The sequence below is a fragment of the Stegodyphus dumicola genome, chromosome 7 (assembly GCF_044657685.1).
Source record: "Stegodyphus dumicola isolate Sdum_Otavi_A_Nest chromosome 7, ASM4465768v1".
In the NCBI taxonomy this organism is placed as follows: Eukaryota; Metazoa; Arthropoda; class Arachnida; order Araneae; family Eresidae; genus Stegodyphus; species Stegodyphus dumicola.
The window spans coordinates 63,216,573-63,288,661 of record NC_140774.1 but is presented as its reverse complement, the minus strand read 5'-3'; the positions used below and the strand labels follow the sequence as shown (position 1 = coordinate 63,288,661).

The window sequence follows — 72,089 nt, the reverse complement described above, 5'->3', positions numbered from 1 at the left end:
GATAAACTCCTTTTTGTGCAGCAAAGGGAAGAAGAATTTAAATTAAAGGACATTCAAGAAATCATTAACGAAGCAATCAAAAATCTGATGTCGCGAGGCAGAAACAGAAAATGTACTATGACAGAAATAGGCGGGAGGTAGAATATTCTGTGAGTCAAAAAGCGTTGAAAATAAAACTTTCCTTATCATCTGGGACAGAAATTAAAGTCGCAAAGTTTTAAGCCCAGATTCGAAGGGCCTTTTATTATTGAAAGAATCAGATATGCAACAGTTTATTTAAAAGCTGCAAATGGCCAGGAAATAATTGCTGAGCGCCGCCTGAGATAACCACTGACCTGACTTTGTTGTAAAAGTCTTACAGTGTTAGTAGTCATCCTGGCAGAAGGGAAAATTTCCTCCGTGTAAAAATATACATATAAATATTACATGGGCATACAAGGCTGTGTATAAGCATAGATATGTTGATTACAATCATTGTCTTGTACAAGTTACATATGATAGATACATAAAATCATGACAGCCATGTGTACATTTAGACATTATACGAATTCATATTTACAATACTTTTACTGAGATAATCAAAATTAAACTTGTAATTCATTTACACATTGACTAGATTTTCAATATCATTTAAACTGCTTTACAATATTATTTTTATCAAGTACATATAAACTGGATAGTAATATGCTTACATTACAATAGTTTTGCTCTTACAGTCCTGTTATTATTCAACTGGGTGAGCTATTTTCCTAGTGTTGATATTCAGTTGTAGTATTTTGAATTGCTATTAAAATTATGCTGCGAAGATACAATTCTCAAGAGAGGGGGAGAATTTCTTAGTATCTTGCTGAGCAAAGCCTGATTACCTCCTCCATTTTAGTTTTCGTCTGCTTGTTGCCGCGGGTATTCTCTGCCCATTGCGGCCAGTATTCACTGCTTGGCATTTTTAAATGCAGTTTATCGGTTTGTGGGCAGTTGAAGAGGAAGTGATCTGCATCACCTGCCGCACCACATTCACACAAATCTGATGCTCGTATGCCGAATCTCTTAAGGTAATGTGGGAAGGGACCATGGCCAGTGTAGAATTGAGTTTGTGCTCCGCTGTATGTATTAACTGAGCACGTGACTTTTGGAAAGAACTTGTAGGTTCTCCTCCCTGTGCTTTAACGTTGACCAAATTAAACTATACTATAGTCGTATTGATTTCGAAATCTTAAAAGATCTATTGCAGGATCCTGGAAGCGTGCGAAAAGCTCCGCTTAGCCAAGCAACAAACTGGAGTCCCCCAGCAGAGAAACGGAAGCAAGGGGAAAGTGCGAAGGAAAGGACGGCTAAATGAGCCAGCCGCAACAAGTTCCAGGGTCAGCGAAAAAGGTCATCGAGTTATATGCCAGTAAGGAAAGTTCCGCCACAACGAGTTCCAGTGCCAGCGGAGAAACGAAAAAGGATTATGAAGGGGGAAGTCAGTGAACCGAATGGAACCACAGAAAGATCTGGAAGCAATGAAGGAAGTCTCGCCAGATAGTCAGTCTTCTTTGCCTGTCGATAACCAGCCCAAGGGAGCTCGGAAGAAGTCCAGGGCGAAGAATCGCCAGAGGAAAAAGAACAGCCGCCGCGGTATCCATGCCGTTCTAGCAATCTAGAAACTCCAAAAGGAGGCTCAAGGATCCTCAGGAAAGAAGTGCCCCCAGGAGCACAAGAGGAGAGCCGAGTACCAGAACCCTCAGTCTACTAGAAAGTCAGCCCAGTTCATCGCCAGAGGAAAGGAACGAAAAGACTTTCCGGCAGAAAATACCATCTGCCCAAGGAGGAGAATTAATCTCCAAAATATGAGATATCCTATCTGGGAGTTTTGCCACAAAAGAGTGGAGGAGTTTAAAAACCAAAATGGTGTTGGTGTATTTAATTATGGCAAAGTATACGAGGGCTATCTGCCTAAGAGGAGGGATGCCTTCGGGGAGGACTTTCTAAGGGAAACTGGCTCGTATACACTTTACACATGGGGAAAACCACAAAAACGCCCATGCAGCCAGCCCGTTCGCGGGATTCGAACCTCGGACCGAACTACCAGTGTTCAGCGACTTTACCGCTCGGCCGCTGGTGGGCCAAAACCAAAATCATAAGTGAAAATTTTCTTTGTTTGCTTATTTTGGAATGCAAGTTCAATTTACATCATGGTGTTCAAAGTTGCTAAATACTGTTAAAAGCAAGAATTTTGAATTCGCAAGTTGGCGAGAAAGTATATTGCAAATATCGTTTAGTCGGAAAGACTTGAAATAATGATGAAAATTGTTGTTAACTTGAACTTAAAATTAAAATTTTAGTAAAAGATTATAAATTGTGTATAGCAACTATGTAACTTGTGATGTGAAGTCAATTTAATATTTTATATGTTAAATGTGGGAAAATGTCGTATTGAAAGTAAAAATTTCAAATGTCGGTTGTAAAAGTGCTTTAAAGTTAATCTTTGTTTAAATGTAAACTCTGTTTAAACTCAAACTTCGTATAAATGCAAAATCTTGTTTCAATGAACGATTGGAAGGATAGTACAGAAAGAATGTGTTAAAAGTTAGGAGCTCCAGCCAAAACTTAAAAGTTTAATTCAAGATCTCTTTAGCACATTAGGTGCAGTTTTGGATTTAGGAAGTCTTTGAGGTCTCGAATGTCAGATTCTAAGAAAGAGTAGGTGATGGTTAGTTGATAGCATAGATTTGAGGTAACACAACACCGACACGCTCAGTGCATTCAAAATAAATTTCTGGAGAGCGTGGGGGGGATGAGTTAAAATGTGTGTGAATGAAAGCTGCTTGAGGGCCAAATAAGTGCAATAAAATGTATTTGGAAGGATAAATGTTAATTTTTCGTAAAAACAAAGACTAATAGCTTTTCTTTCCAAATATTTTGGAAGGACCAAAGCAGATATCAGACATATCAGACTGGCATCAAGATGAAGAAAATGTATGTGCGAAACAAGAATATTGTAAATTGTAAAACTTACTTTTTCTTAGTCTTAGCTTAGCTTTAGACCTCTTGTAAAGTTGGCCCTAACAAGAAGAATTCAATAATGACAGTGATTTAAGAAAGCAGAATATTAGAAGTTAAGAAATTTTGTAGAATTTAAACTCTTCAACAAGGTCGTTGTGAGACCTTATTCTTCGAGCAGTTAAATTCTGGTGGGGAAAGATGTGAGGTTTATTCTAAGTTTATAAGTTTTTTTTTTTTTTTTTTTTTTTTTTTTTTTTTTTTTTTTAATTTTTTTTTTAAAGCTAGCTTTCTGTCTCTCCTGATTTCAGCTTACAAATCCTTACCAGAATGTGTTTTTAGAATCGCGTTAAATGCATATGAAAAGGAGTAGTATTTAAGTCGAAATTCCACTGACTTCGAGAGAGAGAATCAAGGTTTCTGACTAGCACGCGTTTACCTTTTAACCACGTCTCTCTAAGCTGTTACTACGCTCGGCCGTATTACGGGCGCTTGCGAGCTTCTCTAGGTAATTCGATATTTAGGGGCCAATAGTGTAGAACTGTGTTAGCTTCGGCTGAGTCTCTTTAGTTAGTCATTAGTTAAGTTTTAATTTCTTATTTTTTTGAGTTTAAGCACAAGTGGAGGCTTTGTTGTACGTCCTGAGAAAGGGACTGTCTGTACACCTTTAGTTTGAGCAATAAAGTGTAATTAACCCTTTTTGAGTGTTATGTTTTTATTTCTGGACTTCAGCGATTATTCGCTTAGTAGTTCATTAGGTTCCTCCACACATAGTTAATAGATAAAAGGGAGGAGCATTACAACTTCGCATTAGAACTACTGCTTAGCATCTTCAGTCCAATGAGCTGATTGAGAGATTTCATAGGCAACTTAAACGTGCAATAATGGATCATAACAATCCAAAATGAACTGAAATTCTGACTATAGTTGTGTTGGGTGTCAGATTTTCCCTTAAGAAAGACATAAAATGCTACTTGTGCTCAACTTGTTTGCGCTACCACACTCAGATTACCTACAGATATGCTGAATGTTACTAATTTGGTACCTTCTGAATCGTTTGTGTCACAGTTTTGATCAGTCATGCATTTAGTTAAACAGATTCCAATCTGTATGCATGTTCAACCATCAATTTATGTACACCCACCACTTATGTACACAACTATCAATTTATGTACACCTGTTCTCATTGTATTTCTAGAGACTGATTCTGTTAAACCTTTTCCACCTTACAGTGGTCCTCCCGCCGTTGTTAAACGAATGGACAAAAATTTTATTATTGAGGTATGGTCAAAAGAAAGGCGAGCCATTCTACATGGCTGTCACAAACACAATTCTATCAAATCAATTATCTTGTTGCCACACATAAAGTTCAAAACTAAAGGAAGAAAAACAAAAGAAATATACGCTGTTTGCAACAATAAAATGAAGCAAACGATACTCACATAAACAAGGTAAATAACAAAAACATTACAGTTTCAATCGATCTCTTAAAACTAGCGCATATGTTGTCAGAATGTATAGATACACCTGTAATTCCACAGATTACATATCAAAAAGTCTGTGAAGACTCGAACATTGCTCCAAAACAAGTGATTACTCGTAGTGGACGTCGCGTTCATTTTCCCAAAAACTGATCACTGTAATATAACTGAATACTTTTTCTCCTGTGGTCTGTTGCAAAAGTTATAGTATGTAAATTTGTTTTCTATACGTTTGGGAGCTGCTTAAAATTCTTATTTCATTAACTTTTCATTATTTTTGTTTAATTATGATGTGGCAGTCTTATGTTCGGCTGTGCGCTCCGCCAGGTCATGCCATGTTGTGCTCGTAATAACAGCCAGCACAAACAGCGAACTCACTCACGTTTCCCTTAGCTCGAGTGCAAGGATGTTCAAATATTTGTATACAAGTTTTTCAGTTTTAATGAATAGTTGTGTTGACGCATAGCTGTATTAATGTGTACTTGTGTTAATAAAGTTGTGTTTTAGTGACGAGGAGTGATGTCTTCTAAAAACATTTACCGAGCATGACCTTCACAAACCATAATTTTAATCCTTTTTAGTGATTTCGTAATTTCATATTTTTAAGAGTACCTTAAAACGGTGTGCGGAAAAAAAGTTTTGAATTTAACTTGTTTTTTATAAAAGATTTGGCAAAAGCGCAGAATAGGCTGCATCAACAAAGTTCAGTAGGAGGAGCTGTGTGACGTCCTATAATGGGTGGGACTACGCTTATGACGTCACAATGTAGTCTCATGGTAGTCTCGCATTTACACTACGTGTACTTTCTATTTTCTCTTAAAATAACAATAATAAATTGTTTATTATTGTAAATTAATATCAAATTCTTTACTTTTAATTTACATTTATAACATTTAAGCTTAGGCGTTACTGATAATAAGTATAATAAATTGTTTATATTTAAAATTACCATGATACAGTGAGCGAGTTCTACCAATTATTAAAACGATAAACAACGTCGCAGTCTCTAATACTTGTAGAGCTTCAATATTTTCAAAGATTTTTATTAAATTATTATTATTATTATTATTATTATTATTAATTTTTTTTATTTATACAAATAAAATAATTTTTTTTTAAATTTAAATTCATATTGTGGAACATTTCAATTTTATCATTTTTACAAATTACCTTCTTGTGTAATTTGTACATAATTTTGTACATAATTCGACATAATTCCTTACATACCAATAATTAGACAATTTTTATTATTTCTAAAAATTTTAAACTTTACATTAATAAAAAAAGAAGAATATTTTTTATTGCATATGAACATCATTACACAGCTTTCACATCAGTTTCTAAAATTCCTAAATCACGCCATATTCTGTGTAGGCATGCTAGAATTCTACGCATTAATAAATAAAAAAATCTAATTTCTCAGAATGAAAGAAAATAATATAATAAAATAAATACAACAAACTTGGAACACTAAGCAATGCTTCACATACGCACACACACACATATTATCAATGAACTCATATTATCAAGTGCAATTACGATATCAAACACTACGTATTAAAATATGAGGTAAACGTTACTTCAAGAGTTAAAGTTAACAATTTTGTTACTGTTGAGTAGATCGTCCGGCTATCGATATATGTCGTAAGTCGGAACGCGTTATAAACATATCAAAGCCAAAAAATTAAAAATACAATTTAAATGAAAAATGACGTCTTAAATATAATTCACAATTAAAACAGCAATACAAATTTAAAATACACAGACGATATGTTAAACATTGCACATAAATAAAGTTACATTACTGCTCGGCATCACACACAACCTCGTTTTCCCTTTTACACAATGATCACTATTCGCTCGAAAAACATCAAAGAATTCCACAAACTCGTTCTCCATGTGCTGATCCATCTATTTTCACTTAAAGAAAAATCAGAGAATTGCTCAAACTCGGCATTGCGCACCACATTGACTTTGACCATGTGAAGATCGATCTATTTTCACTTAAAAATACATCCCAGAGTTGCACAAACTCGGCATTGCGCACCACATTGGCGTTTCCCATGTGCACATCGATATATTTTCACTTAAAAAAACATCTCAGAATTGCACAAAGTCGGCGTCGTGCACAACCTCGGCATTGTGCACCACATTGGCTTTGCCCATGTACACATCGATCTATTTTCACTTAAAAAATCCTAGAATAGCACAAACTCGGCATTGCGCACCACACTGGCTTTGCCCATGTGCACATCGATCTATTTTCACTTAAAAAAACATCCCAGAATTGCACAAACTCGGCATCGCGCACCACATTGGCTTTGCCCATGAGCACATCGATCTATTTTCACTTAAAAAAACATCTCAGAATTGCACAAAGTCGGCGTCGTGCACAACCTCGGCATTGCGCACCACATTGGCTTTGCCCATGTACACATCGATCTATTTTCACTTAAAAAATCCTAGAATAGCACAAACTCGGCATTGCGCACCACACTGGCTTTGCCCATGTGCACATCGATCTATTTTCACTTAAAAAAACATCCCAGAATTGCACAAACTCGGCATCGCGCACCACATTGGCTTTGCCCATGAGCACATCGATCTATTTTCACTTAAAAAAACATCCCATAATTGCACAACCTCGGCATTGCGCGCCACATTTTGCCCATGTGCACATCAATCTATTTTCACTTAAAAAACATCCCAGAATTGCACAAACTCGGCATCACGCACAACCTCGGCATTGCGCACCACATTGGCTTTGCCCATGTACACATCGATCTATTTTCACTTAAAAATCCCAGAATTGCACAAAATCGGCATTGCGCACCACACTGCCTTTGTCCATGAGCACATCGATCTATTTTCACTTAAAAAAAGCCCAGAATTGCACAAACTCGGCATTGCGCACCACAATGGCTTTGCATCGATCTATTTTCACATCGATCGATCTATTTTCAATTAAAAAATCTCAGAATTGCACAAACTCGGCATCGCGCACAGCATTGGCTTTGCCCATGTGCACATCGATCAATTTTCACTTATAAAAACATCTCAGAGTTGCACGAACTCGGCATTGCGCACTACTCAAAATCGTCTACACGTCTCAAAACCGTATCTCTACTAGTTTCATATTTGTTCCACAAACTGGGCACTTATACGATATTGCAATCAAACGTTTCTCCATACACTACTCTATAACGCTCTTTTTGCCTCTTCGCTCCAATTGATTAAAAAAATCCAGATTCAGATACTCATCCATTCTGCAGTAAGCACCGATTTTGACACACTCATCAATAATCAAAACATTCTTTAAGCAAAAGAATTCTTTTCTGTATTTTCAGAAGTTACAGTTATAATTTTTAACTCATGCATTCAATATTTTCAATCGTTTGGTAATAATCGTTTTCAGTCGTTTGGTATCTTAATAATACATTTGTCAGAGATAATTCGTTGCGTTAAATGCTAACACTACCACACACCACAGAAAAGTAGATTTATAATTAAAAAAATTTCGCGCAGAACATTATAAACCTACCATTTCAACTCAGTTAAAACTTTATTTAAGTTTTCTTTAAATACGAAGCTATAGCATACTTATAACTTGTTTTTAAGGAGAGGCGTAACCAATGTTACGTCATAAAAAGGCGTGTCCAAGCATAAGAGAAGTAAACACAGCATCGACTGATGCAGCCTATTCTGCGATTTAGTCAAAGATTTTAATCTGCTTTCATATTTTATTATTATTTTAGATAGAAATAACATAAATTTTAGTGTTGTAAATTACTGAGTTTTGAGGTTGTCTTAAAATGCCATAAAAAAGGTGAAATGTTTATTAGTAAACAGCATATAAACAGAGGTTTTTAGGTGTTGATGAAATCAACATCTGTTTGTAAAAAATGTCTGTGTGCTTTAGTGGGATACATATGCTGCTTTTATTTTTCTCGTTACATTTCAGTATTTAAAGTAACAGAACCAGTACAAAAGCAGTTAACTGAAAGCAGATTTTAAAAATACGTCTCACATAATTTCGCTTAATTTTATCTGATAAGCCAGCTAGTTAATAAAGTTTATATGCATAATATAATACAAACATAATTATATACATGTTATACACAATATTAATAGTGTATAATATTAATACCAATAGTTTGCATGAATAAAATACCTCACGCATCAGCATCAAACGCTACTATTAAAGCTAATTGTTTCCTGTACACTCCCATATTTAATGTGCGACCTATAATTACATGTTCTTATGCATTATGATTATATGTATTTCCATAAATAGCATTCAAACCTGAATTATTGAAGAGTAACGTGTTTTGTGCAGTTCGGTTCGTAAATGTCAGTAACGAATGAAAATATATTTCTGCAACGGCTATCCGAGCATGCAAGAGTACAGGTTGTGCTCTCCCCTCCCTAGAAAAACAGCTTGAACTGAAGCGGGTCATTTGCGCATGGTCAATAAAAGCCGAAGTAAGATACACTCTATAGCATAAAAAGCGGCGCACCAAGAAGGAGTTTTCAGAATGGGACAAAAATCGGTCGATACGAACTGAACTGCATAAAACATGTTATTCTTTAATATTACTTACGCAAATACGCATAATCATACTGTATTTCCATAAATAATATTTAAACATAAATTTCCCAGCGTATTACGTATTACACAAAGAGAATCAGCACAGTTCTGATTCTCTTTGTGTAATATGCTGGGGAGTTTGAATGTTTTATTCAGAAAATGCAACTGCAAGAGAAAAAAAAAAAAAAAAAAAAAAAAATGAATAATACATTGGACCACCTCTAGCCCTGATACAAGTTGTTACTCGACTGGAGAATGACTCGTAAAGTTGATGGATGTCCTTCAAGGAGAGAGTTATCCAAACAAGTTCTTAACTGGCGAGTTCAAGGATCGGCGCGATTCAAGGACAGAGAAGGTCGGAAACGCATGCGCTTCAAAGACCGAAGGGTCAAATGAAAGTGATTCGAGGTGTGTATCCATGAGATGTGTAGCGACAGAAATGAGACAAATACATAGATAAGAACAGCAATATTTAATGACTGAAATGCATACAATATTTGTTTAAAAAAATCACCCATTGCGTTAAGGCAGGTGTCTCACTGCTCAGGAGTTACGAATTCCGTCCGTGAACAACGATGTCGGTTGATCATTGAACCAGTTCATAACTGCATCCTTTACGTCCTCGTCGGACTGAAAGCGTTGACCCTTTAGGCTTTTCTTCAGCGGTCCAAAGATGTGATAGTCACAAGGCTATCACATCTTAGTGATAACCTTTCGACTGTAAGCTGTATGTTCCAAGACTTCCCACTATTTACGGGCCAATGACTCGACACACACTCGGGCGACATGCGGCCTTGTATTGTCGTGCAGAAGGATGACACCTGACGACAGCATACCTGGACGTTTATTTTTGATAGCCTTATGTAGCTTATCAAGCGTTACGGGGGTACCGTTGAGCACTGATGGAGACGTGCGGCTCCTTAAACTCCAGGAATAGGGGACCCTGAATATTTAAAAAAGCCGTCAACATCACCTTTCCGGCTGAGTGCTGAGTTTTGAATTTTTCGGGCTTAACTGAGTCGGGATGTTTCCATGCATGCTGACGGACTTCCCTTTCGGTTGGAAGTGGTGACACCAGGTTTCATCCCCTGCCACTATGTGCTACAGAAAGTCGTCACCGTCAGCCGTGTAGCGCACCAAATGCTTTACTAAAGCCCATCTGTTGTTTCTTGTGGTGTTCAGACAGTATGCGTTATACCCATTGGCAACAAACCTTTCGATACTTCAGAATGTTGCTGATAGTATTGTGAACAGTGCCGATGGAAACGTTCAATTTATTTGCAATGTCACAAATGTTTCGACGTCGATTTATCTTAATTGCCGTGTCAATGTCCGTAATTAGCATATCTGTCACAACCTTGTGCGCCTGACCGGGCCGCAGCAGATCTGTTGTTTCTTGGCGACCTTCGCTTAACATTCTCGCCGACTTCAACACACACGTGTCTCCGTACACAGCCACCATTCTTCAATGAATGTCCACCCGCCCTTCCAGTGTTAAAAACTTTATTACAGCTCTCTGATCCGTTTTCGACGCAGTTGCATCCACACCAGCCATTTTTGAATGAATGCCACGACCTTACGACTGAAGTTAGCATACAGCTCCTTCCGCACATGTATGCGTGGTTACATACAGCTTCACTATCGCGTTTGTTTCACGAAATTCCAGGGCAAACTTTTCGCATGCGGCGCTTCGAATCACTTTCATTTGAAGACGCCTTATATTTAATTGAAGAATTGTTGAAATGTAAAACAAGGCCGAAATCAGGCCCATAAGCAGCAGAACAACCCTCATACTACTTAACGTAATTCAAAGCGCTGAGAAAGCTAATCCGATCTCAAAATTACAGCAGTTAAGTGAACAATAACAACTTATAAGGTATTTCTCTCGCCTTCTTGGCAGGCCTTCGTAGTGTAGTGGTCAGCACGCTCGCTGCGTATTCGAGAGGCCCGTGGTTCGAGTCCGGCGAGGGCAATGCTCATTTTTAACTTTAATACTTCGAAATAATCTAATGTCACTACAATGGCGCCAGAACTAAAAGTGTGGTAAATGGTTATTCTCCCCACCAGGATTTGGTTATTGGGTCCCCTAATCCCCAGTCGCCCTTAAAAGGTATTTCTCACGCCTTCTTGTCCTGCCTTCGTGGTGTAGTGGTCAGCACTCTCGGCGAGTGTTCGAGAGATCCGTAGTTCGAGTCCCGGCGAGGGCACTGCTCATTTTTCATATTTTCTGTCATTAACCTAATGTCTCTCCAAACTTTGTAAACAACTGAACTGAGATGCTTTTCTTCGGCTTCTTAAAGTTTTTTACATTTATTTATTAAATGTTAAATGCGCGTGCTCCTGTATTTTTACTTTTCCGGCCTTTCTCTTAAAATATGTCTCGTGCTGCATTGCACGGGGAAATAAAACAATTTTAATTATAATTCTACTAAAAATAGCAAACTAAATGCAAAAATTAAAACAATACCATATGTTTCGATTTCGGTACCATCCGCTGCATACAATTTGAAATCCGCGGATTGTTTATCTTGTGTTGATGCGGGTAAAATACTAACGTCTGCCCCACTATCCACTAAGAAACGCATTTTCGATTTTTTATCTCTGATAAATTGGCGACTCTCTGGAACATCATTGACAGTAGAGCTTGCCGCCTTCTCTACTGCGCATTGATGTTTCTCTGGTTGAATGACCTATCAGTTGATCAACTGCACGGCTGAGTACATTTATCCTGATGTCGTTTGTTACCAAAACAGAAATGATAAAAAGAATATTCTACTTTAAGATTAAATCTTTTCCTAGAAGTACTGCGAGATCGTCTGCGGGACTGAGAGCTGTTCTTTATTCGTGGTGTCAATATATGATGAAGAGTCATTTTGGCAATTCGCTGTTCAATAGATTGAATTTTCTTTAACAGTTCTGTATTCAAGCAATTACCAGCTATTGATACACCATAAATCGCATGAAAAGGTGTCATATCTGAAATTTTATCACACAATAATCTCATTAGAACGTGTCATATCTGAAATTTTATCAGCCATGATTTACAACTTGGGTAATTCGTCGTCACTAACAAGTATTATATTACGCATAGAATCAGGTAATTTCTCCAACCATAACGTTTGATTAACTTTTCGGACACATCCGATGTTGCAACAAATTTGAATTTTCGTAATAATTGACTTAGTTTCAAATTGCCTAAATCGATTCTTGTAAGAAGTTTTTAATTCGAGTACTTTCCTTAAATATATCCAGGGTGCTACTTTGGTAGACGGTTGCACGGATTTTGGTGAATTTTTTTTGGCGAGAGATATGACTTATGGTAAACCCATTCCTGGACAAGTTATTTATGGTAACCGATACTTTGTTGTCATTTTATTTAAAAAATAATGCGTTTTATTATGAAAAATTCCGTATTTTAAATATTATTTATGGCTTCTAAATATTAAATATCAATTTAATGTTGCATTTTTATTTGAAATAAAAATTTTATTGTTTATGATATTTTGTATAATTTATGTTTTGGATGATGTAATCAATGACGTCACCTTACTTAAAACATGGACCTTATAAGAATTATATAATATCTCTTACAAGGTCCATGACTTAAAAAGTAATTGGTTTTATTAATCCTATAAATTTAATCTAATGTTTTAGACATTATTTATGGCTGTTAAATATTAAAATACAATTTAATTTTGCATTTGTTTTAAAAATGATTTTATTATGAATGATTATTTAAATAATTTTAATTCTATGCGTGATGTAATCAGCTTCCTGATTGGTTACCGAATAATTGTGCATTACCGCGCCATTTTAAAATTTTATTATTCATCTCTTCGAATTCCTCAGATTTCAAATGGACTGGATATGTCCGTATCGAAGATAAATGTTGTTATTGGTAATTACCAAGAATTATTGGCATCGGAATAAAAAAAATTGCCCTTTGAGACCTTATTTTCGCCAACCTGGCTTTCCTAATCAAAGATTTATTTATAAATTGTTACAAGCGTCAGAGAAAATTTATTTTAAACTTTTGGAGGAAACCTTGCTAATTGCTTCTTGAATCAAGATTTGGATCACAGATGAAGATCTCTCTTTTTTTTTTTTTTTTTTTTTGGTACTTATCAATATACGACAGGTAAAATACTTAAAAAAATGTAAGTATATAATTTTCTTTAACTTTATAATTGTATACTTCAATTTTTATTTAAAAATTAATACAATATTTTCAAAAATTCTTGAGATATTTATTGCCACATATGTTTTAATGTTAAATAGTTAAATCCTATAAAACTTATTTTAAAGTACTTGCATTTAAGTAATATTTTAATTCTTTTAAACGTTGGTATGATGTTTTTAATTCGATATTCAATTTAAGTAATATTTTAATCCAATTAAATGTTGGCGCAATGTTTTTATAGCGGCGTTTCTTTTCTATTATATGAAAGTAATAATTTAACCTTACTTTAGCATTTTATACTCTTAGTAAATGTATTTATTTACATTTGCCAGCCATCTTAAAAAACAACGTTTTCAACAAAAAATTAATCGATTATTTTTAACGATGTTTGGTTGAAATGCGGTTTAGCCCACTGCTTGGCGATTGTTTTTCAATGGGCAATAAACGCGCCAACATGGCTACCCGATATTTTGAAGCTGTGTTTCTATTCTGTTGCCACTAAATGCTATCGCCCTGTGTTATATTTAAAGAAATTAAATATTGAAAAATCTTCATAAATGTTTCTCGCATTGTGATAAAACAACGGTACCTAGAGCCATCAAATTTTGAATAACGTACGATTCCAACCTAATATAGGCATCTGGAAGCCCAAACTTTGAATTTGGAATTTTTTTTATTATCTGATTCATATTTTGTAAATTTTGAACGAATTTTTGATTATCAAGCTCAACAATTTCAAAGCGAGCAACGGCAACACAGTACGGTGAAAAAAAAAAAAAAAAAAAAAAAAAAACATTTTTATGTGCAGACCGCAAAACTTTGTATCGGAAGTTTAAAGCTATGCTCATTTTAAAATTATAAGTGTAAAGAACATGATATTTGATAAAGAAAGATAACACACAAAACATTAAATAAAAGCCCCTTAGGGCGTAATGTAAAATCTGAAAGCTTTCTCTTCTTTTTTTTTTTTTTTTTTTTTTGAATTTTTACTTGTTAATTTGAGCAGTTAATTCTGTTGCAGTTTGAATGTTCTAATGTGGTTGTTCTTTTTTTAATCAATTGTGTTTTCCCCTCTGTGGGTTTTTGCCATTTTTCTGCATATATTACGGAAACGGCTTATAAAACGTTAGTAAATTTACTTAAAGATGAGGGGGGTCCAAAAGGGTTTCCCACTGAGATAAATTCAATATACATATATATATACATATATAAAACCCCTCAAAAAGACTTTACATTTTTCCTGGAAAGGGTTAGTGAAAAAATTTTGCTTCTATGCTTCGTTTTAAAGTTGCTTATTTTAAATATTTTCTATTTCTTTTTGGCTCAATCCTAGAAGATTGGAAAAGCCGAGTTTGCGCAATTCTTTGATGCATTTTTAAGTGAAAATAGATCGATGGGCACATGGGAAAAGCCAATGTAGAGCGTAATGCCGAGTTTGTGCAATTCTTTAATGTTTTCTAAGTAAAATAGTAAATCGACTTGCACATGTACAAAGCCAAGGCAGTGCGCAATGCCAAGTTTGTGCAATTCTCTGATTTTTTTTTAAGTAAAAATAGATGGATGTGTACATCGACAACCAAGTTTTTACAAGTTTTTGAAGTTTTTCGAGCGAATACAGATCGTTGTGCACATGGACAAAGCGAGGCTGTATGTTATACCGAGCTGTAATGTAACGTACTTTATATGCAATGTTTAATGTGTCGTTTGTGTATTTTAAATTTGCATTGTTTTAATTGCAATTTATACTTTAGACATCTTTTTTATTGTATTTTTAATTGTTTGGTTTTGATATGTTGATAATGCTTTCCGAAAAATATCGATAATCCGACAATCTACTCAATAGTAGCAAAATTTGACCCTATAAATAACTTACTTTTTTTTATTTTAATACGTAGTATTTGCTATCGCAATTGCACTTGATAGTATGAGTTCATTGATAATATGTGTGTGTGTGTGAAGCATTGCTTAGTGTTCCAAATTTGAAGTACTTATTTTCTTTCATTGTGAAAAATTAGATTTTTTTTTATTTGTAGAATGTATAGAATTCAAGTATGACTATAGAATATGACGTGATTTAATAATTTAAGAAACAGTGATATAAAAGTTGTGTATGATGTTGATCTGCAATAAAAATATTTATTATTTTTTTTTAACGTAAAGTTTAAAATTTTTAGAAAATAATGAAACTTGTCTACTTACTAGTACCTAAGGAATTGTGTCATTACGTAGCAACAAGGTAATTTGTAAAAATGATAAAATTAAAATGTTCGATAATAAGAATTTAAATTTTTTGGCAACTACTCCGGTAAAAGAAAAAGAAAAAAAAAAGAGGGAAATAGTTATTGATTCGAACGTATTGGCAACAGAGAGAAACCAGACGAAAACCGTAGAACTAGCTTTTTTTTTTTTTTAAGAACTTGAACTCGATTTATGGTAGTTTTTAAATCGTCTGTTATCGAATATTGTGTTCTTTAAATGATTATCCTTTTAAACTAAAAATGCAAATAATATTATGTCAATATAAAACCAAAAATCAAAATCATGTGTATGATTTATTTTACTTTGAATCATTCACAAAAGAAGAAGTTAGTATTTTTCTAGTAGCTATCCGGAATATAATCCAGCATTAAAAAAATCATCAAAGGGGGGGAGGTCAGTCTTGAAATTTATTAAGCCCTTATACTCGTATTAATAGATTTCACGCATATTGGAGTATATACTATTTTATTTAAAAGACGCGCAATAATTTGCAACATTCTGATATACGAGTATTAATTGCCGCAATAAATTTAATAATAAAAATCTTTTTTTATTTGTATAAATTCTAAAGCTTAAAAATCTCTGAAAATACTGAAGCTGTATGAAATACAAATATGAGAGACTGCAACGTTGTTTACTGTTTTAATAACTGGTACAATGTACTTACTGTATTATTATAACTTAAAATATAAAGAATTTATTATACTTATATCTATAGAGAATACATTATAAAGTTACGGTGCTACTTTGGTAGACGGTTGCACGGCTTCGAAATATTAAAAATCAATTTAATTTTACATTTTTATTTGAAATAAAAATTTTGTTGTTTATAATATTTTATATAATTTTATGTTGTTGATGATGTAATGAATGACGTCACCTTACTTAAAAAGTCATTGGTTTTATAATTATCTATAAATTTAATCTAATGTTTTAAACATTATTTATGGCTGTTAAATATTAAAATACAATTTAATTTTGCATTTGTTTTAAAAATGATTTTATTATGAATGATTATTTAAATAATTTTAATTCTATGCGTGATGTAATCAGCTCCCTGATTGGTTACTGAATATTTGTGCATTACTGCGCCATTTTAAAATTTTATTATTCATCTCTTCGAATTCGTCAGATTTCAAATGGATTGGATATCTCTGTTTCGAAGATGAATGTTGTTATTGGTAATTACCAAGAATTATTGGTATCGGAATAAAAAAATTGCCCTTTGAGACCTTGTTTTGGCCAACCTGTCTTTCCTAATCAAAGATTTATTTATAAATTGTTAATAGCGTCAGAGGAAATTTATTTAAAATTTTTGGAGGAAACCTGGCTAATTGCTTCTTCAATGAAGTGCGAGATATGTGGATAACAGATGAAGATGGTTAAAAGAGCCGATTCAATTATGATTTCGATTTTTTTTTGTGGTACTTATCAATAAACAAGAGGTTAAATTACTCAAAAAAAATGTAAGTACATATTTTTCTTTTATTTTATAATTGTATACTTCAATTTTTGTTAAAAAAAATAATACACTATTTTCAAAAATTGCTGAGATAATTATTGTCACATATGTTTTAATGTTAATTATATTTTATATAACGTATTTTAAAGTATTTGAATTTAATAATATTCTAATTCTTTTAAATGTTGGTAGGATGGTTTTTAATTCGATATTCAATTTCAGTAATATTTTAATCTAATTAAACGTTGGCACAATGTTTTTATTCTCTTTTTTGCTATATGAAAGTAATAATAGCCTTACTTTAGTATTTTATACTCATAATAAATGTATTTATTTACACTTGCTTGCCATCTTAAAAAACGACATTTTCAACAAAAAATTAATCCATTACTTTTAACGATATTTATTATTTTTTTTTTTTTAGTTTCGAATACTTTACTATGCGTAAAAACAGCGTTTTTCAAGATGGCTGACGATTGTAAAAATCGCGCCAACAATTGCGCCAACGTAAATCGCCAAAAATCCGTGCAACCGTCTACCAAAGTAGCACCTCCGTCTCTTTAAATTATTTTAATCCACTTTTTAATTCAAAAATAATCTTCATTAAAGCTCTTAGTATGCATAAACTATATTTAGAACAAAATTGAATAATCTTTTCGTTGCCATTCCAAATAATACAAAAATCAAATAAAACGATTTTAACTATTATTTAAAATTTCTGTATAAGTTCAAGCAACAACAAGTTTTATGATAATCTAATAAATCCCGAGTCTTTTTTCTGTTCTGACAATCCACAATGCGTCTATAAAATTATCCACAGCTCCTGTAAAATTATATTTCAATGAAATCAATTAAAAATTCATAGTTCCTGTAAGATTATTTTTCAATGAAAATTACACTTTGTTCTCGTCAATTTCGTCAGTTTAAGTCGATGGAGTACATGAGTGAAAATTATCATCAACTGATTGTCAGTCATTTTGAATCGCTTAAAACTTACATAATACAGGGGTGTTTGTGCTCCGGGGAAACCCCGGAATTCCGGGGATTTTGAACTTCGATACCCGGAAATTCCGGGGATCCTCGTTCAAAAGGAAGTAGGAATAATAATGAATTATTTATTTTGATCTGGGTAATTTTGTTTGCTTTGAAAGCAGAAAACGCAAGGTCAGTGTGTGTGGTGAAAACTTTTCCTTTCTTTCTCCAAAGGCAGTGATAATGCGTGAAAAGGGGGGAAAAACTTCTTTTTTGATCTTTCCTTATTGCGAGTTATGACTCATTCCCCCGGTTCTCGGACATTCTCTTCTGAATTCTTTTCGGCAAGTAGGCGCGGCAGAAAAAAAAGGGAGAGACTTCGTTCGACCAGATGTGCGATCACGTGACTCTGGGTTCAAAGGTCTTATCTCTCCTGGCGTGGCACCAATAAGTAGAGAAGGGGGATTTTTCGCCGTATTAGCTATTTGTTATTGATCGCTTCTCAACTTTTTTTTCTCCGCTGTGTAAAATTTTCGTTTCATTTATTGATGCACGTGTAAATTTTTCGTTTCGTTTATTGAAATATTTTTTTATTTATGTACGCAAGAGAATTTCACTATGAAATTTCTCGATATAAATACTGATATTATACAATTAGAAGAAGGTGTCCGGAATGCATTTAGGTGGAATTGGATTGAACGGAGAGATGGTAATGGGGATACCATCGGCACATGGTGCAAGAAAATAAATGTTGCTGGACAAGCATATTGTGTTTTTTGTAACTCACTGCTGAAGTATGGTGGGGAAGGATTCAAGGCTTTCACAAATCATTCTAAAACTGTGACGCACTTAAAATATTCAAAGTGCATTAGACATTCAATGACTTTAAGTAATTATGCTAATTCAAAAAATACTGATGACTTACTGGAGACTGATGCTCGGCCATTGGATATAGTGACAAGAAAAGCACGCCAAGAGGTATTAATAACTTCGTTTATCGCCGAGAATTCTCTTTCTTTCAATGTAGCTCCCAATTTAATTGAACTCTGCAAACAGTTGAGCCGCGAACAGACGGCACTAAACTCGTTGGATATGTCCAGGACTACTGCATGTTATAAGATGGAATATGGGCTTGCAAAAACTATTAAGGAAAATATCATTAAAACTTTAAAGGAGACTCCATTTTCTCTGAATTTGGATGAAAGTACTAGCAATGTTCAAGAAAGATACTGGCAATATTGGTGCAGTTTTATGACAACAATCAAAATGAAGTTGTAGTTCATCATTTTGCATCTCTAAAGATGGAATCTTGCAATTCAGAAGCTGTTTTTAAAGCAGTTGTTAATACTATTGAAGATAATCATATTCCATGGGCAAACTTAATTAGTGTATTAATGGACTCATGTAACACCATGTGTGAAAAAAAAAGGGTGTTGAAACCAGACTACGATCAAACAAAGCACCCCAATTATTAGATATTGATGGTGACACATGTCACACAGCTAATAACTGTGCAAAAAAATTTGCTTCATGTTTTGATAGATACTTAGAAGATTTGTTTGATGACATCTATTTTGATATGAAAAGCTGCAGTAAAAGAGAAAATTTTTCAAAATCTGTGAATCCTTTGCCATTAAAAAACTTAAGCCCTTGAAGAGACCAGACCATAGGTGGGTGTACATTTTATGTGTTTTAGAAAGAATCAAAGATCTGTGGGATGCTCTTATTGCAATTTATTTTCACTACTTGGATAAAACTGATAAAGGGGATTATTTTTCTTATGTTGAAACTGTATGCAATAAAAGAAATATTTCCGCAGCTCACAAAAAAATTGTTAAAGGAGTGTATTCTTGCTTGCATTCCCAAGAACTCACAAAGGATGCTTTAGCTCGGAAAAAAAGAATACTAAATGGGTTATTTGTTATGCAAAACAAAACTTTATTGCATATGGCATTATATTCAGCAGTATTACCAGAGTTCAACACATATATTAAATTATTTGAAACAAAAAAACCAATGCTTCATTAAATACATTCCAGTATTTATAAATTGATGGCAAAATTTTTCTCTTTTTTTATGAAGCCAGAAAATATAGAGTGCACATCTTATAATGATTTATTAAAGGTTGATGTCACAAATCCAGAATTCCATCTACCTAGCAAAGTAATATTTACTGGTGCAAAAGCTTCCAATCTCCTGAAGAAATTATCAAAAAATCATCCAATAGTAAAAGAATTCCAAATTTCTCTGATGAAAGCTTATACTAATACAGCACAGCATATGAAACAGAAATTACCCCTTAAAAATTCCTATCTAATTAGTTTTACAGCATTAGATCCAGAGCTAAGAGGTAAAACCAGTAAAATATTAGCTTTTGAAAAATTATCATCTTTTATGTCCCATATTTTTAGTGATAATGAAAAGTCAAAAGTAGAAGCTGAAATAAGGTTATACCAGAGTGATATTGATATCACCAAAGAAATGCTCTACACATCTGATGAAAGTGGAAATTAAGTCAAGTGTACAATTGATAAATATTGGTCTAAAGTTTTTAATTTAAAAGATCATTTCACAAATGATTATAAGTATCCTACATTGGCTAAATTGGTCAAAGCCTGCCTTAACTGCTTCCATAGCCCATTAGTGGAAAGTGCATTAACCTGGGGAGCAATGTTATAAATTTTTAAAAGTTCTGAAAAAGTAAGCATAATGACATGCAATGGTCCTAACATAAATGAGTGTAAAAAATTTTTTTTCGTCCCCCTTTATGGAAAGGAGACCGGTTTCGCCTTGAAACCAGCGCCCGTCTAGAGCATTTAAGACTAAGCATTTGCTTATTTATCTTTACTTTGCTGGAAAGTATTTGAACGTAACCCACATTGCAGATTATACTAGTAAATTACTGAAAAACTAATGAAGTAAGTAATATTTGCATAAACACGTATTTTTAAATATAAATAAAAAATTTAAAACAGGAAACAAAAATATGAGACAAAAAGTAACTAATGATGCACTAAATTACTTACATAAAACTATGAAATATTTTTAAAAATTATGTTAAAAACTAAGACAATTATATCTGGAAATATAATAAATTTAGATGTATACAAATATTTTACTATGAACTAGAAGAATGAGAAAAGCGACGGCTAAGAGAAGCAGAATAAAAACTGTGAGTGTTCTTCAGGGTGTTCTGTGTCTCTGTAAAAAATAAGAAATGTTTTCCTCTCTCAAAAGCTCCATAAATCCTCATCTTTAAAGACACTCAAACGATGATATGATGCAACTGCTTACAGCAGTGATCCGAAAGCAATAAACACAGCTGTAAAAAATCTCGCGACTGCGTCATCTGATTATTTTTTCGATGTCTCAGAGGGGGGTGGTTTCATACTGAAACCGCGCTGAAAACATTCAAAATTAAAAGGGTTCCATTACTTTTTTTGTGAACTAAGGACATTTCATTAATCATTGATGCCTGCTTATAAAATATATTGTGGAAAAATTAAAAATTGTTGGGTTTTTTGTTCTTAAAATAGCCCAAAATGAATAATGACAGAAACAAGCTATTTTTGAACAATTCGTATCAATTAATGGATGCCCAAAAAGGTTTAGTGCTGCCATCTGTTATCAGCTTTAAGAAGAAATTTAATTTTAGCAGCGGTTTTGAGAAAATGAAACCAAATTTTCTAAATTTAAAAAAAATGTTGAAAATGCGGTTTCAAGGCGAAACCACCGCCCCTGAAAGGGTTAATGGATACACTTGTCACTGACTATAGAACCTCTCAAAATCGTAAAAAACAACCTTATATTTAGCGTAGGTATAATGAAACACTCAATCGATTTCGAGGGCAGCTAAAGGTCCCTCCTCATCAGGAGAAAGAAATACATAGAAAGAAGAAAATAGGAATCACAGAAACACGTGGTGCTTATCAGCACTGCACGTGGTTATAACTAGTTATAACCACGTGATTATACCTACGCTAAATATAAGGTTGTTTTTTACGATTTTGATTGTCACATTAGCGTGTTTCTCTTCTAGTATAGAACCTCTTTTAAGATTGATTCCCTAGATGCAGTGCAGACTATTAAATATGATTTAATGGCTTCTAAAGAAACCTCATGTGAAAAATATGTCTCAAAAAATCGAATGACTGATCCAATTCACAAAGATCTCTTACTGAATATGAACAGAAGTTGTAAAACATATCAAGAGGACTTAAAACATGTATTTCAGATGAGTCACCTATAAAAGTCTCTGAAAAACCTTCTACATTAGCAGAAAAGCAAACTGCTTCTACATCTGCATGTGCAGTTCTCGAGGAAATTTCTTCAACTGTAAATGAGGAAAATAAAAGTCAACCTTCCTGCAATTATGAAGTTCACCACAAAAGAAAGACAAGCTCACAAACATCAGAAAATAAAAAAAAGCAGCAGAAATTAGATAATTTTTTTAAAAGAATTAATTCGGGTAATTTAAAATATTTACATAAAATGTAGTAGTTTATATGTTTGAAAATTTATGGTTATTAATTTTGCAAAAAAGTAATTCATTGAACTTTTATAATTAGGTCATTCAATACTTCATAATTGTAATTTTTCATTTCTCCCCCCATCCTTCTCGAAACTCCAAAATGTCGGTAGTAAGTCCGTAAAAGTTTCAGGGGATTTTTTGGGGTCCCACAAACACCCCTGATAACATTTAATACAATTTAATTCGAGATCATCATTAACTGGTTTCAAATTTGATGGGCATCTATAAATCTCTTCTAAGTTTAACACAAATTATTACGCAGTTTGTGAAATTGATCCACTTAGAAAATCGTAGAATAGACACAAAGTGCACTAAAACAAAGGGCGTAGGATAACTAATCATATAGCTTAATATTATACATAATCATAATTTAAAGAATAAATGCCTTATCTTATTAATCACAAATTAAATAATGACAGACTAGAAGAATCTTGATAATATGTGGTTTTAGAGAACTAGATATAAGAAAATTATACTTTGTAAGGCGACAGCACATAAGCAATGGTATCTTAGAGATGTGAAATTCAATACTTCATTAGCTTATTTATTTTCTCGGAAATACAAGGTGTATTTTTTAACTGACGCTAATCTGTCAGCTGGAATGCCACCAAGACTAATGAGACTAATGACGATATGGGACAAAAGGTTAGTGATTAGTTCCAAAAATCGTTTATATGGAAAACGGGGAGCTGTTGTAGATTGCACAACTGAAAATTTGCTTGAAAAGCATGTAAAATTTTAAAATGCAAATGCGCAATTACATAAATGATAACAGCGTCAGCAACTCAGTCTGTATAAATTAGGGGAAAACACCGAGGGATATTCTGAATGTTATCTGGGTTAAACATGCGTCTCACTTTACCTCAATGCATATTACTTGTGAAGTAAAGGCTACTTAGAGTAAAGGTAAAGACCCTCTATCAATATCTATAGGCCTGTATCTATCTACGTAAAGTCCCTCTATCAAGTAATGCATTGAAAGGCATGAGTTTCAAGGAACAGGATTCCTTAGCAATTCGGTTTGGTAAAGAACAAAACCGATATCAGAGCAAACACTTACTGATGTCGCGACCGCAATCGCTGACGGCAGACGCGTACTAACGCATGAACTGGACATTTGCTCCGATATCCCAATAGCATAATGGCCCCATGGTAATTCATCTGCATTCCATTTCTGTAAGTGACTGTCATATTAGAAGCCCCAGCACACTGGTTTGCCCGGTGAATTTCTAATGCTGTTAAGACCGTTATTGCTGTTGCGCTAATACTGTTGACGGCTGTGATGGAATTATTGATGGTGGAAGCAGTGCCCTGCGACTAGTGCGACGATTAGATTTGACTCATTCAACAGTATGGAAAATCTTGCGGACAATTCTTGACATCTACCCATACAATATAAACCCAGTGCAGGAATTAAAACACAACGACTATGATAAGTGAATGGCATTTGCTCTGGAATTCCTTACCGGGATGGAGATAGACGATTATTGAGGTGGAGACTTCTGTGGGGACATAAGTCCCACAGAATTCTCCAAGCCAAAAATCTTCACCTAAATGGGGCTGACAATACTTTCTCGAATTTGGACATCTAAACAATCACATACAGTTCGAGAAATCCAGTTGCATGCACCAAAAGTCATTGTTTGGTGTGGCTTCACAACAGACTTCCTAATCGGACCATTCTTTTTTTAAACATAACTTTACGAGATCACAGACATGTACCGTTTCTAAGCAAATATATCATGATATACTGACTAGGTTTGTCATTTCACAACTTCACCAGAGAGCAGTTATTGTATAACATATCGAAATCATTGGAAATCATATACGGTTATTGAAGTTGGATACGGATACAATTACATATAAGGATCAATCACAGTCTTTCAATTACAGTATCAGTTACAGTTATACAGGGTGGACCACTATGCCGAACGATCGCAAAGTGTAGCGACTTTTTGCGATTTCTTGCAAAATTTGGAGACAAAAATTAGTTGGGTAAATATTGTAAGATTACCTCTGTTCGCAATCTGGTGATACCTTTTCTCTCCAATTTAGTGAGAGAGCCATTTACATCAGATTTAAATATACTTAATCCTGTATTCTTATTTTAGCGACAGAGCTTTAGTGTTTTCAGAATTTTCATACAACAATATTCAAAATTCATAACATTGCCGCTTCCCAAGGAATTCACGTCCCGGGCAGTACAATCTCTGGACAGGAAGCCATACTTAAAACTAAGGGAAACTCATCCTAAAACAATAATTTCAGCAAATAACATAGAACACATCAAATACTAAATCAATAAATAAATGCATGAATTTGCAAAGCTATTTATAAATTCGAACAAGATCTCAGTATAATATTTACAAATTACGTGTACACTTTGGGGATTACGTGTTAAGGCCATAGTGAGGGGCTACCCTATCATAATGAACAACGTTAGACTCAGAATTTAATGACTTAACGGATCCAAGCTATGACTTACGGATCGTTTAGCCTACTTAGGACTGTGTTAGGATCGTCTCAGGGTGCATGTAATTCATAAGAATCGGAATCTTTCCGTCCAGTCAGATAACATAACATTTTGTCACCTACGTTGAATGAATGTCCTGTGGCTTTCGTGTCATATCGGGTCTTCCTCTTCTCCGCCCCAAATTAACTCACTCTCGGGCAAAATTGTGCATCATTTCAAGCCGTGCTGAAGATCTGGAATATACTTCTCAGACGATTACGGCGCATCCGGAGGATGACCAAACAAAAGATCACAAGGAAGATGAAGGTTATGACCGAAGAGCATTTTGGATGGGGAATAATAGGGATTCTTATGGACGGCACTGCGATAGACCACTAAGAACGGAGGTAACTTCTGGTTCTAGTCCTTTTGATTTTTGGAAACCATCAACAAGACGTTGTTAAGGATAGTTCTATTAAACCTCTGTACCATGCCATCTGACTGTGGATGTAAAGTTATTGTTCGGTTTTTGTCTATTCCGAGTAGTTTGCAGAGTTTTTTAGTTACATCCGAAATAAAATTTCTTCCTTGATCGAAATGTTACTGAAGAAATACTCCAAACCTAAAAATCCAATATTGTATCATTACCTCTACTACAGTGGCAGCCTCTGTAGTAGAGGATCAGGGGTAGGATACGCTTCAGGCCACTATGTGAAGTAATAAATGACAAAGAGCTTGTATTTGTTGCCATTAGCGGTTCGTGGCAGAGTTCCCAAGACATCAAAGGCGATGCGTCCAAAACGGGCTCCTACATTATAATGTTGCAGCTTCCCTCGGTTGCGTTTTGTCGGTTCTTTTCGACTCGCACAAGCATCTCATGATTGACAACGCTATCGTACATCAGCGCTTTCATTACTTCAACAGAAGCACCCTCGAACTCTATGCAAATTCTTTATTATTCCGAAGTGCATTCCTGGCGAACTGCATCTTTAAGGACGACGAAGATCGTATTATATTCTCCAGTGCCAAGATATAGAAACATCTTCTTACTCGGCTTCTAAAAATGTCTGGGATCCGAGATCTTGGAATTATCAACTCTCATCGGAATGCGTGTCCATCATCCAATTCCAACATCAGGGACAGGACGCCGTTTCGAATATGGAGTGTGTCCCAGAGTACCCAATATAGTTTTGTTCATAGATTATAGATCAAAATATTTTGCATGGTAGATTTCCTATTCAAAGACTATATTAAGTCAGTTATGGGTTTAATGTTACCATCTTCTAGCTGGTCATTTCTGACTTCGTCACTCCATAGGTCTGGATCAGACGACGTTTAAGATGTGACTTGACGTGAGGCAAGGTTGACCAGCTTGTATTTCGCTTCTATCCTGGAGCAATATCGGCAGCCTTCTGGGCAGGTTCTTATAAGCTGCGTTCAGACGGGGGCGTAAAGGGCATACGTGGTTAAAGCTGAGCTCCGTTGCCAAAGCCACCAGTCTGTGCTACGTCACAAAATCTGGTTTAGGGCTCGTGGCATAGGGTTCAAAGTTTTCAACTTTACGCCAAGTTTGGGATAAGCGTCGACCAATCAGAGCGAAGCTAAAACGAAGCGGCGTTCTGCAGAAGATTTCGCTGTCACAAGACAAGCAGAGCGCTCGCGGGAAATCAATCGAGCAGGAGAACAGCGCGGGAAAGTTGTAGACACATCCACGCATGCGCAAATTTAGCTCCTCTCATTGGCCACGGCTTACATTCCGTTCTGGGAACGGAACTCCCGTATTTTATGCCCTTATGAGTATGCCTCTATGCCCTATACGCCGCCGTCTGAACGCAGCCTTGGGAGTCTAGTCTGGACACCGGTCGAGATCGATATTGGAAAACCAGTCGGGATTTTCTTTCCACACGACAGCAAACAGGAGAGCAAGTCCGACCACTTCAAATTCCGTCTGCGGAAAGTGAAGTGGAAATTTCGCGCGGAAGGGACGTTTATTGCACAGCAACTAGACTGTCTCACCACTAAATTGCCCGAGTTTGTTATCAAAAGCAAAGAATCTATAGGTCAAGAATCTATAGGTTTATAAGTTCTTTAGTCTAAAGTGCTGTTTCGGGCGTGCTTATCTCTCAGGATGGCGGTAGCCAAAAAGAACAATTATCAACCAGTTCAAGTAAATGGTGAAATTTTTCGAAAAATTCGCTGCTAAGCAGTAAACTGGATAGCACATTTAGTAAGGCTGTTCGGTGATATCTCTTAAATGCTGTTGTGTACTGTCCGCTCAGGCAGCAATCCCAAGCTGAATATTTAAACTCATACATAATGTGCTGAAATACATAAGCACATTTAGTAAAGAGCATAGAAAAAAGAAATGGGTAGAGTTAATGGATATTTTAAACGCAATGGCCTTTCTAGAACTTCAGATATGTGAAGAAACATAACCATAATTTCACTTATGATCTTATGCCAAAATGGAAATTTTCTAAAAGGTTATATGTTTGTAAACTATTTGTCAATAGGAATTTTACGATTAAAATATTTGTCTTAAAAGGTCATGCAACAATGTCATAAATCAAATCACTGAAATATAGCATCGCGTACGCGTGTTTAATATTCCTATTGAATTTGAATCAAAAATTTTTTACAATTTTAGGAGCTCATGATTATATCAATATTTTATTTATTCATGATTTATACCTATCACGTAACAACAGATAAACCATGTATCGCATATATATATATATATATATATATATATATATTAATTTAACAAATATTCTCTCATTTGTATAAAGCTAATTTTCATTATTAAAATTTAAATTTAAATTAGCTTTCTACGAATGCGAGAATATTTGTTAGATTTAAATTTCATTTCTTGCAGCAACGGCGCTAGAGAATTATTTGAATTTAATTTAGCTTTACTATTTGTTCTTATATACATATTATATTTGTATATAAAATGGAAGGAAAAATTATACATCAATGCATATTAAGCGAATGGAAGGATTTTCTGTTTATATAAATGAACCTTGGCATTCTTCCGTGCCATTAGGCGCAATTGCAGATATATATATCTGCAATTGCACGACTTAATGACCGTGGGAACCGTTTAAATTTGCGAGGATTAAATTGTCCCAAAATAAGTGCTACATTTGTGGAAAGTAAAAACTGAGAATGAAAACCTAGTAACGCAGCGTTACAGTCCTTGTAGTATACATTATAATTTTACTGATGTCCATCTACTAAACTGCATCGAAAGTTATTTATGACTCCACCTACTTGAAATGTAGCACCTAATTGGGACAAAACTTTGGACCTAAGTGTAGCAACTAGTTTGGGAGGGAGGGAATATAAAATTTTGAGACTGCTAGTGTTGAATACCAAGTACTTCAATATCATTGACAGCATATTTTAAAAATAAAGCCATATTCCCTAAAACAAAAAGTCTTAGCTCTATTAATTACATATATGGATTAATAAAGGATATATGGATTAACGGATTCGACATGAATCTCTATTACTTCAAGTGTTACCACAAAACACTCAACCAGGTAGACATAAATTCATGCACAGCATACTCATACATCACACTAATAACAATGAGATATGCGCTTTAAATTTTTGAAGCTAGTACAGACAGCATTCAAATATTTCTGGATCAAACATAACAAATACGAGATCTAAAAATTAATAAATTTCGTAAAAAAGCTAACGCAGTTAATATCTCTTATAAAATATATACGTGAATTCATTCTTAAATTTTAATTGCACTAAATTGATATATATATATATGATAGGTTAAAATATCATTTATGCAGAAAACCGAGATTATCTCCAGTCTCATTAAAAAAATTATGATATTTTTATTTCAGAAAGACGAAAAAATGATATGAAGCTGAACACACATACACACACATTAAGAAGCTTGTTTAAGCACAAAAGCTGAGTGAAAGAAACATATCAAAAGAATTTTAAAGCTTTAAAATTTTACGTGATGGTGGCTTTTGTTTAAGAAATTGTGTATTATGTATTTGTATTAAATCTGTATTACATGAAACTGATGGAAATGCTATCCGTCCTACAGTTATATGTTGCGAATAATCATTTAAATACAATCGTAAACATTTTTTTAAAGGAAGAAAACTTTGCAGTATAGTACGTAACAATATACAATCCTATGTTACTATTAGTTACAGCGGCACGTTTTAATAAAATACACTTTTTGTTAATGACGAGCCACATTACAAATAGAGAATGTATAACAAAAGTGTAGCAGAATGCGAGCGACACCTAGTGATGAATTTCGCGAAAGCCACTGAAAACTGGGAACCGGAATTTCCTTCAGTCTGGCAGGCCTTGAGTATAAAGGCCCGTTTCCACTACTGCGTATGCGTTGCGGTGCGTATGCGTTTCTCCAATCAGCGAGCGAATTCACTTTGATTGACATCTGCAATCCGGTCGGTGTGCGGTAACGGATGACATACGGATGGAGTTCAACAATGTTCAACTTCTATCCGTATGTCTGCGGTTGCTTTGGGGTCACGTGGTGAAAAAGGAGCAATCAGGTGCAGTGACTAAAAATTAATGGCGGCAGAAGTAGCGATGAACGCTCGCTAATAGGGAAAGAATGTTTTGCTAAAAAATACTTATTTCTGAATTAACATTATAGCGAGAAATCTGCGTGCTGAAAATGACAGCAATCAGCTGAATTTAGTTTAAAATGATAAGAAAAACAAGATAACTGCAACTACAGTACTTGTTCATTCAAGAAAATCAGCGGCAAAAATTATCATTCCAAGTCCATGAAATAGCAAAATTTGTTCTGATAATCATTTTTTAGTTCTGCATACTCATTTAGCTTTAATGAAAATGAATGTCTGACTATATCAAACTGCTATAGCAAATTAGATATGATTAAAAGATTTGCTATTTTTTTCTTTTGAAACAGGTAAAAACTAAAAACGTTAATTATAAATTAAATTTGATAGCCTTTTAAATACTCCAGTTCATTGAAGAGTATGTTAAATTTGTATTTCCCTTTATAAATATATCTTTTTGGATAACATATATTTGTAAGCACATGAAATATATTTTTAGCAGCCCGTTTAACTTCAATCGGAACGCCACTTTAAAAGATAATGATTTTTCCAAAAAATGTACTAGAAGCTGAAGAACAAACTCTGGTGAATTTTTCAGACAATAGCAAAGTGAAATAGGACCAAAAAAATTAAGTTTTAAGAATTGATTTACTTGATGATGTATATAACCCAAAATATGCATGCGACTTACGTGTAATCCTAGCTTAGTGGTAAAGCTGATGGTAACGATGTCCCCCTTTTTGGAGTCGTAAGTTCGAATCCCAAACGCTTTTTGCACCATGTCTGCAACTTTCTTACCTTTTTATTCCAATTTGATCTATATTCGTGTTTTATAATTTATTTCTATTATTATATGCATTAAATATATTGTTTTATTTATGCTCTTATTTATTTAAATTTTTCCCGCAAAAAAGTTTGAAAATTATATAATACTAATTTAAAGCATATCCTGTACATATATATTTGAATTTAACAAACATTCTCTATTCGTAAAAAGCAAATTTAAAGTTAATTAAATTTAAATGAAATTTAATGCAAACAAAGAAATGATTAATTATTGCTGTGCAAGTATCAAAATCCATGAATAAATATATAATTCCAAAAATTTATTAATCCTTAAAAAATTTATAAAAATGCATAAGTGAATAATGGGATAGATTATTAATCCTAAAAAAATTATAAAAATGCATAAGTGAATAATAGGATAGATTATTAATCCTAAAAAAATTATAAAAATGCATAAATGAATAATAGGATAGATTTAATCCTAAAAAACTTATAAAAATGCATAACTGAATAATAGGATAAATAAATTTTTGGAATTATATATTTATTCATGGATTTTGATACTTGCACTTGATTTACATATGCTCTCAGAATTTAAATGATATTGTATATTAGTTCGCAGCAATAATTAATCCTTTATTTGTTTGCATTAAATTTTATTTAAATTTAATTAACTTTTAATTTTTACGAATAGAAAATGTTCGTTAAATTCAAATTTCATTCCTTGCAGCAATGGCGCAAGAGAATTATTTAAATTTAATTTATTTTGAAACCCTGCAGATATATATATATATTTTTTCGTTTCACTTTTATGTGAATGTATATACAAGTGCTCAGACTTTGGGATGTTTACGACTCTAAACTTTCATTCCAATTAACATGAGACAGTATTAATGCCCTAAACATTTTTTAACAAAAAATTACTATAATAATTGCTTTTAAATTCAGTCCTCTCCTGCAGAAGCGCAGGAATTAATTAATTAAATATTTCCATTTTCTTTACCTAATGTGAGTATATATAAAGAGAAAAATCTTATTTTTATAACTTCTTGTATAAAAAGAGATATGAATTAAAAATGTTTAAATTAAAAATAATATTTTATCGATTATGTATAAAATATAACTGCCCATAGTGCATTTTAAAACAAACGAGATTTCTAATAAATTATCCAGCTATGACCCTGAAGTCAGCGGTATACAAGCATAGCAAATTTTGCTTAAATATTGTGAACCTTTCCTTACAGTTGCTCTGTACTTTTAAAGTACCAACTATTTTTTAATCCCTTTAACTTTTTTATTTTATGTTATTTATTTGTTTACTTTTTCACTAACAGTACATTTTAGTTTTAATAATATATATATTATTTCATAATATTTAAGGCTTCTAGAAACACAATTTTTTTTTTAATTTAGTTCAGCTTCTATAGAATTCGTGATGTTCATAATATGCATTGTAACCTTACTTATCTAAAATTCCATATCAAATCCAAAACAAACAATACTCGCTTAAGCGGGAAAAATTCAGATGTTCAGCGTCGTAACTTGCGAATTGCTCGCGCCAAAATATTACAGTGACACCTAGCGGCGGAAAATGAAAATATTTTACGCATACGCAGCAGTGGAAACGCTTGTACGGATGCCGTAGGCGTGTCTTCAATTGACGCAACGCATTCGTACGCAGTAGTGGAAACGAGCCTTTAGTTGGCCTTGCGCAGACATACGGATAGAAGTTGAACATTGTTGAACTCCATCCGTATGTCATCCGTCACCGCACACCGACCGGATTGCAGATGTCAATCAAAGTGAATTCGCTCGCTGATTGGAGAAACGCACACGCACCGCAACGCATACGCAGCAGTGGAAACGGGCCTAATTTAGAGGTGAGATAGACTGGTTGCTATGCACAGCCAACTCTATAATGGCCTTGAAGCGCAAAAATCACGTGATCTAGATGGTCGATGTGTTTTTGTGGTAGTGTGAGATTGCGAATCCGTGGTCGTGAATTTTTTAGATATATATTATGCTAATAGTGTTATGTAAGTGGATTATTTTGCTGTTCAAGTGATTTTAAATAACTTAAGCTTTATGCAATGGTAAATAATAGTTTTATCTATATTTCGGTTTACATCTTTTTAATTTTTACATTTGTTTGGGAAAATGTGTAGCTGTTCTCAAGCCTATCCAAGTGTTTCATTTTAGCATCGAATGCATTTACTCTAATTTGAATATTTTGCGTAGTATTGTTTGGAATATTTGTTTGGTATACTACTTTAGGAATTCTTTATTTTGATTACGTCTTTCTAATAACATATTTTAATACAAAATGCCTTGACGCTTCAATAAATTTGCTTGCAAATCCAATTACCACAAAAACGAGAATGTCACTACTTACTCTTTACCTAAATCATCCTAAAGAAGAGCTGAATGGTTAAGGAAAATTCCGCGAGATTTAAGTAAATTAAAGAACCCGTAATTTGTATGAAGCATTTTGATGAATCACAGATAATTATTAGAAAGTGAGAAGAAGCTTCGTTTTAAAAGCAATATTATAATTTCATCATCAACTATCAATGTCCTTTTAACGTCTCTTTTACCAGATTACAATAAGTATTCCATCTTTACCTTATGAATGTTGATGATTATTCAAATTTACTAATTAATGATTTTTCTATAGAAAATGTTCCTTCTGATATTTTACCAGTGCTAGTTTATGTTTCAGGTTATGTTTCCATGAAAGAATTAAGGGTGGTAAAATGCAGTATTTGCCAGGACTGGTTGCAAAGTGTTCATTCGGTAGATATAGCAGATGATAATTTTGGTTTTCTTAAAGAATTAGATAGGGGGAAATTAACTTTACCATCTGAAGTTGCTTTACTAACATCTTCAATTGCACATTTCTTATTTGGTGAAATTCTTAAAAACATGGAAGATACATTTCTCATATCAGGAAAGCAATTGGGTATTTTATATAAGTTATTTTGCATAGAGTTAGGTCAAATTAACTTTAACTTAAAAGATTCATGCACTTGTGGAATGACTTTGCAAACCTGGTTAGAAAATATCTGTTTGATAACTTGTAAAAACTTGTTAAATAATTATACAAAATATAAAAATGACAAAATTACTGTAAAATGTTCATATAAAAAAGTTAAAAAATTTATCAATTAATTTCAGTTAATAAGTCACAACTGTTTATTTTTATGTATGCTTCTGCATAAATTATATATAATATGTAATTTGGGAATACCATTTAAAAAAACGAGCCTAATCACTTACCTCTTAGGTGGTTTGAAAAAAGTGATACAACATAAAATTGGAGCTGGCACAAATAGAAGGCTGTCCTTTTTATGAATGTAATTAGCATTTAATTTTTCGAAATTTCCTTGAAAGATTTATTTATAGTATAACGTGCATGTAAGTTTATCTTCATACACAAATTTTCTAGCATTTAAGGAATTTTTAATTCATTTCCCTGTTTTGACAAAATTGTGATATCCAAGTTTTTATTAGTGAATGAAATGATGAGAAATGTCTCTGGATATTTGTCCTCTAAAAATTTATATAGCTGATACGAAGGTAGCGGCATGGAGTTTTACAAAATATTCTGCCCTTAATATTTATTTTAGTATTAAGAAAATCTAAATAAATTTTACATCCATAAATCTATTGAATTTTTCCCCTTTTGTGAATTTTATATTATTTTGGGAACAAATTTGATTTAGATTGCATAAATGGATTCCATTTTTATTAAAATTGCAGATATAAAGTTTGTATGTGGTCAAGGTTTTACTGATCTTGGTATGTGGTGATTCTCAACGATATTTTTAGTTACATAAACAAAGTACAATTGTTTTAAAAATTATTGAAGCTATGTATTCCCTTTTTTACCGCCTTTGATAATATTACACTAAGAAAATTTAATGCAAGTCATGCTACCTACTCACGTTTATTAATTTTACTCACATTTATTTTAAGAGAAAACTATTATTTTCGGCGAGATAAACTTCACGATTATAGTGAAGAGAAAAAGATCGACTATTTTGATCACGTGACCTTCCGAAAATGATATCGCTTCAAGGCCATGATAGAGTCGGCCATGGTTGCTATGCAATAAACGTCACTTCCGCGCGGAATTTCCACTTCACTTTCCGCCGACGGAATTTGAAGGGGCCAGACTTAAGGCTCCTCTAAACCTATATAGGAGCCTTAGCCAGACTAAGGCCAGACTCGCTCTCCCTTCTGCTGTCGAGTGGAAAGAGAATCCCGACTGGTTTTCCGATATCGATCTTGACCGGTTACCAGACTAGACCCCTTAGTATCTGAAATGTTAACGCTCATACGCAATCATCGTTTCGTTTATCAGCTTGACTTATCAGTTTTATTCGTACGGTTTCAGACCGCATAATGAAATTTTAAACATAATGATACTCATTTAAAACTGTGCAGATTTATCCTTAGAGTGATGTTAATATAATAGAAAATTTGAATCTGCTGTTTTTAGGAATCTTGAAACAGCATGTATGTTGATAGTTACAACCAAGGAGGTTAGAATAGATGGAGTAAGCCTTCTCCGTATATCCCCATGCAATGAAAATGAAGCCATGAAACGTCACGAATGTGACGTCACGACTGATAAATACGACCGGACTTCAGAAGTAAACAAACCCGCGTGCCGGCGAAGGAATTCTATCAGCAGTCGTACTGGTAATCTTTTAGAAGCTTCGAAGAATTTATCAAATATAAAGATGGATCGTGTTAGATCGCAAGACAATGATCACCGTAATTCAATTCATTCCTATTTCTGTAAGTTAAGCTTTATTTTTAAATTTCACTAAGCTTTATACTTTAAAACTGTAGTATATATTTAGTATAGACTTTAAAATTGATAGAATACTTTGCAGTTATTATTTTTGATTCTGAAGCTCCAAAAATATTTTTTTTCTCTCTTCATACAACACAGCAGATGGATTTTCATTCTTAAATTACTTAATATATTAACTTTACATTATATTATATGAATCATATTATTTTATGTAATCAGTTTTTTGAAGCTGTATTGCTAATGTAAAAGTCATTTTTTTAACAAGGTTAAGTTTATAGTGACAGTGAAAACAGTATCTACACTACTTCTGGTTTGTTAAGAATTAGCAATAAAGTATTCTGAAGAGCTATCTTTAAAACAGTTTTATGCACTTTTAATGCATAAAACTGTTTTAAGGTTATGCAGTTTTAATATTTGTTAATACGATGTAGTAGCATTAACATACACCACAACATACCGGTAAAGTTTTTATGCATAAGAAGCAAAAAAATAAGAAAATTAACTAGCCAAGTTTCTTATTTAGAAAAAAAAAATAATAAATAAATAAATAAAAATACCAATGAAGAATAAATCACTCTCTTAAGTGATATATGCCAGATGGCTAGATCTAGTGTATATAATTTCATTAAAGGGCAATTAAGAGCATCCTCTGTTTCAAATTATGGACGATGTTGGTTTCTGGAGGACAAAATATGCACATATTAACTTTTTTTTTTTTTTTTTTTTAAATTCTGAGCATTTATTCCATTTTCAGTAAAAGTGGCATAAATTAATTAAAAAGATTTTAGATTAAATTAATTTATTCCAGAGTTGCCTATATAATTTCAGCATTTTTATCTCTTTTAAGAGTAAAATATTTTAAGGAATTTAAATATTACTTACCGTTATTATGCTTTGTATCATTTTTATTTCATCAGTTTTTACCATCAGTTACAGGTGTATTCTAACCTCCTTGGTTACAACTACACCTGTATTATTTCTTTTGTGATAAGGATTTGGCATCGGCTTCAGAATATTTTCGAATAAGTTGGCCATGTTTGTAAATATAATCGCGTGCAACGAAAAACAGAAAAAATTCATAAGAAGAATGAATATTTATTATAGAAATTGTCGTTATCGTAATAAATGATAATTTGCGAATTATTTTAACACTTGTGAGCATACAGAATGGCAAAAATATTTATCCCAAATACTAGTAACGGAACGAAGGTTTACGACGATGACGTGCGTCTTCACCAATATGTTGATTTAAAAAATGAATCACGTCCTGAATTGTGGCAGTTGCTCAGCAATGATGTATTTCCTAAAAATGAAATCTTCAATAACACTCCAAAGAATGCAGATTGCCGTGAAAATGGTTACTGCACGACAGATGCTAAAGTATCACAAATTCCTTTCTGTTTCAAAGAAGGTGAGTCCTCACATTTTAATCCTTTTTTTGTAAATAAAAACCTAGACAGTACAAAAAGATATTGCTCAGATACTTCAGATAAGAAATTTTCTATTGAACCTGATCATTCATTAACTACTTCAAATAATTACTTTATCTGCTCTAATCGCCAAACAGATATCGATAACAGTTCAGAATATGAATTATCAAACCTATTATCATCGTGCTGTAAATTCCAAGAAGATGATTCTGTTAAGACTGAAGATTTTAAATGTAGTAATTATGTAACTGATCCACTTGAATATCCAGATTTGTTGTCAAGTAAAAGATGCAATGGAGAAAAAGTTTGCCATGGTAACTTCGAACAAACAGTTGTATCATTAATACCGAACAACATTCTGACAGATGAAACATGGAATAAATTTGGTTGTGAAAACAATGAAGGAAAATCACTTATCAGTGATACAGTAAACATATTTAATTCAGGTGGTGAAACAGGTTTAGCATTTGTAGATTTAGTTAGCAGTTGTTCAGAGAATTCATCAACATCAGAATTTAATTGTAAAAATAAATGTGAAAAATCTTCTGATAATACATCCAACACAGGAGATGTTATATCGTTAGCAGATTTAGCAAGCACTTTTCTCGAAAAAGTATCATCACCTGAATTTAATTATGATATCAGCAATGAAATAGCTTGTCATAATACTTCAGAAACCATATTCAGCATAGAAGATCAGATAGCAGCCTTAACAAATGACTTTCATGTAGATGCATCCTTGAATGCAATAATTTGTAAAACTGATGAAGAAAATTCTCTTGATGATACTGCAAAAACTATACTTAAGCCAGATGAAACAAACATATCATTATTCAGTTTAGCTGGTACTTATCCAGAAAATATATCAACATCTGAATTGCATTGCAAAAGTAACAGTGAAAATTCTTATGATGCTATATCAAGTGATATATTCAACACAGGCAATAATATATCATTGGCTGATTTAGCAGACACTTTTCTGAAAACTACCTCATCACCAAGATATAATTGTGAAAGTAATAACAAAATAATTTGTGATAATACTTCAAATAATGTATTCCACTTAGATGAAACATCATCATTAGCAGCTATCGCAAATGACTTTCTTGTAAATGCATTGGTGAGTACGGTAAATAGTAAAACTGTCCAGGAAAACTCTCTTAATATTATTCCAAAAGATATACTCAACTTTGAAGGCGAAGTAGATGTATCATTAGCAGATTTAGCTAGTAGTTTACTGGAAAATGTATCATCATCTGAATTATTGTGCAAGTCAGTTTTATCAAGCGAGGCAACTTCTGGTACTATGTATGATGTAAAAGTCACAGAAAATGAAATAGATAAGTTTTTGGAAGATTCAAATTATTTGAATAGTAGTGATATGCTTGGTAAAATAAAAAATGTGGAGGAATGTGATTATTTTCACATTCGTAAAAAAAAGAGCAAAACCAAGTTATCTCCTGAATGTTTTGAAACTGAAAGCAAAGATGCTCGATGCACACCAGAAGTCAATCTAAATGATTGTATTAAAAAACAAGATTTTTCAGCTTGTGAACCTAAACTAGGTATTTATCCTGAAGCAAAATTATCCTTATCTGAATGTTTTGAAACTGAAAGAAAAAGTAGTGAATACTCGCCAGAAGTCAGTGTGAATTATTGTTTTAAAAAAGAAGATTCTGAAAATCATATTAATAAAGCATGTATTTATCATAAGCCAAATGGTATTATTAATAACACATTATCAGCTGGTAGCTGTATTGATTTTTTGCTACCTGAAAGGACACTTGGTTATAAACTTGTAGGACCTCTAGCACAAAGTAATAAATCTGTTGTTGGAAAACAAGAATCATCACAGAAAAATGACATACAAAAGAAACAGAGTTTATTTGCAAAAGCTCTGACTTGCAAAACTAAGAAAAGTAATTCTTCACTTGAAAAAATCAAAAATATAAAAATAGAATTAAAAAGAAATTATATCCGTCCATTTCTGCTCAGTGCTGAAGATAACTTGCCGATTGAATGTAGAACTATTGACAGATCCAATGATTGTATATTATCATTCACTGGACGTTTTGTTATAGAAAGTGATCTTTCGTGTCAAATGCAGTAATGACATTATCTCAGAAAATGTGTTTTCACCCAATGATAATTAAATTTACCAGACAGAAATTTGTATATAATTGTTATTGAATTTATGAATTCTTAATTTTTTGTAATGTTAAATTATACATAACTACAGGTTTTATCCTTGTTTATAAAATTCAGTATGTAGTAGACTTGGTTTTTATGAACTTCTAATTTTTATAAACTGTTCTGTTTAATGAACTTTTAAAATTAGTGAAAGGCAGTAAAATCGACAGTCTACTATATTATACAGATTGGCTCTAACTGGAAGTTCAGTCAAGAACATTTAAGTGTTTTCAGCAAAATACGTATGAGTTAATAGTCTGCACATTACATCATATAAATATTCTTCGTTTCTCAAGCAGCTTTAATTAGCATACTAAAGAATTTTCATGATTTTTTTTGAAACTTTTAATTGAAAAATTCGTTGTTCTCCGAATGTTTTGTTATGGGAAATGGGTTTTCCTGCAAAATGCATTTATGTGCTGTTCTGTTATCCTCATCTGATTTCATTAGCCCAAAAATGTATTTTCACCCAATGATAATTATAATCATATAATGTAATTCTGTATATAATTTTTTCGGTACTTTTCCGTTTCGCGGGTGCAAATCTCGCCAAGCAGACTTTGTTGCCAACAGCATACAGTATACACATAAAAAATTTTAACAAATGTTAGTTCGAAGAATTTTTTAGGTACTTTTCCGTTTCGCCGGCGCAAATCTCGCCAAGCAGACTTTATTGGCGACAACATACATTATACACACAAAAAATATTAAAAAAATGTCAGTCCTAAGAATTCTTTTTTTGAAGGTATAAACATTTTAATATCGCTTAAAATTTTATAAAAAGCCAATAAATAAAGACAATAAATTTATAAAAAGACGTTAATTTAAGAATTTACTATGCTTTCATGATTCAACATCCTGTTTCGCCGGTTCATATCACGTGACCCCAAGCGATCTCATCTCACGTATACTACTCTACAAAAATATAATGCTCTCAGTAATTATCTACATTAATTTCAAGTTAAATCTTAATTTAGAACACAAGTTTAAATGCAAGAAATACTTCAATTCGTACGAATAGATTACTCAGAAATTATGTAAAACTGCAGTGCTTTACTTCGCTAATGCATTCTCATTAGAATTGATGAATTTAACCCTTGACTTTACCTTTTCTATATTTTCGGCTTCGGGTAAGCGCTGTGATTGCATCCTAATTGATTTAATTGCCAAAAATGACTTTAGACATAAAACTGAACTATCTGAATGAGGCGTAAAAGGTTACCAGCGAGAATATTCCGTTTGGCATCGGTTGTACCATTATTGGCGACTTTATCGCTTGCGCCGGCAAAACGGAAAAGTACCATTTTTTATTTAAGGCATAAACATTTTAATATGGTTTAAAATTATGGAAAAAGCCAGTAAATAAAGACAGATTTGTAAAAAGACATTAATTTAAAATTTATTATGCTTTCATAGTTCAACATCCTGATTCATTGGTTCGTATCACGTGACCCCAAGTGATCTCATCTAACGTAAACTACGTTACAAAAGAACTAATTCTCTCAATAATTATCTACATAAATTTCAAGTTAAATCTTAATTTGGAATACAAGTTTAAATGCAAGAATTATTTCAATTCGTACAAATAGCTTACTCAGAAATTATGTAAAACCTCATTGCTTTACTTCGCTAGTCCGTTCTCCTTAGAATTCATGAATTAAACGCTTGATTTTGCCTTCAGGTGAGCAGTGTGATTGCATCCTAATTGACTTAATTACTGTGAATGGTTTTAGTGCATAAAATTTAACTATCTAGGTAACCATTCTATGTAATTGTATGCCAGTATTGAAAGAAACAATCAATCTGATAAGAAATGGCTGCGACTTGTTTTGAAAATGAAGCCTGAAAGGTTACCAGCGAAGATATTCCATTTGGCATCAGTTGTACCATTATTGGCGGCTTTATCGTTTGCATTGGCAAAACAGAAAAGTACCTTTTTTTCTTTTAAATTTATAAATTCTTTACTTGATTATTTTTTCAAATGTTAAGTTACACATAACTTACATGTACAGGTTATAAAATACATATACAATGGACTTGGTTTCTATGGACTTCTAATTTGTATGAACTATTTTGTTTTCTGAATTTTTTTTTAAATCAGCGATAGTAAAAAGGTAGTAAAAGCAGCAGTCTCCCATATTATGCAGATTGATAGTGACTGGAAGTTGAATCGAAAACACTTAATTCTTTTCAGAAAAATGCATGTATTGTATCAGTTAATCATCAGTAAAAAGTGGACAGTAATGTTTCCCTTTTTCTTTTGTTGTGATCTTTTATTTCCGTACATCAGATATTTCATCATTGTGCTGCGCATTACATCATTTAAAAATGTAATTAATTAACATACTGAGGAATTTTTGTAACTCTTTTTGAAGCTTTTAGTTTAAAAATTCGTTATCATTCACTGGCTGTTTTGTTATGGAAAATGAGTTTTATTGTGAAATGCTGTAATGTGCTATATTATCATCATCCGATTTCATTAGCCCAGAAAATATGTTTTCACTCAGTGATAATTAAATTTATCAGACATAATTCTGTATATATTTTTTTAATTTATGAATTCTTTACTTAATTTTTTTTTATGTTAAATTATACATAACTACCTGTTAAGTATTTTAAAGTATAAAAATTACTTTTATTCAAGTTTTCATATTTATCAACATTTTCTGCACTTTTTCTTATTTTAATTTATAAAACACATTAAAAATAGTATAAATTTAATTAAATGCACATGCATTTTGGAAAGGGAAGAGTGATTTCCTAGCAATAGTGAAAGTGGTGCATGTGGCAAAGAAAGTTTGAGAACCACTGGTTTATATCCTTGTTTATAAAATGCATGTATAATGGACTTGGTTTGTGTGAACTTTTAACTTTTATGAACTGTTCTGTTTTATGAACTTTTTGCAAAATCTGTGAAAGGTAGTAAAATCAACAGTCCATATATTCAGAAACATACATGTATGATATGAGTTGATTGTCACTAAAGAGTGAACATAAATGTTCCTTTCCCCCCCCTTCACTTTGGTAGTGAGTTTTTGTTTGCATATATCATATATTTTGTCATTGTGCTGCACTTACATCATTTAAATATTCTTGGTGTCATGAGGAGCTTTAATAGATGGACTAAGGAATTTTTTTTTCCTTCTCTTTTTGAAATTTCTAATTCAATGTTCTAATGTAAATATCAAAAATATCAATAATTATGAATTTTAAGAGATAATATAATAATTTGCAAGGATACAAACATATATAAACGTGTGTATGTATGTATGTCGTCTCCTTGAAAATCATTATATTTTATTTATTTTATATATATATATATATATTTTTTTTTCTAATGGATTATTGAGTATATTCTCTCAGAATTGTAGTTGAATGAAGTAACTTGGAAGCGTTTAAAAATTAATCTTGATAAATTTTTTTAAAAGGAATGTCAAATATGAATCCTGAAAAAATTGAAATTGGAAACTATAAAAATGAAAAAAGTAATCAACATTCCAAGTAATTATTGTCATTGATCGGAAGTTGGTTGACTTGAACAAACCAAACCCCGATCAATTAACAATAATAAATAAATACGAAGGTGTTTCATCTTTTACTCAAGTAACAATTATGATGCCAAACTGGTAAGTTGAGTTTAAGCCAACTAGCTAGATTTTATTGAAGGTACGATATAGAATTCATTGTGAATGTGGGAGTTTCGTTTAGCTTATAAATTTTTTAAATCGTGAGATATTGTTGCTAGATTCACTAGGTCTGTTATGTTTATAAAGATTACTTTGAATTAACATGTATGAAAGCGAGGATGTTGGAGGACACTTTACTCAAATGAGAAAATATTACTAATACTCAACCAACAATAATGTCTCATGATTTAAAACATTTATAAGTTGAACGGAACTACCACTTTCATAATGAATTCTATATAGTGCCTTCATTTAAATTCATCTCACTTGAATCACTTGTTAATTGATCGGGGGTTGGTTTGTTTCCCTTGAAACGTCAACCAATTTACAATCAGGGATGTTAATTACTTGGTTTATTGATTCATTTTTAAATGCGTGTAAATTCATTCAACTACAATTCAATTACAATTGTACTAACTTTCTCAAAGAAGATAATATACTCAATAATCCATTAGTAAATAAATTATTATTTTATTACTTTGCAGCTTTCATGCAAGTATTAGGCGATTTACTATGATTTATTAATATATTTACTTTAATTCAATCTGTCATATATATGTGTGTGTGTATATATATGCAATTTTGAATAGCATTTCATTCATATATATGAAAAAGACAAATGCGATCAGATTTCCTTATTGTTGGTAATTTTATGAAAAAAGACTAATTCTCTTTGAAAAGTCGGCCTTTTTCCATGGAATCAACAATAATTTTATTTTATTTTTTCCTGATATTTTTTGTTTTTATAATTCAAATATATTTATACTGACTTTAATTTCCATGGTTTAAATTCATTTTTCTAGGAAATTAACTTTTTATTAAGGTCTCCAAATTACAATAATTTTATTAATTTTCAAGGAGAAAATTGGCATAAATAATTGAAATTTATATATATATTATCTTCTTTTAAACTATTTAGTATGTGGCTTTTATTTTTTAAGAACACTATTGATATGTATGCAGTATTTTAATTAAAACATTAATGAAAATAAAAAGAATGAAACATTTTGAAATATTTTTTAATAATTAATGCTTTTATTAGTAACATCCACTGATATTTAAAATGAGTTACAGCTAATGTAAAATTGTTGAAGTTCTAATACTTTAATTCCAAAATATAGTGTGAAATTTGGGCCTGTTTAACAGAGATAAATTTATATATGTCTGGTCTTGTTTCACTTAGTTTTAACCATAAATTACAATCCACTTTCAAATTTGTTCTTTCTTTATTTTTCAAATATAACAATGAAGAAAATCCTTATTCCACAAGTAGGTTGTGCAGGAAGACAACAAAAGTTTAACAGCTTTATTTAAAATGCCTTTAAATTCCTTTTTTTTTTTTTTTTCCCCAGTTTAGCCAAAAGTTAATAAATGCGTTACTTTTGAAATCTTTAGTTAGACTTCATTCACAAGAAATTTCTGTCAATTGTTCTTTTTCTTCATGAGATAAAATTTCAGGTACATTTGAACAAAATGGATTTCTAATCCAATTTTCTTTTTCATAATCCTCAGGAAAATATATATAGAAATTATTTATCAATGAAAAACAATGATTTTTAATGTCGGATGCTAATTCTTTTATTTTCAGTTAGAAAACTTTCTATAAGTGGTAAAAAGCTTAAACTATTATTACCCAATTCTTTGATTGTTAGCTCGATTTTTTTTTTTAATCATTGCATTTATTTTGTTTCTACTGGTAAACAAATTAACACTTTGTCCTTATAATTCTAAATTTAATTCATTTAATTATCCAAAAATATCAGCTAACTATGGTAAACATGCCAAATAAACTAAATAAATATTTTTGCAATACAAATTTTGAATCCAGAGGAAAATTTGAATTTCTGATCGAAGTTCAAAAAGACGATTTAAAATTTTGGCTCTGGATGGCTACCTTATTTCAGAATGTAACAAAAGCATTTCATGTTCACTGCCCATCTTTATGGTATAAAATCATAAATATTCTTGAATTTAAAACTCAGCTTCTAATTATTTTCAGGTTCACAATATATTAAGAGTTCTTCAAAAACAGATGATGATATTCTCAAATCGAGCAGAAAAGTAAAGAAAACAAAACAAGAAGACACAATACCTGCTGTTAGAGACAGCAAATCAGCGTAAAAAAGTATTCTAATTGAAAATAGAGCAGTACTAGCAGTGGTATGCATACCCCCTTTTTTTTTTTCGAGTATTGTTTTGGATACTAAAGCATCATGATGAATAGAGCAGTAAATAAATTTAGTTTCAGGTGCAACTTTATTTGAGAAATACCACTGGAATGTTTTCCTGTTAAAGCCTTATCTCCATTATTGCATACCGCAGTTCACTTATTCTAAGTAATATCATTCTCGGACATAAAATTGTCAATTACTTTGAAAATTTCATTTGCTGTTGCTCTGTCATGAAGAGATTCACAAAATAAATACTCTTCAGAAATTCGTTTATCTTCCTAGAAATGTATGTAAACTAATATGAACAAAATTCATTATATCAGTATCTTCATCCAACTGCAATGCAAAACTTGTGTTTTATTTTTTCAAATAAGTGGTTCTTTTATGGAATTTGTCATTTTATGAATTTGTCGACTTACTATATCATCTGATAACGGATTAAGTTCATTAGACACTTTTTCTTTGAATCATGTCAAAATGACATCTAAAGCTGCTGGTAATACAAGATTTTCTCCAATAGTGTGAGCCTGCCCAGGCTTGACGATTCTTAGGTTTACTAGGTTCTGAAGCTTTTTCACTTGAAGTAACAAAATCTTTCATTACTTGTTTCCTGTTTTTGAACTCTGATAATTTCATCTCAAAATATTCTTCAGGTTTATCCTTTAAATTGACATGCTTAGATTCAAGATGTCTTTTCAGAAACAATGGTTTCATAATTTTGATGTGATAATTTTTCATTGCAGACAACACGTTGAGGTTAAGGGTCCAATTCATCTCCATTCCAGGTAAACCCAAATGATAAATAACTTGCAATATATTTTCTATAAACAATTTTTCTTTCTTTTCAGTATTCTTAGTGCTAGTAGATTGTCCTAAATCCATCACCTGTGAATCATCACTTTTCTACTTAGTCAGTCCTAGCCATTTTTCCATTTTTAATTTCTTTTATTATTTTTTTCACAAATATTTAAATTCACAATATATTACGAGTTCTTCAAAAACAAATGATGATATTCTCAAATCGAGCAGAAAAGTAAGGAAGACAAAACAGCAAGAAGATATAATACCTGCTGTTAGAGACAGCAAATCAGCGTAAAAAATTATTCTAATTGAAAATAGAGCAGTACTATCAGTGGTATGCATACTCCCTTTTTTTTAAGCAAGCAGTGTACATTCAAGGCGATTGTTGGAGAATGACCGTTTGTTTAAAGAGATTTAACACAATACTTACTACCAGTTAGCAGTACTAGTAGTATTATAGTCATTTTCGAAATGCATAGAGCATTCTGTGGTACTAACGTATTATCAGAACTACCATATTAGAAGTTGCCAAATTTTCACAATGTTCCTGACTGGCAACCATGCACATAACCGTTCTTCAGATAGACACATTCACAACAGACCTTCAATCAAGCAATGTCACCAGTTTCATATGTGTTCTTTTGTTTATTTCAAGTTCCAATAGTTTTAAGAATAAATCATGAAATTTTTTCCTTTAATTTTAAAATATGTGAGTGTGGAATTTGCCAACAATGGAAGAAACTGCGTTCAAATTCCTGCAAGAATACAGAATTTTGCGTCAGTATTTGACAAAGGGACCCATGCAACAAAGAGAACACGAGATGTGTTTGGTCGATAGGCACTGTTGCCAAGTCTGCACGAATCTGGTTTTTATTTTTTTTAAGTGAAAATAGATTGCTGTGTACTTAAGGAGAATTTATTTTTTAATGTATCACAAAATCCATATTTAATAAGTTAAATCTGTATTTTGAATTGTTAAGGCATGTTTTCTTTTCATATGTTGATAATATTTGTCGACTTGCGATAAATATCGATAGTTTAGGATCTTTTTTTTTTAAAGTCATGAAAACTACCAACTTGCAGCTGATAAGTAACTTTTGCCTTTTTTATCTCTAAAAAAATCTCCAAATTCCACGAAGGTGGTTGCATTGATATGAAAGTACCCTGTCTATTTTAGCCAGAAAGTACAACGTAGTGAAAAACATTGCAAACATTTAACAGCTAATTGACATTTTTGAGCATATATTTTGATTAATAGTTGTCATTGTTCATAAAAACACTGGTTAATGAATGTATACATTTGTTATTACATATGCTTATACTTCCATATTATCACATTCTTCAAAGTGTTTACCACCAGCATTGTTCTACTTTTCCCAAGTGCTGGAACTCTTGGCATCAAATTTATTCAAAGCAAGTAATGTTTTTTTTTTTTTTTTTTTTTCCCCGCACTTCAATTAAACCCTTGAATTGCTTTCCTTATCGATGGAAATAGAAAGAAAATTGCACATTAAAAAAAGAAGATTTGATGAGTAGCACATGCAAAACACAAGCAACATGCTATTCTTTCTCAAGAACTGTCAGAAGGAAAGAGTTTTTATAAAAATTAACAATCTTTAGTATCCTGTCACACTTTCTCGATGTTTTCCTTATTTCTGCTTATCAGTGATTAATAGAAGTAGTAACAGTCTTCATTTGTTATGTTATCATATTTGAATATAGAAAATCATGCATATGCTACTAATTTACTCAAAACATTATTTTTAAAGTTTTGGAAAACATAACAAAAGTCTGCAATTTTTCTCAACGAAGAACAAAAGTTGTATATATTCGTTGTTTTTCGTAATTGCACTTAAAAATGACAGGTTACTAAAAGCAAAAACGTGCACAATGCAGCAATGAGGAAGAACCGCTCTACTTGTGCTGATGCCACTAAATTAGCATGGTTTAATGGAACAATCTGTAATTAAGAATTGTCATTTGGATTATTTTTAGACATCCTTATGTACTTTTTCTTCTACATTCAAGGTTAACTTTGTCCCAACACCTTCTTTAATCTTCTCACATGCCTTGCCTTTGTAACCAACTAGAAAAAATAAATTGAAAAAAACTCAAGAGAAACTTCTTTGTGATTTGGTTATTACTAGTGTCCTTATAAAGCAGTGTCTTTTCAGTTGTATAATTTCTGGGAATATATATTAGAAAATTGTATGTTCAGAAACAGTTTATCATTTTCAGAGGGAATATTATTTAAATCATTAAAAAGAAACCTGGCCCTGTTTCAAAGGTTATAAGCACGACAACTCTTGGCTTCTTCAAAAAAATTTTCATTTATAAATTTTATTTCTACAGCACCTTTTTTAAAAATATTCCTATTGCTTTTTATTAACACCATATCAAATAATCTTTTAACCTCCCCACCCCTGCCTTTTTTAAAGTCTTCTATACTTTTGTTTGTGAACCATGTTAAGATTTTGTTTGACAAGTACTATTGAAAAGTGTGAAAAATATTTAAGGTCTTAATTTCATTTTGTGATTTAGGTATCAAGTTACAGAGCCTAAAATTTGTAGTTTTTTTTTTTTTCTAAAAATTTCCAGGTTTTTGGTTTCCCTCAAGTAACACCTGTAGAAGATTTTTCATGTAAATACACTTCCTTGTTGATATGATACTTTGATCTATTAGCTGGATCACTGAAATCACATTGGATTCAGTTTTGTAACTACCTCACTGTCAACAGAAGATAGCTCAAGTACAGTAGCATGGCACATTGTAAAAGAACTGTTTTGCAGATCTCTATTGTCCAGCAGCTTGTTCATTTGTGAAACAGACATTTGTTAAGAATTATGTTATAAAAATTTTAATGTCCATCGAAGCAGATGGTAGAATCAAAATAAACTGGAACTTTATTTTCAAAATTATTTTTGACATTTTTAAAGTTGCCTGTAATGAGAGGCTCAGTCTCAAAATCGTGAAAGTATTTTTAAAACGCATCATTGTTACTCTCCATTTAGCTGATTTATGATCTCCCCCCCCCCACTGCATAGTTAAGAATTAAAAAAAAAAATATCTCTCACATCATCATTGAAAATTTCGTCAAGGGATAATTCTTCAGTACAGTGTTTCTTAAAATTTCTTCAAGTAAGATAACTTACAAATTAGAATGTTCTGTAGACTGCCTTACTCTTGTCCCCGTTGAAAACAATTTCTCTACCATGTGTGTACTTATTTTTAGGATACAATTAAATAAAATTCATTTGATTTTATATTGATATTAAGTATTTATATTAATAAGAAAATTTGTATTTAGTTTTAACAGTTCAAGGGTATTAGTTTTTAAGTTTTTATGAGCTTTACCTTATTGACTAAAAATTAAATAAATGTTTGTACTCACATGAGTGATGAAGAGTGTCAATTCCTGCACAGCTGTTCTGTGTGATGGTAAGCTAAAATTAAATCTGAGATTGGCATGCTTATCAAGTCGATTTTGGTACTTCGTTTTTATTTGAGTTGCTGATGAAAACTCTTTCTCACACATACATGTAGAAGCAAACTGAATTAAAAACATTTTAAAGCATCATTGTACAATGCACTATAATTTATTTTCATTGCTAATGAGGTACAGAAATTCACCATATCTCTGTTTATACATTCATTTTGAGTGTGGGGTCATTCAAGAGTTTAGTTAACTGCTATCTTTTCTTCAAGGACCATTTGTTATTCTCAGTATCACAATAGAAAGGATCTTGAACCCATGAAAATTCATTATATTTGCCACTTAAAAAACATGTTTTGAACTGTAACCTCAGAGTTTTGAGATGCAAAACATATGCCAATGCATAATTATTTTCCAGTAATGATAATTTCTACTATTAAAGATTCTTAGCTTTACGCAACTAACACAAACAAAACTTTCCTCTAAAATCTATTTTCTCATGGTTATTGAAAACAATCAAAGAATTACCTTGTAGATAGAAATTTAGTTCATGTAATTTGAGAATACATATGAAAGCTATGTCAATGTCATTAGCCAGAAATGATGTAAAATCTTTATTAATTTTATTTACAAGTAGCAGGACTTTTGTCTTAATTCAAACAGCCTTGTCAGTGCCTTACACCATGAAAGCCAGCGACCTTCAGAATGAAGATACTTGTGCCATCACAAAGTACTGCTGTAAGGGGCTCTAACCTTAATAAAATTCATTATCTTAATTTTATCATCTAAAGTAGTTTTAAATGTACATGACTCACTTTTGACTGTCAAGGCTTTCCTGTGAATGTAACATTTTGTTCAGATACTATCAGATGTCAGTATGCCTACTGGCGAGTGCTTGAATTCCGAGTAAAATCCCATTCATTTTTTTTGTCTAGTAAATTTTGTATTTTTTCATGCACATATATGACTTTAAAATGACATATATGACTTTATATATGACTTTAAAAAATTGTTATTCAGCTGTACAAAAAATTTATTCTTAAGTTGGCAGAATCCTAGAAAATAACATATGTTAATCAATGTCATTGTTAAACTTCATACTAATCCCCCTGGTGTTAGCCAGATCAGATCCATAACTTCATTCACCTTGTGAGAAAAAGTGACGAAAGATTACCATGTGTAATTCCAAACTGAGATTTTCAGTTGTAGTACAGTATATGCAGTTAATTTGAATTTAAGTTATGTTAATTTCACTTGCCTCTCCATGATTACAGGTATGACTAATGCTTTCTTTGCTTTTTTTTTCAACCTACATTTATCACCCTCTTTCCATTCAAAGATTTTTACTGTATGGTAATGCAAGGAAAGCACTTCATGAACTTTCTTACAAACTTTGTGGCATAATGTATGTATCTCAAAGGAAAGGTTTTGAATGTGTAAATAACCTTAAGATTCGGAAATTATACTCCTCTGAGCTCCAGTACAAATAGAGACTCCTAATAATAGTGGCTCACAGGTACAGGAAAATTTTGGTCAAACTTGTTTTATTGAAGAATTGAATGATAAATAACCCATAGTCTACAGTAAGTTAAATGGATGAACTACAAGCAGCTTTGATAAGTAGGATATTCTGGCAGTGATGAATTAGCCTTTTGCTAATAATGGAAACTAAACTCACTCGTGTTAAAGATTACATTATTTTGTTGCTACAACAAAACACAGTATAAAAATAAATTTTTAGATTGGCACCAGATGCCAAAGAACAGGAAATTGTCTGCTGACAATACCGGCATTTTCGTTATTTAAATCTAATTTGACAAAATGATAACAAATGTCATTGAAGTTTCTTCTATCCACTAGAGTCCACATTTTGTTCTGCAACGTGCAACGTTAAAAAAGTACATTAGATGGAAAAATTTATGTTTATAAATATATACTAATTCTAAAGACGATAAAAGAGAAATTCACAGCTCTTGATTATAAGACGTTAGTAAAATTAAGTAAATAAATAAAAATATAATTTATTTTACATAAATATTACAGTAATATTGTATAAAAAAGATGATACCTAATATACACTGCCCTCCAAAAGTTAAGGAACAGCATGTTTTTCAAAGCTCACCTTTACGAAAATGTCAGTGATATTTAAATTCACAGTTCATATGCATGACAGTAATGAAGTTTAAGAAAATATATGCAAAAACAATAGCTACCACTTTTATAGAAGTTGGAGAAAATGCAAAAATTGTAATTTTTGTTCATGAGTGTGGATCTTCAGTTGTTATTACAATTTCGTGAACAATATCTAGAAGAAGTCGTTTCCTTGATTCGTTGAGGTGACGAGCGATCGGGTGGATTTTCCATCACGAGCTGATGCTGCTAGACGTCTCAATGTCTCTCATAGTGTGGTCCACCGCGTATGGAATCAGATTGAATCCAAGGATTCTGTGTCTGGAAGACATGTTCCAGGAAGACCATTATTTAGCTCTTAGGGCTCGAAGGAGTAAAATTACTGTGCCTCAGCTCATGGCAGATCATTTAGTGGCAACAGGAACACGAATCTCAACTACTACAGTGCGCAGACGCCTGCACAATAGAGGTCTGTATGCAAGACAACCAATTGTTTGTATCCCCTTGACCCAAGGAAAAAGAGATGCCCTTATGTTGAACAAGAAAACAGGTCTCCTGGACCAGTCAACAATGGGCGTCTGTTCTCTTCTAGTTCTAGGCTCACATTGGAGAGTGATTCAGGTGGAGGGGAAAATGCACCAGATACAACCAATCCCACTTGTGGAAAGACACAGTTGCAGAGGTGGTGGAATAATGGTTTGGTTTGAGATCTCTCTCGGTGGTCACACTGACCTGCATGTGTTCTATGGAGGAACTTTGACCGTTGTGAGATATCGAGACGAGATCCTTGATTAAGATGTTCACCCACATGCCGCTGCTATTGGTCCTGGATTTCTTCTGATCAACGACAATGCGTGACCGCACCGAGATAAGGTTGCTGAAGAATATCTCGAGAGTCATGGTATAGAGCGAATGGAATGGCCAGCTCAATCTTCAGACCTGAATCCGATAGAGCATCTTTGGGACTACCTTGGGAGACAGGTTGCTGCTTTAAGTCGTCCTCCAAGGTCGTTAGATGAGGTTGAACAAGGATTATTCCGTGTCAGTTTATTGCTTCCCATTTCACTGGCCGACAACTTAATTGACAGCGGGGAACGTCGCTGCTGCCAATGCATTGCAGCTAGGGGTGGACACATTTCTTATTAGAACCCTTTTTATGTAATGTTACGATCGCATTTTTCCTCCAAAAACTGTGATATACTGTTTCTCCAAGACTGGGTTTCTCTGCCAAAAGTGTAATTTTTTGTTGTAATTCGTGTTTGTGTTAAACTTCTATGTCACATTCATTAAAAATTATTTAGTGGGTGTCCTCTAAATTTCTTGTTTTCATGTTGCTTCATTCTCAAATTAGACACAAAAAACATGCTGTTCCTTAACTTTTGGAGGGCAGTGTACATAGCTATACTAGAACATGGTATTCAAAGAATCGAAATTAAACTCAAAAGAACACCTCTGAGGAAGACAAAACAGCAAACAATGAAAACTCCAGAGGAAGATTTGAAAGAGAAACTAATGAAAACCCCGTCAGACACAGATCAGGAGTGATAATAGTGCGAGTAATCATAGTTCTTATGGACCCAGCTCTAGTGTCGGAGTGCTGATAGCTCGAAATCCGAGGAACTAGTTACTGCGACTAATGTGGGAGCACTGTCAACTGGAAGTCCGAGGAACTATAAGTGGTGTTCAAATGAAAAGATACGAAACGTCGTAACAACCAAACCGGTTGTAATTTTAATATGCTGCTTTGACATAACGTAGTGAGACACCTAATGAGGCGAATGCAGTATCGAACATGGTTGTGCGCAAGCGCCCACGCAGGATGTCAGAGCGAAGCAGACGGTTGTGTGTTCCGTTCAGTTGATGTTAGGTTATTTAATTACGGCAAAGCCTCGAGGGCTAACTGCCTAAGGGGAGGGATGCCTTCGTGGAGGAATTTCTAAGGGAAACTGGCTCGTATACACGTTACACATGGGGAAAACACCCATGCAGCCAGCCCGTTCGCGGGATTCGAACCTCGGACCTCGCTGAACTACAGTGTTCAGCGACTTTACTGGTGGGCCCCGTTCAGTTGATGCGGCAGTGCGTGTGATGACATCTTGGCATTTACAATGCAAAATTCGATGACTGAGAAGTAGCGAGATGTTACCTGATATGTGACTGTGCAAGGAGTTAAACCGGCCGATATTCATCGCCGGATGGTGGCCGTATACAGAGCGGAACTGGCACTCCACTTTCTCACTGACTTATCGGACACACAGTCTGCTGGATTCCTCACCCAGTTAGTGATATTTACTTGCACTTCTTGTGAATTGCGTGGTATTTGTTAGCACTTCACGCCTTATGAATTACTGTTGCCCACTTGCCAATCATGTCTGTGTAGTGGCTAAAATGCTAGTCATAATGACACTTTTGCCTCATAGTGCCACTGATTTTGTTGTGCATAGTCATCAACTGGTCATAGCTATTGATTAAATTCTAACCAATGGATATGAATTAGCTTTGGTGTAGTATACTAAACAAATGTACACGAATTAAATTCACATCATGCAGAGTTGAACGGGGGTAATTTCATTAACATCATTCAACAGTACGTACACATATGAATTTGATGATGATGAATTTGGTGAATCTTCGGATTATGGTAACTTGGCGACCAACCCTGCTACAGCAACCTGCTAGTACTTTTTTTTTTTTTTTTTGGGGACGCCATTTTGTTTTCACGAAGTAAAGGCATTTTTTTTTACTCAACATTTTTCCAACAATCTGCTAGCCGAGTTACGCTTATGCTAGAACTTTTATGGAACAAAAGTGCTTAATCATGACGAAGATTAGGTGTGAAATTGGGAGAAAGTGTAGAATCGGCCACTGCTTGCTGCATTTTTAAGAATTGCATATACACCGCATCCATGTGCACGTCGACCTATTTTCACTTAAAAAAAATCCCAGAATTGCACAAATATGGCATTGCGCACACTCTTGAATTTATCCATGTACACATCGACCTATTTTCACTTAAAAAGTCAAAGAAAATTGACGGAAATCCAATTCTTCTTACTCTTGTAAAAAGCGCCAAACAAATAAGTGGGCGATTCTGCACTTTAGCAGCGAAATTGTTTCTAAGTGCTTATTAGATAAAATCCCGATTGGGATTTTCCGGAAAATTGCACATTACATGTCTCACGATCTCTCATTTCTCTGAGACAAAATAATCTGTGATTCGAACTGTGTACTTCTCAGATTATTGCTAAAGTCCTAGCTAGTAACCTTTATCGCCTTACCAAAAGGTGGCTAAACTACCTGTTACCATAATTCCAAAGATTAGCCATGAATTTACTGATAGCGAAAAACGCCCTTCTAGAAGAGAAATGGACTTGAAGCAACTTCAAAAAATGTTTTACACTGCTACAATTTAAAACACAAACTATGGACTTGGATCTGGGATAATGAATTCATTTCACCATAAGATTGATAATCTTACGAGCTATTTTGTTATTTTTCCATCATTGCACCTGCTACACTTTTTGGCACCTTTGAAAGAGAAGGCGAACACACACTGAGACCCAATAATAGCGCCATCTGGGGACAAAACCGTTTGGTATATGTGACAATAAATATGATGCGTATAAATTGTTTATAATTAAAAAAAAAAGAAACTGACAAAATGCGTGACAGGTGCAAAATGGAAAAGTTTTACCATTGTAAATAAAAGTATGAAGAGAAAAGAGTGTTTAAATACGTTAAGGGATAACGTTTTGTATGGAAAATAAGAAGTTATATTTGTTTATATATTTTGTGTTTCTTTTCGCTTCCTAAGTATTTGAAGAGAAATATAAAGAAAGATGATGAACAATAGATGAATGAATTGCAGTATTATATAAATGAAATTGGGTTGATGGTATATATGTGTATATTCCATCAACACAATTTTATTTAAAACAGCATTTCCCAAAAATTAACTAGTTGTGCTAAGCATAGGATTGCTGTACACTAATGTTTCAGAATACTGTCTAAAAACTAAAATAACAAATCTGATGTGTACAACACATGACTTCCTTGTACGAAATATTAAATTATACGCATATTTTCTTGCATTTCATTTAAACTTATTCGGCTGAATTAAATTACTTCGTCGATAGCGCATAAACCACAATAAAATAAATGCACTCTTTAAAATTCACTATATTTGTTTACCCAGTGACACTCTGGCGCTAGGTTCACTTTCATTCATTTTATAACTATGTCTATGTCGTAACGCAATTAAGAGGCAATCGGCCTAATGTGGCATTTGCCAATATATTATAAATAGGGTATCTTTAATAATGAGTTGAATCCAGTAAGATGGAACGTACTTTTTGCATCTAGTGCAGTCTCTAGAAGAGAATAGAGCTGGAGCAAACCGCATGTATTCGTTACCGAGTAACGGGTACATCGGTTGACTCGAAGTACCGATTCGGTACTCACAAATCAATTTCGTTACTCGCATCCATTTCGTTACTCATACGATGCGAGTAGGAATGATGCGGTTTCTACTCGAATACGAATGATGCGGTTGTTCGAATACGAATGCGGTTGCTGTTCGAATACGAATGATGAGGTTGCTAACAATACCAGTGCGTCACAATGCGCGCATATTTTTTTTATTGATAATTTCGTACTTTTTTGTGTAATTCATCGGGTAAACTCTTATTTATATTATGTGTTTGTATTTTAGTTGAAATAATACTTAGTTGATGATATTTAATAAGATGAGCCATTTTGACAGCGTGAAGCGTTATTTTGTACTTACATTAAGATTTATAGTGCATATTATGTTTGTAATTTGAAAATTTGGATAATTTAAATAATTATTGATTTTCTCTTGAGGGTGCCATTGGGATATTTTTATTGATTTGAAATATTTATATACTGCACTTAGGTATTGTTTATATAAGAATATGTAGGTCAATATACGTTCTTTACTTACTTGTACGAAGTAAAAAGGAAGTAAGTACTGTAATCGCGAAAAATATTGGGCATCATATTTCTACGGAAACATCCATTTTTGACCATTACATAATCCATGTGGATAATGTTTTTGGGTGACGTATGTACGTACGGACACAATGAAGGACTCTTTCTTCCCAAAACGGATTGCTAAGTAGGATTAAAGGGATATGATTCTAAGCTGATACTTAAAAGGGATTTTTTTCATGACGTGTACGTATGTATGTATACATTTCTCATAACTCCAAAATGATTACCTGTAGAACGTTGAAAATTTGTATATGGGACCGCTGTAACATCTAGATGTGCACCACCCATTTTTATTGCAATCGCCGATACTATCAAACGTAAATATATATATTAAATAAATTATAATTAAATGCAAAAGTATATATATATATATATATAAACTATAGGAATATAGTCTGTATATCATATATAATATTATATCCATCTTCCTTACATGGCTTTTATTTTCGCAATCGTTGGCTGCAGTCAGGGTTTAATTTTTAAAATTAGAAATGATGGAGCCTACGGAAGGCTATCAGGAAAGATGAAAATAAATAAAAAAGTTAAATAAAAAAATCTGAAAGGTTTTAGATTTTAAATTACGTCCAAAGAGGCCTTTTTTTAACGTTTTGCGTGCTACCTTTGTTTATTAAATATCATGTTCTACGTACTCAAACCATAAAATTCAGTTCAACAGCAATATCGCAAAATAATTTTAAAATGAACATATCTTTAGAATTTCCGATACACAGTCTCGCGCGCTGGAAATAAAAATATTTTTTTTTCGTACATTGTTGCCACTCTTCACTTTGAAATCTCTAAGTTTGTTAATCAAAAACAGTGAAGTGTTACAAAATATGAAATCGATAATAAAACAAATTGCAAATTCAAATTAGGACTTATACATACCCATATTCTATGGAAGATTATGTTATTCGAATTTCGATGGCTCTAGGTGCCGCTGTTTTATCACAATGCGAGAAAAATACTTACGTTCATACAGATTCTTCATTATTTAATTTCTTTAAATATAGTACAGGAAGATAATATTTGGTGGCGAAAATTTGAAAATTGAAACAACGCTTATCGTGAAGCGGTGCAATATGTCAAAACGAAATTAATAGTTCTTCTGGGTAAATTGATCCTTTGGACTAAAAAAATCTGAAAGATTTCAGATTTTAAATTACTTTCACAAGGGCGTCGTTTTAACATTTTGTGTGTTACCTTTACCAAGTTCTTCGCACTTAAACCATAAAATTCAGTTCAGGAGCTATTTTGCAAAATAACTTTAAATTGAGCATATTTTTAGAAATTCCGATACATATTTTTAGAAATTCCGATACATATTTTCGTACACTGGAGATAATTTATTATTTTTTATTTTTTTTGTTTTTCTGTACAGCGTTGCCATTGCTCTCTTTGAAATCCTTGAGTTTGTTAATAAAAAATTCGTTAAAGTTTTACCAAAATATGAAATCGATAATAAAACAAATTCCAAATTTGCACTTCTAGATGCCCATATTCTCAGGAGGATTACGTTATTCAAAATTTGATGTCTTTAGGTACTTATGTTTTATTACTATGCGAGAAACTTACATGCACATTCTTCATTATTTAATTTCTTTAAATATAATACAGGGTGATAATACTTGTGTTTGGTGACAACAATTTTAAAAGTGAAACAACGCATGTGAATCAACGCAAAATACCAAAACGAAATGAATAGTCCTTCTGGGAAAATTGCCTCTTTGGACTAATAAATAATAATTAAAAAAATCTGAAAAGTTTCAGATTTATATTACGTCCAAAGAGGCGTTTTTTGAACATTTTGGGTCAACAATATCGCAAAATAATTTAAAAATGAGCATATCTTTATAAGGTATTTCTCCCGCCTTCTTGGCATGCCTTCGTAATGCAGTGGTCCGCACTCTCGGCGTGTATTCGAGAGGTCCGTAGTTACGAGTCCCGGCGCAGGCATTGCTCATTTTTCATCTCGCTTCGAAACAACCTGATGTCTATACAATGGCGCCCGAACTAAAAAAGATGGTAGATGATGATTATTGCGTTGAATCTACCTGAATATTGTTTCATTCAGTCGTTCTTGCCTTTAAATTAAATTTGACTCCGTTCTATAACACGTGAGAAGAAATATTTTAAATAAACAATTACGTTTGCTTGCTTAAGAAAGCCAAACTTTATTTCTTACACACTTAAGGAAATCAAAACATTATTCCAAGCTTTCTTACCGTTGCCAAACTGAAAAAAAAAAAAAAAAAAAAAAAACTGTCTAAAATGGAACACAACGGCTGATGAATGTCGTTACCAAATATAAATCATGGAGCTCACAACAATGATTCTCCACCACCATGATTTGGCAACTGAGTCGCCTAATCCCCAGTCGCCCTTTAAAAGGGTGAGAATATAAGGTATTTCTCCCTCCTTCTTAGCAGGCTTTCGTAGTATAGTGGTCAGGACGCTCGGCGCGTATTCGAGAGGTGGGTAATACAATTTCCGGCGAGGATATTGCTTATTTTTCACATCTCTTACATCGAAGTAACCTAATGTTTCTACATCTTTAGAATTTTCGATACAAAATCTCGCGCGCTGGAGAATTTTTTTTTTTTTTTTTTTTTTTTTTTTTTTTTTTACCCGTACAGTATTTGCCATTGCTCACTTTGAAATCGTTTAGTTTGTTAATGAAAAATTCTTTGAAGTGTTACAAAATACGAATTGGATAATAAAACGAATTTCGAATTCAAACTAGGAGCTTCCAAATGCCTATATTATATGGAAAATTATATTATCCAAATTTTGATGGCGCTAGGTACCGTTGTTTTGTCACAATGCGAGGAACATACACGCATTCATGTAGATTCTTCATTATATAATTTCTTTAAATATAAGACAGAGCGATAATATATGGTGGCAACGATTTGAAAAGTGATGCACCCTTTTAAAGTTTCCAACACAAAATCCAAAACGAAATTAATAGTCTTTCAGGGCAAACTGTCCCTTTGGATCTTAAAAAAAATTTTAAATCTGAAAGGTTTCAAATATTAAATTACGTCCAAAGGGGCCTTTTTTTTTTAAGTTTTGTGTGTTTTCATCTTTTATTAAATATCATGTTCTTCGCACTTAAACCATAAAATTCAGTTCTACAGTAATATCGCAAAATAATTTTAAAATGAGAATATCTTTAGAATTTCTGATACACAGTTTCGCGCGCTGGTGATAAAAAGGTCCCCCCCCCCGTAGAATATTGCTATTGCTCGCTTTTTAAATCTTTGAGTTTGTTAATCAAAAATTCGTTAAATTTTTTACAAAATATGAAATAGAAAATAAAAGAACTTCCAAATTCCAAATTTGGGAACCACCAGCGGCCGAGCGGTAAAGACGCTGAACACTGGTAGTTCGGTCTGAGGTTCGGATCCTGCGAATGGGCTGGCTGCATGCGTGTTTTCGTGGTTTTCCCCCATGTGTAACGTGTATACGAGCCAGTTTCCCTTAGAAAGCCCTAAACGAAGGCATCCCTCCCTTTAGGCAGATACCCTCGTGTGCTTTGCCATAATTAAATAATCCAATCCAAATTTGGGCTTCCAGATGCCCATATTCGGGTGGAGACGTACCTTATTCAAAATCGGATGGCTCTAGGTACCGTTGTTTTAACACAATGCGAGAAACATACATATATGTGTACATGTATGCAAAAAGATTTCGAAAAAGAGAATTTTGATTTTGAATTTTTTTCAAAAAGAGACATCATATTCATTTCCAAAATAATTTAAATCTGCTGTGGTGAAATAAAAATGTAATAGAGAATATTCTTTGGATTTTTTTATTGTAAATATAGGATTTATTATTATTACGTGTGTGTGTGTGTGCCTGTCTCAAAGTAAGTATTTCAGTTATGTACAATAAATGGTATAAGAAAACAATTAAGCTTACATAACAGTTAATTGCGAAAGAAATATTAGAGCCATAAATCTGTCTTAATATAAAGGTACACTTTTTAAATTGACATTAAATTACATTCATTCCATTATCTTGTAGAGACATTAGGATTTTTTGAAAGCAAGAGCGATTGAAAAATTAGAAACCGCTTTCGCTGGGAATGGAACCACGGACTTATGGAATACCGGTTCAGCGTGCAGAACCACTACACCACGAATACATGCTAGGAAGGCGGGAGAAATACCTTATAATCTATTAGAAAATATTTATAAAAATATCTATTAACGTGTGGTAGTGGTGTATTTAATTATGGGAAAGCACACTAGGGCTATCTGCCTAAGAGGAGGGATGTTCGTGGAGGACTTTCTAAGGGAAATTGGCTCGTATACACGTTACACATGGGGAAAACCACGAAAACACCCATGCAGCCATCCCGTTCGCGGGATTCGAACCTCGGACCGAACTACCAGTCTTCAGCGACTTTACCGCTCGGCCTCTGGTGGGCTATCTATTAACGACATCAAGAGAAGAGGACATCTATTAACGACATCAGAGACATCAAGATAACGAAGAGGTCACTTTCTAAAAGAGATCTGCATTTTTGAGAACATAAACATACATTGGTAGTGAACATCACCTTTTTTAAGATCATCACATGAATTTCTCTAAAAGCATAAAGAGTTGCATTTAAAGACAACCCATTACTTTTAATAAAGAATGTAACATGAATCTTAATTGAACATTTTTTTTTTTTTTTTTTTTTTTTTTTTTTTTTTTGTGTGTGTGTGTGTGTGTGTATGTGTGCGTGCATGTCAAAATAGTGACACCGTGGTTCTGCTGCTTTAGAAATGCGTGAAATTAAAAAAAATGGATACTATATATAAAAAATTTTATTATATTCACATACACACCTTTTGAACACGTCTGAAATTCATTATTCTGCTCAGCATAATTTGTTTGCGTAAAATATTAAATAGTATTAGAAATGAAAAGCTAAGTCAAAGTAGAAACAGTTATCTCCTGGAAACCATTTTAATTAAAGTAAACAGGCGTTCGCCTTATTGTAAAGTGAACACCTGTTTTTCGAACAGCCGATGGATTGAATTGGATTATTTAATTATGGCAAAGCACACGAGGGCTATCTGCCTAAATTAAGGAGAAAGCAGTGGACAAAAAGACACTTTTTCGAGCTGGGGATGAAACCATACAGGACGAAATGTTATTAAGCCAGTAAGATGAGATCTGGTATTTTAGTTTATTATTTAACTATTCATTATAAATTTAAGAATTAATTAATTTTTTATTATTTTAAATATTACGTATTTTAATAACTACTTTTTATCATTTTATTTAATAATTATGTTATTATTGTATAATTTATTTTATTTCCCTCTTTATTTTTTTCTGCATTCCTAACGTCATTCCGTAGCTTTCCGAGCTACTGATTTTAAAAATTAAGCCCTGACACCAATAGAAAATTAAATATTTAATGATATGAGTGTACCACAAAATAATAGCCAAAAGAAAGTGAATTATTTCTACCCAAAAATGGGATGCAAAAAAACTCCTGCGGGATTCAGCCGTTCACGTGATTCAATGCGATGCGACGCTTTATACCTACTATAGTCGATTCTACCGAAAGTAACGAGTAACGATACGAAAGTAACGAGTACTGATTCATTGAGTAACGAATACATACGGGTACTCAATTTCTCGTTACTTTTACAGCACTAGAAGAGAAGTAAACGTGGCGCCATCTTTTGGCGAAAATTGTAGTTGAAAGGAAGAGAAAACCAAAAATGGAACGTGAGCGGGACTGAAGTCCGAACCCACGATGTGAAGATCTGCAGCTTGATGATATCTGCCGGCTATCCTTGTCTTGAGAGAAGCTGCGAATTAATCTTGATGGCTTGAAAAGTTTTTGCATATTTGATTTAGCTGATTTAATTCTCTGAGCTATTGTGCTTATTGATTTCATGAGATAAAGGGTTTTCTGATCTTTGAAAATGTTAATAATTTCTGCTTAATTTTGGCACTGTAAAGTTTTTTAGGTATATTTTGATTAGTTTGGACTGAAGCTTGAATGAATTTGGGGAAGTCATCTTTAGTGGGAATTTCTTGTGGTTTTTCTAACTTCTCTAAACCATTGAATCTTTTTCTGTATACCGTACGTACAACCACGATAAAAGGAAACGTGATTTTGGTGACAGTAAACGCAAGTTGGTTTTTCATCTGGTTTTAATTTACAGGTATTGGATTTGTGATTTTTGTCCGCACTTACAGCATCTGACCTTTTTTAAAGCAGTTATTTTGGGAGTGCCCTAACTCCTGGCAATTGAAACATTGAATTGGGCGTTTTTCTGGGCTGATATTTTTATTTGTGATTTTGAATCCGAACATATTGCTTAATTGATGAATTTTCTCTTCTGCAGAATTTCTTTCTAGTTCAAGGAAAAATATAGGTAAACGGATAATTTGGTCTTGTGTTTTCTTCGTGAATTGCTTTACTTTAACCCTTTGTTGCATCATGTCCAGTCTAGTAGACAATAGTTTAAATTTGTTTATTCTTCTGTAAATGCCTTAACAGATTCCATTCCTGTGTTTATTCATTCTACATTATTAGAACTTTCAACTGTCGATCATAGATGGCTGTATAGCATCACTAAGTAAAGCATTGCTATTTGGAAAACGGCTGCTACTTCTGTTTCCAAGTTAGTACAGTTTCTCATAGTAAACATTATATAATATTGCTTACATTTTCTTATACTGCCATTTTTTATTCATAATTAGTAATTTTAGACAACATTTTATTTTAAATGTCAGTTTGAGAAAATTGTAGAGTGGGTAGAATAAGATCTACCGAAAAGAGGAATTGAAACCAAATGTACTGCTTATCAAGCCAAAACACCACTGGAAATGTTTATGTTTGGCAAGGAATTTCAAAACATTTGACATTTGAATCCAATAGCTACAAGTTACAAAATCATAGCAAAATGAATTCAATCACAGCTGACGAAATAAAGGTATTTTGCGGGATCTGTATGTACATGTCAGTTGTAGATTTACCATTTAGAAGATGGTAATGATCACTGCAAACAAAGCACGATTTCAAATGCAATGACCGTAAATCGTTGGGAAGAGATTTGTATGCATGTACGTATATGCATGCTGTCCACTGTAGCAATTATTTAAAAGGAAATTTGAATAAAATTAATTTTGTTTATTATTACTAAGGTTATTTTAAGTAGAAAAAATACAAACATTTTCGTTTAACTTCTCTAGATTATTTGTATGTAACAAAGGGTTTTAATTATAGGGAAGCTTCTGCGTTCTAAGTCTGCGCGAATTGCTTGCTCGGTGTAGGATCTTGGGACATTCTTATGTATAACTTTAACCAGCACTCAAAGTACTTTATGCTAATTATAACACCTACCGTACGGATCTTGAGACAGGAAGAGGCGGTGGCATCATCACATTTGTTAAAAGGAGCATAAAACACTCTCAAATTCCTAATCCCAGCACCACTTTCGAAAGTAACACAATAGAAATTGTAATAGAACATAAAAAATTCAAAATTTCGAATATATACATCCAACCAAATAATAATCCCAGCGCACAAGAATTGATTCACCTCCTTAATTCTAATACTTCTACCATTGTCGGAGGGGACTTCAACACCAAACGGCCCTGCTGGGACCGAGAACCTGCTAACAAAAAAGGAAATGACATATTTAAACTCATTCAATCAAATAATTTTAACATTCATGGACGAGCCCAACCCATTACGGGTACAATAGCGCCACTACAATTGACTTCTTCATCTCAAATAACAGTACTAACAGATGCAATATCTCTGTAATTTCAGCCCTGTCTTCGACCACAACCCCATTATATTTGAAATCCCCATTAATAAATACCTCCCCTCACTTGACAGAAGTATAGGAGTTACAAATTGGATCAAATACTCTGAAATTCTGAATAACTCAAGGTAACCCATGCATCAACAACAAAGAAGATTTAGAACACGAAGTCTCAAAATTTACCAACAGCATGAATTCTGCTTTAAAGGAAGCCACCAATACTTTTTATGTGAACAAACCTTTCCTCTCCCTGCCTGCCGATATAAGAAATACTATTAAAGAGAAAAACCGGATCCGTAAATGATGGCAAACCACCAGGGATCCACAACTCAAACACGAACTAAACTCTATGCAAAAAGAAATCAACAGAAGAATCAAGAACTTCAAAAACCAAAAATGGACCAATTTCCTAAATAACCTAGTTATAGAGGACAATTCCCTATTTGACATTTCCCGCAAATTCAAGAAACCTTATAAACCTATTCCACCTATCCATGGACATAGTGGAATTTCATGTACAGAAGAAGATAAAGCTAAATCTTTTGCGGACTATATGGAAGATACATTCACTCTTAATCCCACTCCGTACGGCAATAACCATATTGAACGGGTCAACCAGGTGGTCAATAACTTCCTTAATACCCCTGCTCCGTACAACTTCACTTTCCTGACTACCCCAACATTCGTTGCCAACACCATCAGCGCCTTACAAACGAAGAAAGCCCCAGAGCACGATGGCATCTCGACCAAAGCACTGAAGCATCTTCCGATCAACGCTCTTACCTGCCTAACTAAGATAATTAACAACATTATCAAATTCGCTCATTTTCCTAACTCATGGAAGCAAGCTTTAATAATTGTTTTTGCTAAACCGCAACAAAATTCAACTCTCCCACAGAACTATCGCCCTATCAGTTTACTTAGACATCTGTCTAAAGTTACTGAGAAAATCCTACTTTTCCACATCCAAAAAATTCGCCCTTCCATGAATTTTCCCCCAGAAGAACAATTCGGTTTTCGTAATCATCATAGCACTTGCCACCAACTTCTTAGAGTTATCAATATTATCACTCAGCGGTCGGGGAACCGGGGTAAATTACCCCAAATGAGGTAAAAATGAAACTTTTGTGAGTAAAAAGTATATATTTTTAATCTGCTATTTTATAAACCTGTTAGTAGTTTTTTCAACTTAAACAATTTAAACAATTTGAAAATTTAATTCAAGTATATTACAACTATTATTTTCTGTCTCCCTTCAGATGGCAGCAAATAGAAAAAGAACATACCAAGACGAATTCCTTAATTACGGTTTTACACAATTAGAAGACAATGGTACAATGAAACCACAGTGTGTTGTATGTATGAAGGTACTGACTTCAGAATCGTTCAAAAAAAAAAAAAAAAAAAAAAAAAAAGTCAATTGAAGAAACATTTAGATAATTTGCATTCACACCTGTCTTCCAAACCGCGAGAATACTTTGCAAATTTAGAAATATCTGTTAAAAGACAAAAATTGAATAGCAACTTGTTTGGTACATTTGATCAGCGTTCAGCATCAAGGGCTAGCTTTGAAGTAGCCTGGTTGATTGCTCGAAATAAGAAACCATACACTATTGGTGAAGATTTGGTTAAACCAGCTGCTGTAAAAATGGCAGAGATTATGTGTGGTCAAAAAAGAAGCGAAGAAACTGAATTGTGCCCTTGTCTGCGAAAATTGTGAAAGAACGAATTTCTATATTAGCAGAAAATGTGAAGGAACAGGTTATTTTCGCATTAAAACAGGCTAAATATTTTGCTATTCAGCTTGATGAGACAACTGATTTTAGTAGCAATTCACAGCTTATGGTATATGTTCGCTACAAAGGTGCAGATAATTTTGAAGAGGAATTGCTGTTTTGTTCTCCTCTCGAGTTGAGATCTCGTGGAATTGTACAATAAAGTAAATGAATACTTCAATGCGCAAAGTTTAAAATGGGAAAACTGTATTTCTGTATCTTTGGATGGAGCACCAGCTATGCTGGGTCATATTAATGGTTTTTAGGCTTTCGAAGAAAAAAAAATAACCCAAATATTGAAATTACTCACTGTATGATTCATCGCCAGGCCCTTATGGTCAAATATTTAGAACCTACACTAGAAGCCGTCATGCATGATGTCATCAAGATTGTAAATTTTATCAAGGGACATGCACTAAACACGCGGCTATTTCGTGAATTATGTCAGGACGGTGAAGCTGAATATACGAACCTACTTTATTATACCGAAGTAAGGTGGCTCTCTCGCGGAAATGTACTAAATCGAGTATAGACTCTCAAAACTGAAGTCGAAATTTTTATGGTTGATCAAAAAAGTATTCTCGCAGATAAGTTTAAAAACTCTTCCTGGGTTGCATATCTCGCATATTTAGCGGACATTTTTGAGAGTATAAATATATTAAACAAAGAATTGCAAGGAAAGAATATTAATATCATTTCAGCGAGAGAAATAGTGTCAGCGTTTGGATTAAAGCTGCAATATTGGAGACAGAAAGTAGAACAGAAAAAGATAGCTTCTTTTTCAAGGTTAGCTTTGTTTTTGGAAGATTGCGAAAATATTACTTTTACTGACATCAAGGATACAATTGAAAGACATCAAACTCAGAAAGCTGTTTTCAGATTACTTTCCAGATCTTGATACACGTACTGTCAGTTGGATTGTAGATCCTTTTAAATGTGAAATTGCTATGATACCAGAAGAACCTTCAGGTTTGGCAGAGGCAATTCTTGAACTTCGATCTAATACTGAAGCACGTATTCAATTTGAGAGTAAACCAAATTTGTCGTCTTTTTGGATGTCAAAAGCTGCAAAGGCTTTCAGAATTGCACATGAAGAGGCGGTTAAAAAATTGCTGCCATTTGGAACAACACATTTGTGCGAACAAGGCTTTTCCACTGTAATGAACATAAAAACGAAGAACAGAAATCGATTAAACGCCGAAGACTGTATTCAAATCGCTCTTACATCAAAAAGTCCCAATTTTGAAGCAATTGTATCGAACATGAAACAACATCATTTCTCCAAAACGTGAAGGAAGAATGTTTTCAATTATTCTTTTTTTTCTAATTTTTTCAATTCTAATTTTTGTTTGTACCACCATTATTATTATCATTATTATAATTTGTTACAGTACCTCAAATTGTCAACCTCAATTCTACCCCAATGGGTTTCAATTTGTTATATATATTACTTATATTACTATTATTACCGTTATGTATTATTAGGTATTACATTGATAAACTGAATAAATGATGTTTAAATTAAATTTTTTAGTTATTGTTTTCTTTTCAAAATTATCATGGGGAGCTATAATATGAAAGATAGTAAAAAGAGGCGATTTCTTTTTTTTTTTTTTTGCTCTTCGCCATGGGGTAATATCAACTTACACAAAAATATTTTGGGGTAATGATTAAAAAAGTTCCCCAACCGCTGTTATCACTGAAGGCTACAACTGCAAGCTTCCGACCGGTGCTATATTCCTCGATATCGTGAAAGCTTTTGACAGGGTATGGCATCGAAGCCTTATTTACAAACTAATCACTCTCAATTTTCCAGATCATTTTATTCGCTTAATAGCTTTTTATAAATAAGATATACAAGATAAATAACATATACAAGATATACGAGATAAATAAGAACAACCCATAGTAAGTGGCAACAAAACATACAATATTCTTACTTGTTTATGTTACCTATCTGCCTGTGTAAATATATACTTTTCGCAGAAAATAGTAAATATATTGTTCAAGCAAAATATTCTAATTATTTTCTGGTAACAATATCTAATTTTCAAAAACAAAAACTAATACACACACATATATAGTCAAAAGTCTTTAATCCGGACCTCAAAGCTACAAACTTTCTGCACATGCGTTGCGTTTACGCATGCCCGTAATACCTTTACGCATTCGCATATGCGTTTACGAATGCGCGTTTAATGTATAACGGACGGTATAAGCTAAACTAAAATTATCTAATTCAGTTAATGTTGCAGACTGCGTTGTTACTTAATCTTCTAATTGGATCTGGATTATTATTTTTTGCAGATTGTTAGAGCAATTTTATAAAAGTAAGCTTGAACTTTCAATTATGTCAAAAAGAATTTCCGATTCTGGATTTGCCAAAGGATCTACAAAGCGAAAGCATGTTTCGATGTCCATCGAACAAAAAGTGGAATTGCTGCAAAAAATGGATAAAGGCATATCCTTTGTTTCTCTAACCATTCCAAAACCTGTTTATCAATTTCACGCTGCTCTGCGGAGGGAAGGGGAAACGTCGCAATGAACTGGAAGTTGATCTGTCAGCACTATCCTTATTTTCAGAGCAGATATTTTTATTTTATTCGGCTTATAATTCCTTACTAAATGTAGTAATTCATCTCGATGTACTCCGTCTTTGATATGATTTAAATCAAATTCCTCGTCATTATAAATATCACGAATACACATCAAATAGTTTTCTGGTTGCAATTTTCTAATTCGACTATGCATAATGTATGCTTTACGCATGCGCGCGTTGAAAGAAATGTTTAATAAAGTAAACAAATAAATATTAAGCTTTCTTTTGTAAATTTTGATACCCTTTAGATCATAATTGCTCTTTATTTCATAAATTACGGTTTCATATTTTTAATGTTATAATTTCTGCATGCCATCTTACCAGATTTAAACTGATGATCTATAATCCGGAATCGCCGAAGTCCCGACGAGTCCAAATTTTAAAGACTTTTGACTGTATATATATATATATATATATATATACAGGGTGATTATAATTAAAGTTTAAGTTTCAAACCGCTATAAAAAAAAGAACCACTCATGAAAATGACGTCAAATTTGAAAGGAATGTTATTGAAGAAGGCGGAAAGCGTATGGCAGAAGAAAAAATTTAGTTTCAAAAGTTAGCAACAGATGGCGCTGCAAGCGAAAGAAGACAAATTAAAATGTTAGTTAAATTTCAGTGTTATAAAGCCACCAGGTACCAGGCTGTTCCTCATTTCGCGTCTCAGACGTTCGCCATGGGTGTTTCACTGCAGGACCGCGCTCTGCTGGTAAAGCTGTATTACAAGAATGATGATTGTCAAGAGTAGCTCTGCAAAAATTCAGGACACTGAAGGGTATAAAAGAAGGCGTTGGTCCAATGAGTGTCGTAGGTCTAAAGAAAATGATGCAAAAATTCGAAACGACAAGTTCGTTTGATGTGCAATCTGGTAGAGGAAGAAAACGAGTGCATTCGACGGTAGTTGAAGAAGTGGCCACAGCATTACAGGAGGGGTCGGCCGGTGGTGTGCAACCGTGCAGTGCACGAGGAATTGTCCGAACATTGGACAGGCCTATGAGCACAGTGCTGAAAATTGTGCGAAACATTCTGCAATGCTATCCGTACAAAATTGGCCATGTGCAGGAGTTGCTTCCGTCTGACCTGACAGCTAGGGAGACGTTTGCGTTAGAATTCCTGGCTCGCATGGAAGTGGATAATGAATGGCCGTGGAAAATTTTGTGGACAGATGAAGCCCATTTCCATCTGACAGGATACGTGAATACCCAGAATTGTCGAATATGGGCAACAGAAAATCCACTGGCAACGCACCCCGTACCACTTCATCCTGAAAGGGTCACGGTATGGTGTGGCTTTACGGCATCATTCATCCTACAACCATATTTTTTCGAGCAAACGGGTGCTTCCGGTCCTGTTCCCGCAACCGTCACTGGTCAGAGGTATGCGTCTCTTTTGTGCAACCACGTGATTCCAGGTCTGCAACAGCATGGATGTGTGGATGAAATCATTTTTATGCAAGATGGCGCTCCTCCGCACATTGCACATCCCGTGAAACAGCTGCTGAGGCGCCATTTCGGAAATGCTCGAATTATCAGCCGTCATTTCCCTACATCCTGACCATCCCGATCGCCTGATCTTACTCCGTGTGATTTCTGGCTGTGGGAGTATCTGAAGGATGTTGTGTTCCGTGCTCTAATTGCAAATTTAGCGGAATTAAAGGCACGCATTTCGCAACACATTCTGAACATTACCCCGGAGACACTGCGATCCGTTGTGGAACATGCTGTTTGTCACTTTCAACTTGTTGCACACAACGGTGGACACCATATTGAACATGTTTTGCGCCAGTCTCGCGACAGTTCCGAACTTCTTTGATGAATGGTTCTTATGCGGTATGTCGCCGCAAAACTCTTGAAACCGATTTGTCCCTTTCGATGTGATATGTACAGTCATGCAAATAAAATTATTCAACAATTCTAATTTGTCAATGCGTTTTAATGTATAACTTCCACCTTAGCCATTGTTTTACGAATCATTTCTCGTTTCTCGTTGTGATTCTGCCGCTTACAGCGCCATCTGTTGCTAACTTTTGAAACTAAAATTTTTCTTCTGCCATATGCTTTCCGCCTTTTTCAATAACATTCCTTTCAAATTTCACATCATTTTTATCAGTGGTTCTTTTTTTATAGCGTTTTGAAACTTTAATTATAATCACCCTGTATATTATATGTATTCATACACAACCAGCCATGTTCCAGTGTCAGAAGTTTTTGAAATTTAAAAAAAAAGTGAATTATTTATAAGACATGGAATTTAAGCCAAGAGAATCAACAGTAACATGATGAAATAGAGATGCCCAATATTTCTCTCACTTTCTTCCCACTGCAATTCTGACCCATCAAGAAAAGTGTGCATGTGTGTTTCATATCAATTACCATACTTGTGCAGTGCTTTGATGAATAAGCATGATTTTTTATAACCTTGTTAACGTTTGATACTATATGTAATATCATGCAATACTAGTATTTTTTCACTGCTTTATCGCTTACTGGTAAGGATAAAGGTCACAGAATCCTTCGTTTTGATATTTTTAAGAGTGAAAGTACACTGCAGTGTAGAAAATGATCGATAGCCTGCCCATTTTTTGAGTGGATATACTATCACTATCCAAAATATAAATAAATAAAATTTTTAAAAAATCCCATCTTCCTTATATAATTTAGGAATGGAGAGTATAATACTCGGCAAAAAGAAGAAAGTGTGCCGTAAATGCGAGTTTAGTTTCTGTATGTCACTTTCAAATACATACTAGTAGAGAACCGTACTGTAGTCAATAACAATACATTTGATTGGTGTATTGGCGTTGACCAGGGTCAGACTTTCGCTTTTCGGCACTACGTATTTGCCTAGCAGTCATCTATCTAACATAAACAATAAGAGGAGCCGTCATGTTTCTATGTGTAAATGCCATAGTACTAGACTTAAACTGATGATCTTAAATCTGGAAATTTCCAAAATCGCCAATGCCTCAACGAATCCAGATCTCGAACTTTGTACTGTATGTATTACTATGCGTACAGTTATGAAATTTAATATTTGATTCATAATTTATGAATTAAATTAATAGATATGGTATTTATATGCTTTACAGGGATACTGCATTATATAGAACACATGCTCTTATCTCTGGTTTCATGTATCTGAAGTAAATCTTGTAACTTCTACTCGGATATAAAAGGGCAGTCCTGTACAACATGATCGTAAGATAGCCATCCATTGTTCCATATAATTTTAGTTTGTCGATGTATTTGCCTTAAAGAGTGTATCTTTTAATAATGTTGAATACTATTATTTAATTATAATTTCAGAAATACTGATCACTTTTGGAGGTGGTCATCATACGAATTTTCACTGTATATATTCAAAGATATAAACAATTAACAACTTCTAATATTAATTTAATGTGTAGCTGATATATATATATATATATATATATATATATATATATATATAGAAATGATGTGTGGCATTTTACACAACTATATGAAATGTAAACAGAGAATCTTCATATAGGAGCTTCAGTGCAAAATGTATTCCAATCTTACTTGAATCCTCTTCCCCCCTTTAAAATCTACTGTAAAAGCATACATATGATGAGATTTATCATACGTATGCTTTTACATTTATTTTATATTTATTTACAGATTTATAAATTTACCAATTTGGCATTATTTCAATGAACAAATAACATAATTAGAACTTTGTTTAACCACTGCAGATAAACAACATGCTTTCTCTTTAAATGATCTGCTTTACTGTTTACATCACATTAATGTGAAATTTAGATAATTAAGAATTCTTTTTCTGAATTTGAAAGAACAAGAAAAGAAGCACTGTTATAAAATTCTGCTCTGTCATAAATTCATACACTGTAAATATATCATTTTAAAACTACGACAATAAATAAATAATAAAACTAAAAATCTGAAAGGTTTCAGATTTTTAAATTATGTCCAAAGGGGT

At 33.2% G+C, this 72,089-nt stretch overlaps 1 long non-coding RNA gene across 1 annotated transcript; it reads left to right on the top strand.

The window, feature by feature from the left end:
* The first annotated feature begins 11,861 nt into the window (after window positions 1-11,861).
* On the top strand, window positions 11,862-67,043 carry LOC146996211 (uncharacterized). The gene is made up of 3 exons (XR_015042063.1): window positions 11,862-12,148; window positions 12,304-12,400; window positions 65,012-67,043. It is a non-coding gene; the product is annotated as an uncharacterized LOC146996211 (long non-coding RNA).
* Window positions 67,044-72,089: the final 5,046 nt, after the last annotated feature.